Source organism: Nothobranchius furzeri, chromosome 14 (assembly GCF_043380555.1).
Source record: "Nothobranchius furzeri strain GRZ-AD chromosome 14, NfurGRZ-RIMD1, whole genome shotgun sequence".
Taxonomy (NCBI): Eukaryota; Metazoa; Chordata; class Actinopteri; order Cyprinodontiformes; family Nothobranchiidae; genus Nothobranchius; species Nothobranchius furzeri.
This window is the reverse complement of record NC_091754.1, coordinates 14,903,775-14,975,863: the sequence shown is the minus strand read 5'-3', so window position 1 is coordinate 14,975,863 and position 72,089 is coordinate 14,903,775. Positions and strand designations below refer to the sequence as shown.

The following is a 72,089-nucleotide window of genomic DNA, read 5'->3' as shown; positions in this document are numbered from 1 at the left end:
TCTGCACCTTGCCACGTTAGTTTTTCCAGTTCGGAAGTTGTTTTAAGTGTTGCTATTTGTCTTAAACGTTCACAATGAGGATATATTAATCCTTTTTGCAATATTTGCGATTGAAAGATGGTTTGTGCCACAAACTTTGTGGTAAGAACTGGCTTTCTTTGTTACAGCCTTGATACTAAAAAAATAAATAAACAATGTAAAATGGTACCCTGTATTGAATGTAAACGTTGTATAAATGGAAATAAACAATTCTCCAGCGATTTAATTTTTTCCCCTTCCTTTCTTTAGTCCACTTGACATGGAGCCACAGTTAACTAGTTTGGGGCACATTTTTACTTGAAAAAAGTATTTAAAATGATCAAGCTTTGGCTTTACAATGACACTGTGTAGGTTACTATCTATACATTACGTTGCTCTATTTAAAAGTAACAAGATAAAAGCACTTCAGCACATAAAATTAAGATTGTCACTTGCCAAATAGACTACACCCTCCCGTTTACCTATAAGAAACGCCTCAAAATATCTTTAAATTCTCTATTGATTATTTAATTGTAGACAACTAAAATGGCATTTTACTTGCCAAAAAGTGATTGAATCGCTAAGATTTTCATGGAGGCTAAAATTGACCAAATAAGGGTTTTATGTATTATCTGTTGATGTTACTGTACTCATACTGCCTATTGTGTCATCAAAAACACCCCAAAAATGGCAACAAAAAAAGAAAAAAAAAAGAAGATCATTTCCCTTGCCAAAAATTGATTACAGTGTCCTGGTCACGTGTAAAGGGTTACATTTACCTAAATATTACTTTATTTATCATCTCTTGATGTTATTAGTGCCATCACAGGATGCTGTTTTTCACATTCATAAACACCTCAAAAATGGCAACAAATGATAATTTCCCTTGCCAAAAATTGATCACAGAGTCCTGGTCACCCATAAAGGCTTAAATTGGCATAAATATTACTTCATTTATTATGATGCTGGGTGTGTTCCACAATCATATTCAAATAAACATGAAAATATTCCATCCGAATATCTGTTTCTTGTTATAAATATAACAGCAAGAAGGATTTACAGTTAAAATAGGAGAAACACGTGACTCCCCAGGAAGGGTCGTAACACCACTTGCCTCATGCACATAAGTGAACAAATCAAAGCAGCATGGAGACACTCCGTCTCCAACCACCTCTCAGGCAGCAGCCTGCACTCCCAAGTTCTACACGTCACCAGAACATAAACAACCGCAACACAATAAAAGCAGTGTTATAAAAAATGGAAGGCCTGTAGTGTTTATTCTCTTACAGTAACAACTTATCAATTTTTTGGAGGAATTTATTTGAGAATTTTTTGGTTTTTATTAATTGTGCAATAGAAAAGTAATCACTAGATTAATCATCTAAATAGTCATTAGAATAGTCGACTATTCGATAAAATAATCGTCAGAATAATCATTTTAAAAATAATCAGTTACCCCCAACCCTACTTTTTAGAATACCAGGATAGGAAGGATGGTGTAGGTTTACGTTTATTAGATTGATACATAAATATTACCAATAAGAAAGTGTACGTTGGTGTGTGTCAGAAACAGCGTAAGGCTTAATGTCTTTTCCAAAAAAAAAACAGGTGATGGGCCGGTCTCCAGTCGAAATGCCCGGGCTGAATTTTTGTCCCAGTCCAGCCCTGTTCGCAGCCAAGTGTAAAGCGGCTGAGATTAGGATCAGCACCTCGAAATCTGAGACCATGGTTTTCGACCGGAAAAGGGTGGTTTGCCAACTCCGGTTTGGGAGAGAGGTCCTCTCCCCAAGGGGAGGAGTTTAAGTATCTCGGGTTCTTGTTCAAGAGTGAGGGAAGGAGGGAGCGGGAGATCGACAGGTGGATTGGGGCAACGTCTGCAGTGATGCGGACACTAAATCGATATGTAGTGGTGAAAAGGGAGCTGACCCAGAAAGAAAGGCTCTCAATTTACCGGTCGATCTACCACCCAATCCTCACCTATGGTCATGAGCTTCGGGTCATGACCGAAAGAACGAGATTGTGGATACAAGCGGCCGAAATGAGTGTCCTTCGCAGGGTGGCTGGGATCAACCTTAGGGATAGGGTAAGAAACTTGTACATCTGGGAGGGACTCAGAGTGGTGCCGCTGCTCCTCCACATCAAAAGGACCAGTTGAGGTGGTTCGGGCATCTGGACAGGATGTCAGCTGGACGCCTGTTTTGGACAAGTCCTGCCAGCATGAGGCCCCCAGGTCGCCCAGGACTAGGAAATACATATCTAAGTTGGCCAGAGAACGCCTGGGTGTCCCAGCTGAGGAGCTGGCAGACGCGTCCGGGGAGAGGATTGCCTGGGAGGCTCTACTTGGGATGCTGCCCCCACGACCCGGATAAGCAGAGGAAGGTGAGGTTACGTGAGGTGAGGAAATGCACTTTAATACGGGAGCTGTACCTAAAATTATTAGAAATTTAATTGGGGATCAATTAAAAAAATAGCTAAAACATGAACAAAATGTCCCTACCATTATTAAGCACTGCAGCATGCCTTTGGTGCCTATAGGATTCCTACATGTAAGCTCTTATCTTTGATGAGGCATCAAGACCTCCTCTTCCTCCTTTTTCTTTATTCTAGTTTGAAAGACGTTTTTATTAAGAGCCTGCATTCCTCAGAGCTGCGCTGCTGCATGACTTCAAAACAGACTCAGTCGATACAATTCAAATGCATTCTTTGTGCGACACAGATCTTGTTTAATTTAGTGATTTTATTTATTTTTACTTGTACAGTTTCCTGTGATTTTATGGAAAACTTGTCTAACGAACTGTGAAAAAACCCCACTCATTTACTGATAATTGAGTTGTAAACATTTTATTTGATCCAATTAAATGTGTTATAAAATTTGTCATTTTCACATAAAGATGTATTCCACTTTGACTTTTACCTCTTATGTTTGGTTGAATTGGTGTTGGAGCTGAACATCGTTTCTGCCGCTGTTCTTTTTTCATTTTATTTTTTAATGCACTCTTCAGAATTTTTTTGCTGCAACGCCTGGAGGTTAACAAGGACCTGTTTGTAAAAATGAAAGGGCATAAAACTATGGATTCTTTTAAATGTGTACACTATTTAAGGATCCCAAACAACAAAAGGAAATCCAGGGTAAAATAACGGAGTTAAACTCTTTATTTTACCTTCAGAGTTTCCTGTGAGCATTAAACTCAACCTAATTCCTGGCTCTGACTTTTATAACAACAGACTGGATCATATCACCTTGATGGTGCAGAACAGTTCTGCAGCAAGTTAGAGCTGCTTGTTTTAGTAATAAGTAGTGATTAGACTCAGGCTTTGGTTCACTGTGACCTACTCCTGTTTTAGCATCTAATAACTGATTTGAACTGCTGTCTCTGCTCTGTATCCATTTGAATGGGTTTTATTTTAGGTGTTACTTGGTTTGTGCGGAAGAAGATTAACGCAATATTCAGTTCTGACCAGCAGCCAGCTGTTGGGGTCAAAACTCAGTCGTACGCTCAGGTTGAGATCAAGCTGAAGCTTTTTTGAGGACAAGAACGTTTGTATCTTGGACAGAGAAGATTTGAAGTGTGTGAAAGAGACCGGTTAACTCCATTATAGCCAAGAAATTAGTTTTCATCCCCAGAGTGGATGAATCTTTCCTTACAGGCCATTTGGACTTCTGTGTATTTTTATTGTTCTTGTGGGATGTGATGAAAATATTCTTATAAATGAGGACTTGCACCAGGAAAGCCAAGGCTCTGACAAACCTATAGTTTGCAAGCTTCGTGTTATTTTTATTCAAAAGGGGAATTTAGTCTGATAAATCTTGTAATGAAAATGTTCTTATTTTTTCTTTGACAAGACAGCATTGAATTCAAATTCAATTCAATTCAGAAATACTTTATTAATCCCAGAGGGAAATTGATTAAATCTCAGCATCCTGGCACAAAAAAAGAAATAATAAAAACTCTAAAATGATAGCAACATTGGGTGAAAAAAACACGTTCCCTGATCTGTTTACCAGATGATGGGGGAAGCTAAAGATGTCCCTTCAGCCTTTGAATATATAGCTTTAGACGGAGCAACATATGAAAATCATTTCATTTCCACATCTTTTCTCCTTACAATCTTAAGCCTAATATGAATGTAGACCCTGTAGTACTCCAAGCAGAGAAACGTACTGTTTACTCAGAGCTGTTTGCATCTTGTAAACTGCTAACGCGTTAATTGCCTTCTTGTGTTCTCTGCGCTTTGCTTTTGTGTGTAAAAATGCACTCTCGCTCTGTCCTCTAAGTTAGCAGTGAGAAACCCTCGCTGTCTCTGTCCACTGATTGGTTTTCAAATAGAGAACATCAGGGCAGCTAACAAGCATCGCATCATATGCTGCTGTTGTTTATTCCACACACTGGATTTTCCTTGTTTCCTATGAATGCCAAACTGGAATTTGATTGTTTTCTTTTGTGCCTCTTCTTCTGCTGCTCTGCTTTTCTTTTCCTCTGCCAAGGCTGCAATTAAATAAGACGCTGATAAACCGCAGTGGAGAAGGCGAACGTCTTTGAGAAATAAGTAGTATAGGGAAAGTATAAACAGAACATAGCTGTTTCAGATCACATGGAGGTAAAAAACACAATTAGATTGCTGCATTCTTTCATTTTCCATCCTGCAAACGCTGGAGTTTTTATGCCTAATTAAAGACTAAATGAATTGAGAGTCAAAAACTGGACTTCTTGTTAATGGTTTTGTTTTGAAAAGCCTAATTTATTCTGAAGTGTTGTGACATGAGAAAAAGATTCAAAGAAAATCAAATCCACCTGCCATTTAAGTTGAGTTGCTCCCAGTGAACTCCATGTAAGATGTCTGGGAACAGTCACAGCAGAGCGTCGCCTTTTTATTAGTATTTTTATTTCTTGTATGTTTCATAAAGGCTGAATCACCACGCTTTAAGTGCACAGAGTAACGGGCTGTCCTTTCAGACTGCAGCTGAACAGAGGGGCTATAATTATAAGCTCGTCAGCTGTTTGTTAGAGGTGGGGGTGAAGGGGTAATGTTCAGCGTTTCAACAGCAAGCCAGGTTACCAGGGTGGCTTTGAGAGGAAATAAGCTATATCTGATTCTTGATTTTTATTTTTTTTAACTAGGACTTGGTCAATACAATGCCTAACCTCGAAAGTGGGGTTTAATGTAAAAAAGTGTATTTGTCTCCTTTTTAAGAATAGAAACATAATTTTCAGCATATAAAAGAAACGAGCTCGAAACGCCAGTCATTCATACAGACATACACTAAAATAAATCCACATTTCTCCCTTCAAAAGGGGCACTTTAGCTTCTGCAGTGTTTGCAGTAAAACACAACAGCATGTATAAACTCCCAAACACGCTGGCTTAATGAAATATTCCTCCCTGAGGCATCGGTGGAGGAGAACAGCCTGCTTGGGGTCTGGAACCTAATCAAGACAATGTGAAGTAATTTAAAGGGATACTAGGTGGTTTATGCTTGCTTTTAGCACCCCCTAGTGTCTGTTTGTAGAACCAAAAGCAAAACTTATCACCTCGCTGCCCGTTCGTCTTTTTAAAAGACACTTTGCAACTTTTTCATATAATTTTCTTGAGCCAGTGTGTGCTAAAATGACCCTTTACAGTGTTAACGAAAGGCCACCCGGCCCCATCACCCCCGTGTAGCCAGAATATTTAACATCCAGCATGTTTTAGGTCATGAACACAGCTCATTTGTTTCATTTAGAGATGAATAACTTCTGTAGACACTAAGGAAGGCTGGGGAGACTCTTCAGCTGTTAGATTAAGCTGTGGTCATGATCTAAAACATGCAGGAAACACGCTGGAACCAGAACCCAGCCAGTCTGAAGTTGAAAGTGGGATATTCTGACCACAGAGGCGATAGGGGCTGGGTGGCCTTTCATTAACCCGGTAAAGGGTCGTTCTAGCACATACCGGCTCAAGAAAATTGTTTAGAAATATGAAAAAGTATCCCTTTAAATTGAGCAAATCCTGCAGCTTTGAGGTAAAAATTGATTATGGTAATGCAATTTCTCTTAAATAAAATGCTTTTTTACATCCGATGATCCACAAAAATATTCTATTTTACTATCAGCAGCCACTCTTGTTGGATCTGTTTGCAGAAATAAGAGAACGAGGACTATAGAGCAGTGGTTCCTAACCTGGGGGTCCCGACCCCCACAAGGGGGCGCCAAAGCCTCTCAGTGGGTCGCCAGGACCTCTCCACTTTAAGGGGTTAAAACTTCATTTATTACTTGTTTATAGCCTACATTTTGCTCACATTTTTTTTTCATGAGTGAAAAGTTTACTGATATTAAGACAGGAAATAATTAGTACAGAAAGAGTAACACACTTTTAAGAACATTTTGCTCAGCTCACTGTTTTATTTTCAAGTGTCAAAAGTTCATTAAAGATAGGACTGGTTGATTAATCACAGTAAATAATCTAGTATAAACAGTAATGTACACATTTAAGTACATTTTGCTCAGTGTATTTTTATGTGTCAAACGTTTATTGAAAGGAATGATTGATTTATCAGTGTTTACAAGAAACAATGTGTTCAGAAAAGTAACACAAACTGTCAAGCACATTATGCTCTGTTTGGTTTTGTTAATGACTTTGTTCTGTACTGGAGCCTACTATTACTGTTATCTATTAAATCAAGGCATATTAAAATGTGCTTGAGCAATTTTATCATTTCTTAATACTGTTTGTACTGGAAGAGAGAATGGGAGGGGGTCGTCAAAAATTTTACTGGGAAAAAACGGGGTCCCTTGGGAAAAAGGTTGGGAACCACTGCGTAGAGGATGATGATATATTACAGCCTTCTTCCCTTTATCATGAGAAAAGTTTCTGTGGAGATGATGCAGAATTGTAAAACCTGGGTCTGCAGATCTCCAGTCAGCATCATCAGAATGGCCCTCTGATGGTTTTTTCTCTCTTGGAGACGGTTAAAGCTGGCTGGCCTTGGACCCACAGTGTGTAGTGAGGAGCACACTGACATCCCCAACACCGTTTCAAGTGCTCTGCTGACAGGAAAGCACTGCAACACAGTGGCAAGCTTTGCAGCATATTTCCTTTTTACGAGGGTATTTATCCCCACAGGTATACAAGAACAGCATCAACTATTGTATAAGACTAAAAGCTACTCACCCTCACCCGTTAGCCTTCAGCTGGATTGAAGTGTAAACTCCAGGATGTAAAATCGGTTTAAGACGCAATGCTCTAAATTGGTGCCAAATCAATCAGAACTTTCCCAGAAATGATATTTATTGAAACTTAAAGAAAAGTCTAAAGGTTTGTGGTGAATTTGAGGGAAAAGGATAATTGGAATGAAGATCGGAACATTTGATCACCAGCGCTTAGATGACTTGAATGATAAACAGTGTGAGGATCAATATTAGAGCAACTCGAGGGAACCGTCTCATTGCACACGTTAAACATTCAATATGTGCAGCTAAATAGTGGTCCAAGCATCATTTACTGTGTTATGGTTCACTGGGAAGCAGCATCAGTGTCAGCAGGATCCATAAACTCATCATCCGGGCTGCAGCCGTGAATCTGAGTGACGGTTTTTGAGTTGTCAGAAATGGGAGGGCATTTAACAAGCTTGGTCATGGACAATTTACCAATTTACCATTTTGCAAAACACCTGTGTGACGATCAGATAAACAAACTTTTACAGAAGTTGCTCCATTCAGCAGTTTTAATCACATTTATGTTTGTTGTTTTAATGCTATTGCCTTTTTTGTTATACAAAACCCAAAAGGTTCAAATAAAGGAGTTTTGCTTCTCATCCGAGGAGCTTTGTCAATTCTGTCTGGAATACGCTTAAAAACTGTAGCTGTCTGTTGTTGTTTAATGAGCTGAAACTACCTATGAATACCCCCTCCTCCCTAGCCCTGAGGAGTTGTTGATGTCGTTAGGTCCTGTTGTGTTACAATGGTTGTTTTGATTAGATGCAGGAGGCTGTGACGTAGACAGAAACTGTTTTGGAATTCGGTTTAGAGCTGCACCAACGTCTCATTCCCAACGTGTCGTAAACAAACGCCTGTTCAGTCACCTTCTGTGTCAGCCGGTGACGCCAAAAGTGCTCTTTTTCGTCGTGCAACTCCTGATGAAGCGTCAGTGTGACGAGATGGTGCTCCACTGACCCCATCCTAACCTTAACCCTCTTGCTACCTCTAACCATCCCCTCACAGTGGCCAAGCGTTTCTGTCCCGCTGTTCCAACTAGCAAGACAGGTTAGGTTCGGATGCAGTGAAATGTGTGTGTTCAGTACAGCGCTAGTGGACACCCCATCGCGTCACTCTGACGCCGCATTGGGATTTGCCTTTTCGTACAACGGTGACAAAAAAGGGCACTTTCTGCGTCTGTATCTGACAAGGAGGGTTACTGAACGCGCGTTTGTTTCCGATGCGTTGGGAGTGAGAATGTGTTGTCGATGCTGGAAAGGTGAGACCTGAGGTTTCCTCCGCTCTTTTACTCCGCTCTCAAACCATCTATCTTCTCTGTCCAGAATGTGCACTTTGTCGTCTTCAGAAATGTATCCCTCGTCCTTCAGGTGTAAGTGGACTGCAATATTTTGACCTGAAGATGAACTTTATTTTAAACCTCAGGAGTATGGTGAGTCAGTAAAATGTATCACACTCTAAAAGTCTTGCTTTTATCAGGGTTCGTAGTGTATCTGATCAGAAAACTGTGGTCTGCTTGCTTGTTTTCATGACATTCAGAACGTTCTGCCCCCAAGGTTATCATATTTTTTCAGTCAAGTTGTTTTTTTTTCTGAATACAGACAAGCGCACCTGCTGTAAATAATAATCTGACAACAGTGGTGGTGTCTACTGTTTACAAATCAGCACACTGAATATTCTGTGGGAGGATGTTGTTTAGCTCCAGTCCTTTCACACTGAGAAGTGTTGGTTTTCACATATTTATTGACAGTAGCACAAAGTTTGTGCAAATGATTGTGTTTTCAGTGTTCATCCTTCCTTTTCAAGATCTATTCATTCATCTCTCCATTCTGGTCCAATTCCTGACTGGTGGCAGCCCATTCTCCAGCATCTACTGAGCGTTGCAACCAAGATCCAACACAAAACATCCAAATACAGAGTGCGTGTGTTTAGAGGAAGATTCACACAGATCTGAGACAAAGATTCGAATTGCAAGTTAAATGTACTCTTTATGAACGGAAGGACTGAGAGTCCATATACTCAAACCCTAACATCTCACACACACTCCCACCTGAAATTAATTAGAGGAGTGTGATTGAGAGGTCTGAGGTTGCAGAAAATGCCTTCAAAACCCTGGGTGCTTCTCAAAGCCAAGGAACCTTGCCTTGATGTCTTGGCCCCGCCCCGGTTACCAAGGAGATAGGTCATCGAGAGCGCCAAGACGTGTTCCAATGTTCATGTTCTACCAAGGCGTGTGTTTGCCATTTATTAGCCATTTAGCTAGCTGAGCGAGGATACACGGGAGGTGTCTTGTAGCCTAGCCTTGGTCAAAAATTACCCAGAATACACCACGGTATTTTCAAAAGGATGGCAGATCAGAAGCCGGCAACTACTTCTGGGACAATTTTCAAGTTGAAAAGTAAGTCAAGTAATTTATAAAAAAAAAATTTATATCCGAAGAAGTTATCTATTGTCTGTTAGTTGCTTAGTAGTTGCAGCTTCGGTGGCTAGCGGGTAGTAACTCACTCATATTTTTTATTTAATAAACATGCACACAATTTTAAAGTAAAAGGCTCATTATATATTTATATTGAAACTAAAACGTATAAAATTTAACATTGTCTCCTGTGTTACGTGACCACTGTTGGGAGCGTTACTTTAAAAAAGTTATTTGTTATAGCTACTGATTACTTTGTCAAAAAAGTAACTCAGTTATTAACTGAGTTACGAGAGTATTCAAGTAACTAATTACCAAGAAAAATAACTACTTGGTTACTTTTTTCATTAAAGAATGCTAGAAAAATGGGTTTCCCTCTTAATTGAACTTTCTTAATTTACTATAAATTACTACAATAGTGAAATATAAAGAACTAATGACTGGAACACAATAAAATGTATGTCCAAATGAGGAACTACTGACAGGAACATTACACGTATCTAGACTATTAAAAGGTCACTGTGTGATTTTCAACAAGACCCCAATCAGCTAAAATTGAAAATTGCAAATAGAAACACCTGTAAAGGTTCCCGAGCCTTTAAATGGTCTCTCAGGCTAGTTAAATTACAGAAATGAATGTAATTTTGCACAGTACTCTAATTTTTCCACCTTCACATAATTGTGTGTGTTTTAGCAGCATTTCTCTTGCTGGTAATCAAGTAATGGTTAAATAAATAAATAGATATCCTTTAAAATGACACTAGAAGAGGCACAAGCCCGATGGAGGACCTAAATGTACTAACTTGGGTCAGACCCAAACACAGAAGAGCTGAAGCTGGGTGGTAAACACACAGAGGTAGTTCTGATGACACCTGAGCTCCATGACGTCTGAGACTGATGCATCAGCGTTGAGCTTGGTTTATGCTTGACGCGTCCACGAGGTTCGCACGGTTCCACGTGGCAAAATTGTGTCATTTTAACAACCACGCCCCTCCACCGCGCCTCCGCACGGCCCAAAATTTCCGCACCGCGCACCTAGGAAATTTTCTAACCACGCGGACGGTCGGACGCGGAAAAACATGGCAGACCGGCAAGAACTAGTATGGCAGAGGTTCGTAAATACAGACATTTGTATGATTCAGCTCTCAGAGATCACCGTGATCAACATGTTGTTAATAATTCTTGGAGAGAAATAGCTCGCACTGTCGGAAAAGACGAGAACGCTGTTAAAAAATGCTGGAATGCCATGTTATAAACAACAGTAATTTCTACTTCTTCTATAGTGTAGTGTTGAATGCATGCTGTAGAGCTCCATGCTGCCCCCTACAGTTTGGGAGAATATTGGCTCACCGCAGAGACAAGCCGCATGAACCATAAACGCTGCGAGTTGTGAAGCTCGTTCCAGCCGCGAGCCGCATCACCAAGCGGAAAGTAAATGCATCGAGCATAAACCAAGCTTTACAGCGGGACTAAAGGTATGATCAGAAACAGGTTACAGCTGGATGATCTAGGAAGGTAGAAGATCGTGACGTCTGAGTGGTGAACAGGTCAGCGGACCATCGGGACGTCACGCCAAAAAGGGCACGGCTGCAGATTCCCACCTGCAGCAGCGAATCTGCGGGTCTGCAGCTGTATCTATTCATCACGTCTTCCTCGTTCTTCACGGGCCGTGATGCGCTTGGATGAAAACATCTGCCTCTTTAGCTCCTGATCAGCTGATGACAGCTTCAACACACCGCGCTGCTTAACAGAAACGACGTTTTGATGAAAGAAGACGGTAATTAATTAGTTTGCTCGTTACAGAAAAAAATTATTAACGAGGTTATTTTAAACGGCGTTATTCCCATCACTGCTCTGTTGTGTCTACAGCATGCAGTGACAGTGAGAACACTGAGGGTCTCCGCCCACCTGACCAATCATCATCGTGTTTGTAAGTGCGTTACCGACTCCTCTCTTTCCCTGGCTGCAGCTGGCATGTGGCGGTCAGAAAGCCTCACGCTGTTGCTCAATGTTTGACAAGCACATAGTAACGCACAACCTTCCGTCCCCAGTAACGGTAACGGAGTTGCAACAGTGGGAAAAGTAATTCATTAGATTATTCCGTTACCTAATAAAGAATGCCGTTATACTTAAACGCAGTGGCAGCTCCCATTGGAGGCTTCAGGATCCCGCCCAACCCCGCCTCCCCATCGGACTCTGATGTTGTATCTGTGCTGTTTGTGCTTCCATGTTAAAGGAGGAGTTTTTTTGTATAATAGAGTTACTCCCCGCTGGATCTAACTCTGCTATGCCTTTTTTTTACCTACCCCCACTTATCCTCATGTAACACCCTTTTCGTCTATCTATTAAGGTAGCGCGACTCATGTTGCGAATGACCGCAGTCACCAATTCTTGTCATGTGTCTTACCCACGTATGTCTGATCTTTGAATTGTGTGTAATGAAACTCAATTTCGTTTCTCTGTATGTCCTGCACATGTGGTAGAAATGGCAATGAATTACTTTGACTTTGACTTTGAAACGGCGTTACTCCCAACACTGCACATGACGTTACGTGACCGCCGTGGAAGCCACGGTCACGCGATGCAAGTCTGTTCTATTTAACCGTTTTCTTTGACCATGGAAGGACAGTGTCCTTGTAAGCAAGGTGCCTGGCTTCGCAAGTTATCGCCTCACAAGGCCAGGTGCCTTGACATTGAGAAACACCCTCAGTCAGTAAGAAAAGGGAGGGTCCACACCAGGAAGCAAACACCATTTCCAGGAGGCAGGGACAGGACTTTGGAGAACAGTTTTGTCTACACAAGTGACATTTTGTAAGCAAAAATTTATGTGAAACTTGTAGAAAGCTTTATTCTTCTAAGTCCATTAAAGATCCAAAGAGACAAACTCTTCTTTGATGCTTGGTTCTTGGATTCTTTATGCATTTCTTTGTTCTGAGGCTAAACTGAGTCCACTCCATGGCTGAGAAGAACCACTCACTTAAATGGTGTCAGGTTGCTTTACTGCTGGCCAGACTTGGAACTGAACGGACCACTCATCTCCTCTTTTTCCAGATATTCCAAACAATCAGAATGGGAATTTATTTTTGGGGAAATATCAGACGTGGAGTCCCCGAAAATTTAGCTTAACATCAGTGTGTTTCAGGTGGTCTTCTTGGAGAGAAATTGCTTCTTTGCTACCCTTTGTCACAGTCTGGTTTATTTTTTCACACACTAATTGGTGTTGAGTCTCATCTCTCCTCTGCAGGTGGGCGTGCCTGGAAGTGGGGAGGCTGCAGGTAATCTGCTGATTAGCTGGCCAGGGATATTTAAGCTCCTGAGAGACGCCTTCACTTCGCTGGATGATTAACTCGACTCGGGTATTTCTCCTAACAGCCAAACTCAACCTAAGCTTTGATCTTGAGAATTTCTGGATTATGGATTTTTGTGCTCTGTGTGTTTTTGACTGCCTGTTTTTGTCTCGTGCAGATATCTCCTATCAGTTCACCTCGTTGCTGCTACCAACCTGGTTTCTTCACTGTCCACTCGTCTCTCAGCGTCCTCCTCTGGTCTTCCCACTCCAGGCTGCCCACCCTCCCTCCTGGATCACCATTACCCTTCATGCTCAGCTCCCTCCTCATTTGGACTCTAAGCTCATCTGCCTCCAGTAAGCCTCCTGCCCTCCCCAGACGGGTCACTCCTCCCTCTCTCACGAGGTCTCACCTCCAACCCGTAAGTTCCATCAGATCCAACATTCAGATTTCCGAGTGCCAGACCTAACTCTCCCTGTTCCTCCAGACTCTCCACACCCGAACCTTGCTTCTCTGCCGAATACTGCTAGACTTCCTAGCAGCTCGTTCTGTTCTCCTTTTACAAATGGGCCATTCCCATCTGTACCGGGTCGGCCCGGGCCGGGTAGCCCCAGTCGGCCCCAGCCTGGCCCGGGTGATTCCACACATCCTTGTCTTAAGCCCATGTGGGCTGATTCTACCCACCAATCAGAGGCTTGCTCTAATGGAAGGTGTGAATTTGCTGTCAGCAGTGGGTGTGTTGGCCCTGGTCGGCCTGAAGCAGACCCCCTCGAGAAGAGGGCTGAGAATGAGCCTTGGTTGGCCCGGGAAAAATACCAGGCCACCCAGATATGTAAACAACCTACGCTACCCGGCCCGGGCCGACCCGGTACAGATGGGAATGGCCCATAATTATTGTTTGCCATCTTCTCTGACTCTGTGGACTGATTCTGTATGTCGTGGGTTAGGTATCTACCACACAACATGACACCCTTCTTGACATCAGCCATCCTCCAATGGTCTCCTCATATTTTCGTCTTCAGCTGTTGACTCGTCGCTCTGTTTTGTAGTGAAAATATTGAACCAAACATTACACGCATACTGTGTAGCTTTTGATTTTATGGGCGGCAAATTGCTGCGTTTTGACAGCAGGTGAATTAAAGGCAGCTTAAAAGATGAAAACATTCAACATTTATTTGAGCTGAAAGACAGAAGAGAAGGCATAATTATCACAGAGAAGTACTGTAGGAACAGATAGAGAGAGACAGTCAAAACTGACAACATTCAGATTAAAAATAAGTGAAGTTTTTAAAGCTTCTGCTGCAGCTGAGAGGCACTGAAAAACAAGCGTGCAACACGCTGCTGTACTGTCCTGCTTCACAGCTAGCCCGTAAAAATGAGCAGTCTTTCTTCTGCAACTCAGGTCTCTCATAAGCCATGTACTCTAGTACTGGTAATTCACACAAACATTTATTTTTATTTGAACGTTTGAACACTTTACATCAAGAAAAAAATACATTGTTTTCTGTACAGTTGTAAATTTTCTTTACAGATTTCAAAACTATTCACAATGTTTGCACATTTAGAGTGTTTGACCTTGGCTTGAGCTTCTCAGTTCATCAAAGTCACTCAGTTCAGTCGATAAAAAGGCATCAACAGCATCGACAGAGTGCTGTTGCATTGTGTGCATCGATTTATGCTGAACAGAAGGGTTTGTATGAAGCAAAAATGGGCAAAAGTGCAAAAAATTCACAATACAGTAGGCATTGATGACTAGTTAGGCATGAGGCACTTATGTTGGATGTTTGGATGCCTGTTGATGAGATTTTAGGAACCAGAATTGTCAGATTTTCCATCAAAACGAACCAAAAGCATCCAGGATGCCACTGAAAAGATTAGAAAAAGCTGTAACTAGCAGAAAGTGGTGCTAATAGACATTTTTTCTGGACTGTGACACAAATGCAAATTAAAGTGAGATCCCAACGTGCACATGGATGACTCTCGCCAAAAACCGCTGCCATGTTTGCAAGTGTTGTAGTGACCACAGTAGTGACCACAGGTGTTGGAGTTCTCAACTCTCAGGGAATCTCTGCCTTCACCATCTGCAGGTTTTTGTTTTTTAATCATTCGCTCATCAGAATTCAGTTTGGATTGCTTCAAAAGGACATGACTACAAGATGCTAACCCGAAGAAATTAAACAATCCAAATGATTTGTCGCATGAACCTGACGAGACTTTCTGGCACTGAGAATCAAGTGTTGTGGTCTTCCCGTCTTCCTTTTATCTTTCAAACACACAGAAGAGTCTTCGCCTCTCCCCTTCTTCTGTTTCAGTCATTTAATGCATGCAGATAGCCAGTTTACTTTTTCTTTTTTGAAAAATGCACAGCTGTCCCTGGAAAAGATGTTGTCCTCTGGGTTTTGGATGCTGGAGAAGCTCAGACTTGTTCTGCATTATTCAGACTTCACAGATGTGGAGATGAGCTTTGCCAGGGGTGCTGAAACAACCTCACATCACACAACCTGGGTCTTGGGAATCCCTGCTGGGAACATTTTGTAGGGTCGTTTTAATCTTTGATCCAGAGCACACGGGCTTTGTTTCCTCTAAAACAAAAAACAACTCTGGAATCCTGAATCACAAGATCACCAAGAAGGTTTTCGAGGTCTTTTCTTGATGTCCAGTTTTGCCTGTCTCGCTCAAACTTTTTATGCAAAGCCCTTTCATTCTTTCTTTGAAGAGGATTGATTTGAAACTTTTGATTTCTCATGCATAGTTTTTTTATGATAGAGACTTCTGTTCAGTCAGCAATTAGAACAAAGACTCTTAAAGATGTCACATTTGTGAAACGTCACTTACAAACTGAACAAGCCCTTAATTAACTGACTTTTTTGCAACATTTTGCGGGCCTTAAATGCACAAAAGACATAAAGCATCACATATCTTGAGTTTATATCCATTTGCAATCAGATGATGGATAATAGTAAACACTAAAACTTTAACAATTTCACATTTGATTGACTCTTCTTTAGGAAAACAAAGCTTTAGCTCCAGATGCTGATGATTTTTTTACAGCTGTCATGCTACTAGTGCTGCCGTCTTACAATTATTCATAACCAAACACAAGTCTGTGTGCTTTTCTTGGTTGTACTTTGACAAAACGCATGAATTATGCACAAAAGTTAGCAGCAGCAACAAAAAAGGAGCTTACAAAAAGTATTTTCATGAAATCATCAATGGTTTGACCTCATGCTTGCAGCAAGTTGTAAGTGGACTTCAGGTGCTGTTGGAAAAATCGAGTTGCTTCAGGAGGAACACAAGAGCGCTTCAGTTGTCTCGAGCCTCTCATCTGCTAGCCAACATACTAAATATTTTTACATAAATGGTGATCATTTGGTTTTTTTAACCCACAAAGCCTTAAACATTACAGCAAAACAGGCTCAGCAGAGTTTAAAGTGGTATAAAACAGGTATGCTTGTTTCAAAACCACCTAAAAACTTCATGATTCTCTCAGCTGTTTGATGAATGAATACATTTGCATTCAAAACCGCGGTCTCTTCTGAGTGGACTCGTCCATGTAGCGTTCATCCTGCATCCCTTTTCAGGTATTAGCAATCCACGAGACAGCCATGTGTCGGACTCCATCGCGTTCTCCACCAGTCTCTTCTTTCTTCCTGTTTTCTGCTACAGTGTTTCCTCCTCATCCTCAGGCACTGCACTTGTATTCAGAGCGGGGAGATTTTCCTTCAGAGAGATATCGTCCACTTGTTTGGGCCCACTGTCCTCCAGTTCCTCCGGTATGGATGGATCCGAGTTAGTCATGACATACCCTGGAAGGGTAGCGTGCACGTTGATGGAGGGTGGACACGTGCTTCGACTGACGCGACTCGAAGCCAGCGTGGTGGAGCGCGTTGAGATGCCACCGCCGGCCAGGTGAGACTGGCTGCTGGTGCTGTTGTTGTTCAGACCCACGACCACAGAGCCGTAGCGGTAGCGGCCACAGACCACCGGGCCCTCCCAGTCAAAGGCCAAGTTCCAGCGAGTCCACGTTTTCTTTATTTCTGTCTGGACCTGCGAAAGTCAAGAAAATGTATTACAGAATCACTTTTGTGACACGAGGTAAGATCAGCGTGGTCAGAGGCGGTTGTCCATCTCCCTCCACGACTATTCACAAATCTGTCGCACTTTAAAGAGAGGTGCCGCAGCTCTTCTGGGTGATTAATCTATTTGGACAAGTTAAGAGCTCCAGAGGACTCATTCCTGACCATCAGACTCTTTCTCCCACAGCTTTGATCTTGGTTCTTTGGAAAAATCCAAGTAATCATTTTTGATTGGAGATGTTTTTTTCAATAGACTGTTTAACCTTTTGATGCATAATGGTCACTACAGTGGACAGGTACTCAAAATTGTTATTTATTTGTTTTTACTATTAAGCACAGCTGTTGAAGACTTTATTGCATTTGAGCTCCTCCATTTTGACTTCAGTAAGTAAAGCCAACATATTTCTTGCTCAGAATGCACGCTGTCCACCAAGGTGGACATGTAATAAATTATTTGTAAATTATAAAATTTAACAAAAATATTTGTTGAAATTTGTTTCATTCACACCTAAAGATGAATGAAAAAAGTTGTTAAAAATTCATGGTTGAAGATTTCATAATTCATGCATCAAAGGGTTAATGCCATGGTGAAAACTTGTCCCTTTCAACTGTTTGTTCCTTGCTAAGGTCAGATCTTTTCATCTGTCAGATTGACAGAAGATGATTCATGCATTCATTTCATTCAGATTGGACTACTGTAACAGCCTTGGTATGAGCCTGTCATCCATAACGCTGCAGCTAAGCTTCAGACAGACGATTGTAAAATAGACCACATCTCACCTGTCCATGTCACGTTGCAATGGGCTGTCTGCACATTTTATAAATCAGTTTAAAGACCAAGTTCACTGAGAAACTGTTTTGGTGGGTTTTGTTTTTCAAATATGATTGGTCACTCAGAGTTTCGCATGCAGGCTAAACATGAAAATAGGCTTCTGACCCTATTTTCTGCATTAGCCACCGACAGACGATAGACTGAAGAAGTCTGTCAGGTCTACGTCACACTGAAAATTTGCATTCACACGCCCATCTCGCTTCGCGACGGGAGCTGTTGTTGATTTTTGCAGCCAGGAGGGAGCAAAGCATGACTCAGCTTATAGAAGCTAACTGTTAGCATTACTCAACAACACGGTAGAACTTCTACCTCCTGAAACAGGAGCGCCTGAGCTTTTTCCCACAGAGATCAACTCACAAGGCATTCATTTATACTAGAGACCATTGCAAATGTGTTGAACAAAAAACGAGTTAACTTGGTCTTTAAGGGTTTACTGTTTGTTTTTAAATTCTCAAATGGGCTTGCTCCATGCACAGAGGGAGAACATCCCATCCTTTCACATAGAAAATTAGATTTTACACAAATATCTGAAGAAATAAATGAGCATTAAAAGTATTATTCTCACGTATTTATGCTTCATCTTTGATAAAATTGTGGGAGATAAGTATTCCCAGATAGACAGTTGGGTTAGGGTTTGGGTTTGCAAAATAATGGACATCTTAGTGAGAAGCTGAGCGTAATTAAGTGTTTTGGGAACATAATACGCTGCAGCTTTGTTTATTTTATTAGAATGTGTCATTTAGAGAAAAAAAAACACTCACCTCAGCATTGCAGTAGCAATAGATAATGGACACAAAGAAGCCCTGAACAGAAAAAGAAAAAGCACATCATGAAGCCAGCAAGTCCTTGGATCAGAGGGATTTCCTGTCTCCAACAGTAACTCAGTTCATGCTGAAATGATGTTATGAATCTTTACACACATTGCACGGAAGCTGGTTCTCATTTTTCAAAAATGCAAGTAACAATGTTCAGGAAGCAGCTTTATGATAAATGAATGATAAATGACCCGCACTTGTATAGTGCCTCTCAGAGTAAGGACTCCAAAGCGCTTTACACTACAGTGTATCATTCATCCATTCACACACACATTCACACACTGATGGTGATGAGCTACGATGTAGCCACAGCTGCCCTGGGGCACACTGACGGAGGCGAGGCTGCCGAGCACAGGCGCCACCGGTCCCTCCGACCACCACCAGCAGGCAAGGGGGGTTACGTGTCTTGCCCAAGGACACAACAGCAGAATTATCTGTCCGGAGCCGGGATTGAACCTGCAGCCTTCCGATTACTGGACAACCCGCTCAACCTGTTGAGCTGCTGCTGCCCCATTATAGTACAATTCTAATGATAATTACAAGAAACTGGTGTTCTGGCCGACTTCACTCTGTGTTCCAGCTTCACTGCATGACGTAAAAACCTTTTTTATGAATGTGGAGGATTACAGGAAGGTGTGACGGTTCCTCTTTGTGTCAGAGTTGGTGTCTATGGACTATTTCATGTGTTTCTGCAGTTTATCTTCATCAAAGAGACAAAATAATCTGAAAAATGTAAGATTATGTAACCTCAGAATTTTTCTTTTCCAAAATTGTTCAAAATAGTATTTATCTTCTACAAAAATCTTGTATATTTTAAACCAATTCGGCATCAGAAATTTGCTAAATGTACAAATAAAAATGAGTAAATAACATTTTAGGACTAAACACTTTATTGTCACAATGTGCTTTGAAAATATTAAATTAGAAAAATAATTTTAAAAATCTGCATTAAAGTTTAAAAGACTTAAAACTCAAATATGCACACACACACACACACACACACACACACACACACATGCAAACATATACATGCACAAATCAGCTTGACTTAATCACTGTTTAATGTGCACACACAGTTTTGGGTTTAGCAATGACGTAAACAGTTTTATAGTTAAAGTTGAACATATTTTATTGTGTCGTATTTGTATAAACTACTCAACAGGAGGAGCATCTCGTGGAACACAGATCCACCGTTCTATCTGACCAAACTGTCAAAGCAGAACAGAATGAAAAATAAAACATGTATTTTTGGGTTCCCTCAGCGGAAAAATGGGGACAACATCCATTTATGAGAGGATATTTTTATGATGTTTTATAAAAGTGCATTTTTGTTAAAACAGAACGTTTATGGCTCTGAATCACTTCCTGTTTACTCCCAGAATGCCGCATCCTTCTGTAGCTCTTCTTTAAGTGAATCAAGTCACACGTTATCACGGTGAGGGTCGTTTCGTCTGCTTTCCTGTCTCTTAACTCTATTTCTTCCTTTCATACCTAAAGGTCTGAAAGCTTCGTGAGGCCACTAATGCTCTATGCCCTGCCTCCTCAGGTGAGGTGTTCTTTTGCTTTTCTGCAGACAAGCATAATATTACAGGTGCAGTCCTTGTTCAAGTAAGCTATAGTTTGAAAAATAACAATTTAACCCACTTTTTCAGAGTCACCCCTAGAATCTGATGGTTGCAGAAAAAAATGTTAAAACACTGGACACAATGGATAACGTAGAACAACCATGAAAACACAACTTTATCTCACCTTTTCAACCATTGTTTGCACTTTTTGTGCCATAATTCCTTATTTATTGTATTTTTTTTTCTTCCCCGTGTCCTGTCTGGCTTTGAAGCAAACAGAATTAACCCCCAGAGACCCACGGTTGTAATATTACAACATCAGATTTAAGTCTACAAAAATAAACCTTCCCCATTTTTTTTTCTTTTTGAAACCACATTTACATTGCTAATAGGTCCTATTGTTCAGTTCTGCAACACTATTGGCTGTTAAAATGTGTAAATAGGCCCGTTCATCTGGCCTCCTAGAACAACATCTGAAAGGTTAAAAAAGATTTTGCAGTTGTTTTCTAAATTTGGTTTTCTGGGGGTTAATGTCTGAATGCTGGTGACAAGCCTTCCAGATTTACTCTCAGGTGGAGCATCAAAGCGTCTGCTTTTAATGTCACGCCTGATACTTAAAACTTTATTGTTTTTTCTGAATGCTTGTAATTCCGAACAGACACGGAGACAGAGGTGAAAGAGAAAGGAAGAGACAAAGGGGGGGGAGGTCCCACAAAAATAAACAATCAATGATGAACAAGAGTCTGCTTCTAGACCTGTAGAAAAGGTACACACAACAATACAACAGGAGCAAGCTATCACTGCATCAACCTGATGACGAAATATGAGCTCAACATTGTTTTACTGAACAATCACGATAATAAATCACAGTGCATTAAGTGCCAACCACAGCCTTAAGACATGTGTTGAACGTGCCCAAGAGCCCAGGGACCCAGATCCCACCAGGCAGCCACCGGGATTAATCAGGCAGACGCTAAAATTCGTAAACCCCCTGACTCGGGAGCCACGAAGACTCAGGCAAACCAAGGCACCACACTCCACACCTAGTGTGGCAGGGAGGGGAGGCGAAGATGTATAGCATCAAAAGAAGTCCCAGGAGAGGGGAGGATTCAAAGGCCCAACCTGACATACAGTCATACATAAAAACAGTCACACCCTCCCTCCCTCATGCTCACATTGTGCCATAATTCCTAATGTAAGGCACCTAACGATCTAGAATGCTACAGTGTGGCGTTTTTGTGGAAAAACTAGGCAATTTTAAGCTTTCTTGATTTATTCATAACTTCAAAAATCACAGCTCAGTGTCACTGTCAAGTCCAGTTTGTGTGGAGCAGTAGGAACCATTAGGCAGGAACCATCGTGCGAGAATCTAGTAGCACTGGCACTGTAAAAGTGAAGGACAGCACTATGGGTGTGTCAGTGGCCCAGAGGATGCACAAAATTGTTTTCAGTTTGTGGAAAAACAAAAACACCTAAAATCCCAGAGAGGCAGCAGGTAAGATAAACTCCTATAATATTCCTTTGCTGCTGCTGTGGAGTGTCGATGTGTGATGTCACTGAGAGGGCGTGGCCCACAATGTTTATTTATGAAATTCTGCTGTCAAATGTTTGCTATTAAAATGGTGCGTTACTGCGCATTATTCTCATGGTTATTTGGGTTTAATTCAGGTTGGTTATTTTCCCCCTGGTTAAGACATAGAGGTTGTGTTTCAAGCTGTGTCGGATGATGACTTATTGATTAGTTTTGCTGAGATTTAGCATTTAGATCATATTTACTAAAGGAAAGGTGAGTGCTGGGCTTGCGTTTTTGTTATTTATGGTACATTATGGTTTCTTTTATGGGCGATCTGATGAACAAAGTAAACAAAAATTAAGATAACTTAGATTCTGCTGTGAGGTTTCTGCTACTAATGGGTAAATGATGAGATCTGACCTGTATTGATTCAAAAGTAGTATTGTATTAATGCAGTAGTTTGATCAAAAGCTGCTATTGTTCCCTAACGTTTGTTTTAGAGGCATTTCTCTTATTGCTTCCTGCTACTCATGACAAATGAAAGATGGAAAAAGAAGACATTGCAAGGTTAATAAGAAGAATTCAAGTAAAACGAGGGATTTTTATCCCTTTCAAGTGAGGAAATTACAGAGCATAATATTTTTACTTGTTTACTTTCAGATCCTGTGTAGTCGTTCACAGACTTGTTCTTTTTTCATTATTTCTCAACAACATCTATTTTAAATATTCATCTTAGTTTGAAATGTAACATTTTTATATACATAAGCTGTTGTGGATTGTCATGCACCATCTTGAAATACGGTAGCTGTTTAGGGACATAAAAGTTGTAGGGAAGGAGCTGGTTCAGCTTTGCAGGTTTGGGGAAATTCTGCCCTTTCCTCTTGGGTTGCTTGCACTGCTCCCAATGCACGTGACACATCTCTGCCTCTAAGTTTTATTACTCAACACATCTCTACATAAAATTAAGAACATTAAACAAATTAAACAAATGAAAGAATGGACCAGAGTGCTGGATTGAAAGGAGGAAGTCACTGATAAGAAAATGTCTTTTTGATGCATGTGGGCTACTGTAGCTGCAACATCTGAACCGTGTAGCGCTCTAGAGTCAAATTTCTTCAGACACTGGGGCTTTAAGTAGCTTTACAGCCACTACAATCTGGGACTTCCAAACAACTACAGGTTACAACTTCCCTTCCAACTTGCTTTTCTTTCTCCTCTAGGATGGCCACACACACACACACACACACACACACACACACACACACACACACACACACACACGTGCCAGCCGGCTGTGTTCAGACACACACTATACAGTTCACACTATACAGCTCCGTCACCTAAACATTTCCCAACAAGAACAGAACCAGACTCTAAACAGGACAAATCCTCAAACGAAAATCACAAATGACAGATCTAAATATTCAGTCCATTACTAGCTAGCCCAGCTCTGACTTTACTTCCTGTCCAGCTGCTCCAAGGTGAGAATGTGTGATTTGTACACATAGAGGCGTATGTGCAGAGGGGATCATGGATGTATGAATCATCATCCAATCTATAAGAGTGGGACGTTCACAATCATTGGAGATTTTTCCAGGACTGTACTTTTCAGGGGAAATTCATCTTTCTTTATTTACAAAACTCTTTTTTGTTTATTAGCATGTGAAGAGCATTTCATGCCAATTGGCAAAAGAATGCTCCAGAAAAACAGCCCCTGCTGCACTTTTTCATTCAAAAACTACTCTCTATGTGTGAACCCACATTAGATCAGTCTGTGTCGGGTTTGTATATTTGGCTCATTGGGGGGTAAAGTTATTTTTGTCCTCATTGTCCCATAAAACTGTGTTTTTTAAAAAAAAAAACTTGTTTACTTTTAAAGAAAACTATTGGCTTGTATCTCGAGTGTTTGATCTTTGTAGCCATCAAGAACAAATGTGCGCATTTATAGTAAATTCTCTAAGATAATCAATCATGAATGACTGAAATACAAACAGATATATACTTTTAGATTTCAAAACATAAGCATGGCTCAGACTAACAAAGTTGTTAGTCATGAAGTAGCAGGCATGCTTCTTGTTTGTCACTCTGCTAGAGCTGAAACAACTAATCGATTTAATCGATTATAATCGATTATTAAAATAGTTAACAACTTTTTTAGTCATCGATTAGTTGTTTAATAATCATATTTTACCGCATAAAGTCTATTTTTTACCACAATCTGACATCGGTTACAATCTGTTAAATTTGCCGCCAGTGTGTGGCAGTAATAAGCCACTGATCTACCAGTGGGGCCGTAGAAGAAGAAATTAGCCAATAAGTGCCCTCGGTTTTCATGACGTATCACGTTACTGACGCGCATCTTGCTGTGAGAGATGGCGGATCAACAACAAATACGGAAGAAAAATAGAAGCGACAAAACAAGAGAAACCCCGGACAAAAACCTCACGAGTATGGGAGCACTTCACTAGATGCCTTGAAAAGACCGGTGACCTACAAAATATGCAAAAACCATGGCACGACGGAAGCACGACGTCCCTAAGTGAACATTTGAGATGAAAACATGGGGGCTGATGCAGCAGAGGAAAGTCCGGTAAGTAACAGAAAATAAACAAGCTAACGCAGATCACATTTGGGACTTAGTGTTAGCTGAGTTCGTTATAGTGGATGTTAAACATGTTTTTTTTTTTTTTTTTTTTTGCCGCGTCAGTTTACGGTGTTCTACTTCTGATTGACTAGATGCAATCGTGAATCTCCTCCGTGTTGTGGCGCTTGCCAAATTTAGCACGTCTGTTTATAAGAATGTTCTCGTTAAGAGAAAAACGGCACAAACCCATAACTGTGTTCCTCATTCAAAAAAGGACAACTCCGCGGAGAAAAATATACAGACGAGCTGTGTCCAGGTGAATATAACGCGGCATAGTTGTACGCTTTCAATTTTTAAATACAGGAGAAATTCAGAAAGTCCTTTTTTTAACTATTAAGAGGCTGTTTTACTATCTAACGCTGTAAAACGCCTCACAACACATTTTTGTCAAAATAAATGATCACTGTATATTGTTAATTAATTCAAATAATGTAATATTGATTTAGTGTTGTAGTGTGTGTGCTGCTTTATTTTATATGTGTACTTAATTCAGTTTATTTGTTTCTTATGCAGAAAAAAACAAGCAACGATGGACAACTACATGGGGAACAAGACACTCACCCCCCAGCAATGCATACCACTTACAAACTCTATTCTAGATTCTACATTATTTTTTATGGAATTTACCTCTTATATTTTGATGCCAAAAAATTATTCTGGACTGATATTTTGCACTGTTTAGCTCATTTTACACTGCTGACTGTGGTCATGTGCAATAAAATAGATTGCAGTCAACTGCACAATTCTCTTATGTTTTTCTTTTTCTTAACTGAAATGTATTCATCACTTGTATAGGTTAAATAGCTAAACAATAACAAACCGATTAATCGATTAATCGAAAAAAATAATCGTCAGATTAATCGATTATGAAAATAATCGTTAGTTGCAGCCCTACACTCTGCTTTTCTCTGATGTTTCACGCTTCTATTTTTAATCCTGTGCTGATTGTGGATTTTACATCTTCACCTGACACGACTCTGCTTCGCCCCTTCATCCTTTATTTGCTTTAATGGATTGTGCCAGCGCTTGATGATGAGCGAATGTGTTTTTCTTTAAAAATCATGGTGGATGTCAGCTGCAAAATGAAATTATGAGAGGATGCAAGCCTTTCTAATGAGCTATAAGATGTTTGGATCACGGGTGTGGAAGCGTTTGCAAAACCATTTATTTTTCTCTATTCTGACATTCCTGTGGGAAACAGTCACTATTAGACTACCTGGTTTGTCGCACAAGTCATAAAAGTGCAGTAATCTCATTATCGCGCTCCATTCCTGCATAAAAACGTGTTTTATTAACTCCGACACTGACAGTCACCATTTAGAGGAGCTAATTCTGGCTCCGTCCTGCTCTGTGAAAGGAGAATATAAAGGTTACAAAGAGTGAGGCTGCAGCCAAATACGAGTCTTCCAAAATGTATCATGCAAACAAAAAGACAATCACTGCAATCTGTCTTCAGCTGCTGATCAGGGAAAGGGTAGTTTTGCACACTTAATGAGGGATTCTGTGATTGTTATGAAGGGGATTGCAAACAGAGGAGATATGTGCACACTCCTGCAAAGACTAGAAGAGAATCAGGAACTTACGTGACTCTACGTCCAGGTTGCATAATAATAATAACAATAACAATAATAATAATGTTGCTAACACACTTGCACAAATCTTTGGTTTGAATCAATTTAATGCAGGCATGAATCTCAAAATAAAACTGCAGCTCTTGAAAATGCAATCAGGAGAAAAAACATATTTTTTAAGCTATTTGGTTCTCATCATATTGAGAAAACATGCAGCAGTCCTGTTTTATGTAACTCTTATTCGCCATGTGAATGATCTTTGCTGATATGTTTTTATTTCCCAACAATAGATGCCAGCTTTGTTTTCCCTTTTCAGAATACATTAGGTTGTCGTCTGCAAATCTCTTCTGGAATGAGCCGCATTAAAATGACCTTTTTGTTTGAAAACAGCAAAATGAAATAAACATTGTTCTCTCTGTTTTCAGCAACATCAAACATGAACAAAGTATTCTCTCTTTCATATTGATTACCATTTGAGAAGAGGGTTGATAAGTGTTGAGAACCTGGCGCTGCAGGTGTGTTCTCTTTTGAGACTTTTTAATTGTTCTGTGACTTTCATGAATCTGTGTGAAGTGTTTCTAATCTGGCAGTATGCAGGACACCTGTTGATTAGCAGAAGAAACTGCTTGATTAACCAAATGGACAAGTCTGATGTGAATATAATCAGTGTTTGTGGAACAACGCTTGCGGCGCAAAACTGGCGTTCGAGAACAGACGGAACAAATATAATCAGCCTGCTTTAATACACACTTGCTCACTGATGTCATCCGAAACCCTACAGATGTCAAAGCATGCAGTAAGGAGATATCCATCGAAAGATGTTGAATGAGTGCCAGACAGTTCATGCAAAAATGCAAACTGGTGAAGAGCTGAAAAATGGTTCTGGAAGGGATGACTCCGTTCTTCGGTGCAAATACCTCAAGAGCAAGTGTCTTTATATGTTGCATAGAGTACCTGAAATGAGTTGAAGAAGAGTTCACAGTACATGCGGATCTCCCAGCTCGGTCCCTCAAACGTGTGAGGCATCCCAACAAAGATGATGTAGTGGATACCAAACACCAGAACCAGCACCAGGGTGGACTTGGCCAATTTTCTGCACAGATGCAAACATAAGTTGGTGTTTATGCATAATGCTGCAGGGTTTTTGCATTAGACGTCATAATTTATCTTAAAGGATGGCAGAAGAAAGTAGAACCTAATCCTAAACCTAACCGTTGTATCTTTGGAAAAATGATTTACTGAGATAGTTTTGTTAAATTTTGAGTTGGACTTAATAAACGAACCGTAATTGCTGTAGGCAGGTCAACTGGAAGCCAATTAATTTTATGTGCAGTAGATTTGGATTTACTTTTTTCAAAGCTGACATTTCTTATCTTGAGACGAGGATTCTGGTGCAAAAAAATTGGGATTTTCAGCATGTGACAAATGAAATTCCCTGCTGTGCAAAAGGAAACTTTTTTTTAGCTCAAGAGTTCTTTTCAGTTTGTTTTTACGTCATTAAGCCATACATATAGTTATATTTTTTTTGCGTGGGGGGGGGATTTAAAGTTCATGGGAACATTTGTTTGGAAATCTGATTTATAAACATTTGGTCTCTTGAAAGATCAGAAGATATTTTATCCCATCATATATCGTGCTTATGCTACTGCTTCTTAATCATTTAATAAATTATGTTTAATCATAAGTAATGAGGTTTTTAAGCTGGGCTTGTTTGTTTCATGGTTTTTAATCATTAATAAGTTAGTCACTTCATCTCTGTTGAGGCTCTTAGACTTAGAAAATCCATGACACCTGTCATGTCTGGTGCCTTTCTATAGCCTCCAGTTCACCGCCGCTGATCACCATCATCTGCTCGGAGAAACTATTCACCTCATCTGCATAAAAGGTCCTCGGCTGCAGCATTCAACACAGCTCTCCTCCTGGATGATGCACTGTAATTATTGTGTTTTTTTTCTGCGCTGACACCAACACCAGCAGGGAGAGAGAAATACGGATAATTGCAGATGTGAAAATGTATCTGTGGGTGGAGTTGTTCAGCCGATGTAATGAGGACAAGTTAAAGTTTTAAAACCGCAAATTAAGAATCAGGGTCACAAAATGTCCTTTCAGCGACTTTGGCTTGTGACATGAACTTTATTAGGGAAACACATTCGGCATAAAAAGTGTAGTAGTTAGGAAAGTTATAATTAATCGGTGCATGATGAATAAATAAATAAAAGGTTCTTTTTAGAAAATCTGCCTTTAAATATTGATGAACCAAAATCTTGCACTTTTCTTGCCACCCTGTTAATCTATAACGTTTCCACATGAGTGAGTAAAAGAAGACCTTTTCAACACGTGCACGTCCAAGGAAATTAATGCAGCATTCAATATTAAAAATGCATTAAGCATAAAACTTTGACAACCTTGTTCGTGTTGTCTGTCGGAGAAAGCAGCTGCTCTGAATGCAGGGACGTCTCTGTTCTGCCATGGAAGGAGAACCCTGATTGAGTCATTGCAAAATACGGATTACTGTTGTTTCCTGGAACTTTTGTTAAAACGTAAAGAGCTTTGCCTGAAATTTTTTCTCAAAACAATATAATCATTTCATATCATCTTATTTCAAGCAATATAAATATTCAGTTTTAGCTTGTGTAAAAATGTCAGGTTTGGTGGCAGAGCTGAAGCATGGCTGAGAAGGTCTGTTGCCCAGACGCGGAGTGATGGAGATAAACAGCGTGGTTATATCCTTTAGGTTAGGTTTGAAGGTTTGAAGGCTGGTAAGCCTGAGAACTCGATCCAAAGTCTGGTGAGAACGATGACAGAGTAATGAAGGAAACGCCGGCACTTCCGTTTATAGTGTCGGCGTGATGACGTCGGCGGCCACGTTGGTGGCGGGAATGTTGGGAAATTGAGTCAGCTGGAGGAGTTTGTGACAAAAATCTTAAAATTCCATGTTAGTTAAACTAAAAATATTTAGTTTCAGCCAGTGGAAAAACTTAAAATTTCTTGTTAGTTAAACTAAACGTATTTACTCACCGCCTGTGTAAAAACTAAAGTGGTATAAGGCAACGGGTTTCCTCGCAATTTGGGAGTAAAGTCAACTAATTCGGGTTAAGAGTGGTGCTGGTTTTGCAGATATGACTTTTTTTATTCTTCTTGGGCAAAAAAAGAAGATACGATGTCTAAAACGAGCTTATAAAATTTTTTGGGAGAATCCATTTTTTTGCTAAGATTAGAGCCGTTTTAAGACATCGGCTTCATGTCATCAAACTGAACCTTTGTGACAAACTGGACCAAAGAAAGTGACAAAACCAGCCGAGACTCCATCTGGAATTTGATTTGATGAAGGCAGAAGTAACGGGTCATTCTTCCAAGCCTAACTCCAGCCAGTGGATGCTTATACAAACCTGTACTTCTTTGGTATGTTCTTGCTGTGTCTGATTTCTAATTCCAATAAAAAAAGAGCCAAAAATGGAATTACAAACCTGTACTGTTTTCTGGTGTCGTATCTGCCTGCGTTGGTCTCTCTAAGCTTTGTGGCCAGCACTCGGACAATATTCACAAATAAAATGAAGTTGAGCTGAAAGAAAAACACAAAAACTGTTATTAATTGAAAAACAATGCTTTAACCACTATCAAAAAGCTCTCAAGCATCAATCCTTGAAAGTTATATAAATGTTATAATAAAAAACAAATAAATATTTGAGGAAGTCGGCACGTGACCATACGTCTCCAACAGAACCGTACATGTTGAAATACCTTTGGATAAACCCCAAGAAACAACGGCGAAAGTGTGACTGATGAAAATGGTGTAAAATGTTTTATATAAGAGCAGTTTATCAAAAAAAAAGTCTAGCATGCAATGAAACCAGTCTCCAGTGAATTTAGCATCTAGGTTTTTGGACTGTGAGAGGAAACTGAAAATAGAAATGCAAAATAAAAAGGCTCCATTTGACTCGAAGCTAGAAACCGTTTGTTGTTATAGGATAATTCACCACATTTAACATAAATATTCCAGCCTTTCCTTGGATAACCTGGAAAACCCAACTGGTCTTTCTACATAAATGCTGGCAGTAATTAGCATCTGCAGGAGATGTGTCTAGTCGCTGCTTGTTGTCGACCCACGTAAGCGAAGACGACTCAAATCAGAAGTGGCCGTTCAACAACTGTGTAATTTATTCATAGTTTGCTTATTAACTCAAAGCTTTTGGGAAAGTGGCCATCCTAGCAAGACATTAAATAGAAGTTTTTTACTTCATCGTTTTTATTCATTTATTAGTTCACAACTCGTTTAAATACTGAAGGACTTTTAATCCTTCACAGATCTCTGTTTTCCTTCTTGTCATGAGAAGCATAAAAGTTTAGACAATTTTAACATTATTTATTGACAACAGTGGGTGTTTTACCTCCGTTTTTGATGCATATAAAAATGTTTTTGTGTATCTGTGCATATTTTATCATTTTAAATGTAACATTTATGTCAAGGGGATTAATCTGCCTACACACAGTCTGTTTCATATCATCTATTTACAGTGTGTGCATATTTAGCAGAAGGAAGTTTTATTTTGAACACCTGGTCTGTATAATTCCTCTGAACAGGAAACATGAGTCAGATTCATAATTTATTTATTTTTTCCACTTTGTCTTCTTCAATAAAACGTGAGCTAAGCTGATTCATTGTGGAGAAGCCTGAAGGGAAAAGCTGAAAAACAAAGGAGAATTTAAAAACTGAGATAATCAGAAAGTTCTTCATCAAGTCTAAGGATTTTCTGAGGTTAGTTGTGTTCGTAACATTCTTTATATCTCCTTGTTTTGGACTTGATGCTGTCTGCATATGAAAGCTCTCATCCACTCATTTGCATGAATAAATGCCTTGTGAATCAATCTCTGTCGGGAAAAAAGCTCTGGCGCTCCTGTTTCAGGAAGTGGAAGTTAGCCGGAGGAAAAGGAAGGGAGAAAACTGGCATTTGGAGTCAAGATCATTAATATTTATGATATTGGAACATCTTGACTCTGATTGGCAAACAGCAACATGACTATACCACAGATTATCTCCACAAATAACACAAGTCTGGAGGAGTTCTGCTGTGTGGTGGAGTTGCTAATGCTAACAGTTAGCTTCTACTAGCTGTGATGTGCTCTGTTCTCCCTTGGATGCTGAATCAACAACAGCCTTCCCCGATTCTGAGGCAAGATGTGTGAGTCCATGACAGAATTATTATTCATGTTTTCAATTTTCATGTTTTATGCTTTTATTACAAGTAAAGATTGTTTCATTTATGCTTTCATTGCAGTTAAAGAATGTTTCATTTGTCATGTTTTATGCTCAATGATTTTACCATTTGAATGCTTAAACAGTTGCTGTATTGTAAAGTCCCCTCATGAGACTTTAAGGGTGTTAAAATCTGACCTAATGTGACCCAAGGATGACCTGTGGAGATCTGCTGTTCTGTCAATTGCTGACTCGTGCAAACTGTTTGCTACTCGTCGTGTGATTAGACACTGAAAGTTCTTTGTGTAATAATGAATACTCTGTTTTAAACTTGTAGCAATTTAGGACTGAGAGATGTGTTTCCCCCCTCCCTTAGCTCAGCTCTCAGGCATGTAACTAGGGAGCTCCCAAAGAGGTGCTCGGATTTCAAAGGCCAGAATGGTTTGGAGGAACTGTCGGCTCAGTGGAAACTGAGTTGGTGTGGCCTTATTCCATTCTCCTCGAGCTTAAACAGAATTCTGACTTTTGTGTCTCCTTCCTTGTGTTGTGTTGTTATATGGTGTCTTAGGTGCTTAAACCTGACAGTCCACAAATACTAATTTACAGTAATCCCTCGCTTCTTCGCGGTTCGTTCATCGCGGATTCGCGGATTTTTCTTTGGAGCATTTTTCAGGGGGGATTCACAGATTCGCGGTATTTTTCTATGCGAAATATCACGAAATTCTTGTTTTTTTTTCATCAATTTCATCATAAAATGCACTTTTTGTAATAAAACTAAAAAAACCAAGTAAAATTTTTTTTTTCTTGAGTTTTACCCACAAAAAGAGAATGTGATCATACGATAATTAAATATAGTACTGTATGTCAGACAGGTCGGCTGGATTCGGGAGTTCTTGTAGGGAGCGTGGTTTCACAGACGCGGAAGTGATAGCGTTGGTGAAACGCCGGCTGATCTAGGAAACCCCCGAGCGTTCGAGCGTCAACGAAGTGACACGGAAATGCCGGGCTTTCCAGAAGTAAGTAAGATATCTTACTATGAGCTGATAGTTCGTTGGATTGATCAGTAGGTTGGAAACTCTGATCATGAATCTGAAGAAACGATGACTGAGTGGTGAGCTGGAAACGCGACTTCCGTTTATAGCCGCGGTTTGTGACGTAGGTGCGACGTTGAGGGAATTCCCGCGAGGGGCATGCTGGGAGTCCCTACTTCGCGGATTTTCACCTATCGCGGCCAGGTCTGGAACGCATCTACCGCGATAAACGAGGGATTACTGTACAGTGTGACGTCAGTCTGTGTGGCTTTGTCTAATCTGAGCGATCAATGCAGAAAATAGGGGTAGAAGAGGGTATTTTCACGTTCAGCACATTCAGTGGTCCTAACCCTCATCTGTACCTTACCATGACTGCACAAAAGTAAAAAGACTGCAGTTTTCTTTCATGCAGAAGTAACAAATCAGCATATTTTACTTTGAAAAGGGCCAATAAAATGGTAGAAAATAGTATTCAATGTAATAAATTGCAACTGAAAGGTAAAATGAAGCATGACACATGAAAGGATGTTTTCATCAGTAGCTTAAATATCAAGAACGCTGGGAAAGTTGTGTCAACAATAAAAAGCCTAAAGCAAGGTCTGTGATGCAGTATTAAAGCACAGAATGAAATAACACTTTTAAAACAAGGTGCTGCCTTCAGGGCTACCTTTTGTGTTCTGGACATCTTTCAGAAAAACAACAAAATCCACAGTTTGCTGATAGTTTAAGTCATCAAGAAGAATCTGCAATTCTGACCCAGAATAAACACGAGAGTGCTACTTTGCACCATTAAATGAAAAATAAGACACTTAATGCTCTCAATACCAAAAAGACTCATTATTAGAGTATTTTCCTCATCACGTTAATCTGATTTGAAGGTATAATGAAAAAGGTCAAACTTTTAAACAATTATATTAAAAAATGACTTGTTTTTAAAGTGCTTACCCCTATTGCTGTCAAGATGGGTACCTGGTAAATCCATTTAATGTTGCCAGCACTTAACTCCCAGCATCTGATACAAAAACAGAAAAAATAAGAAAACTGAAGAAATAAATAGTAATTTGACAAATAACTGAATTATGTGATAATAAAACTGAAAAAAAAGTATTTATTTTGCATCAACGGTCCACAACACACATAAAAAATAAACAAATTATTTAATCCTCAGCAGAAATTAGCTGCAGTTTCATGTTTTTTTTCCCAGCAGACCTTTGGTGTTTTTGCCAATTAAACGTGGATGAAACTTTTGACAACACTTGCCTCCGAGGCTTCCACCTGTTGCTTTTATTCATAATTGTGTGGCAGATTAAATTATTTATGTTTAATAAGATTTCACCAATGACTCAGATGTCTCAACAATTAGCCACAAATCACTCAGTCTCATTTAATCTATATAAGAGATACATTTTTAGCGCCTTTTAATTATTTTAATGCATGAGTCATCGTACCTTGCATCTGCCAGCGTCAACCTGACAACTGCCCATAACGCCACGAAAACAGCTGGAACACCTGCAATCACGTAAAAGAGCGAGATGTAAGTCAGAGAAATGTTATCTGATGCAACTCTTCTTTTTATGTGGAAATTTAAATGAACAATACAAGTTTGTCTCAACAGAAACACTTGTGAGGGTTTAGCATTTTTTTTTGTTATTTTTATAAATGAAAGCAACTGAAATTTGGGAGTTTGAATGTTTTTGAGTGTGTAAGACATTTGTTTTCAACAATCCTCACAAACTGGCTGCGTGTACTACACACATAATTACCCCATCCACCAGCCTCGGCACCTGTCACATCTGAGGAGAAGCAGCAATTTCAACATTTTTACTTCCAGATGAGGCAAAGTGAGGATGGAGTTCTCTGTCCCTGAGAGGATTTTGTGTTCCTCTCCTGTAGATTGTCAGAATTACACAACGGGATCCGCTCTTTGTTCAAAGACAAGCGTGTTGCTCTTGCCTGCAGAGGATGCAACAAATTCACACCTACTGTGTATTTAGAAAAGTCAGTTGTTACACAAACTTAACTTAGCAAAGAAGTATTCGTTTTTAACTGTTTTTTGTTATTTTATTTTATTTTTTTGCTTTGTAAGGTTAATTACATGTGATGAAAATCAGGATATAAGAAGCAAAAACTGGTTCAAGCATCTCAGAGGACAACACCAGGACCTATCTAAAAATGCATTGTCATTTAATTATTTTTGTATCAAACGTCTGTTAACTATAAGTGTTGTGTATTTGCATTTTCCCTGCAAATAGTATAGTTGGACCTTCAGTGCAAGAGGTGATCAGGAAAGTGTGGATTTGTTGAAACCAAAATCATATTTTTTTTATTTCCTGCAGATCAGCATGTGCTGTTCAAAGGTCTCATTCATTGTTTTTTTGTTTGTTGCTTTGTTTGTTTTTATCTGCCATGGTCTCTAGTATGAATGACTGCCCTGTGAGTAGTTTTCATTGATAAAAATCTCTGGCTCTCATGTTAGAGGGGGGTAGAAGTTGGTTTGGAGGAGTTGGGGGTGGAAAACAACAGGTTTTACACTGCAAAAGCTTCTAAATGTAAAGCCTAGTTTTTATATATGTTATCTTATTTTAGTCTATCCAGCCATTCATCCATTTTCTTAACCCGCATTTCCACGCCAGGTCGCGGGGGTGTTGGTGCCTATCTCCAGCTGTCTTCGGGCTAACAGGCGGGGTACACCCTGGACAGACTGCTGGTTCATCGCAGGGCAACACAAAGACACACAGGACAAACAACCATACACACACACACACACCTAAGGACAAGAGAGAATCCAATCAACCTGACAGTCATGTTTTTGGAATGTGGGAGGAAGCCAGCGTACCCAGAGGGAACCCACGCATGCACAAGGGGAACATGCAAACTCCTTGCAGAGGGACCCCAGGACCTCCTGGGTTAACACGCCAAGGCGCCTTCTCCATATCCACAAAACACAAATTGGTTGGGCAAATTCCCACACACCCTCCAGGATCTCCCTAAGGGTATAGAGTGGGTCCGGTGTTCCACGGTCAGGACAAAAACCGCATTACTCCTCCTGAATCCAAGCTTCAACAAAAAGTAGTTGTTGACAAAAGATAATAAATAAAAATTCTATGAAATTTAACCAATGAAATTCAGACATTGCTTTTCAACCATGCGTCCAGGAGACAACATTTCAAAAGTCCGTAAACTGGTTTCTACTGCAGATCTGGAAAAAATCATCCATGCCTTTGTGTCATCATGCTTAGACTACTGTAACGCTCTTTTTACTGGTCTCAGCAAAACCTCCCTCTCATGCCTTCAAGCCTTCCAAAATGCAGCAGCCAGACTCCTAACCAAATCCAGCAGACGAGCTCACATCACCCCAGTTTTACAGTCCCTCCACTGGCTCCCGGTAGAATATAGAATACAGTTTAAAGTTTTAGTCCTGACCTATAGAGCTCTTAACAACCAGGCTCCAAGCTACCTATCTGAGCTTTAATCCCCACACACCACCTCCCGGAACCTTAGATCCACATCTGAAAACCTCCTGGCTGTTCCTCGAACCAGACTGAAAACCAAAGGGAACAGGGCCTTTCAGAATATTGCACCCAGACTTTGGAACAGTCTACCTTCAAATCTCCGTCTCTCTAACACTGTAGAGGTCTTTAAAAATCATCTAAAAACTCACCTTTTCATCCAGGCGTTCCCTCCCTAAATGTTTCAAAAAGATGGCTTTGTTCAGGTTCACACCTTCACTTTGTTTATACTCATGATTTAATTTTCTACGTTTATCACTGCTATTGTTTTTCTGATGTTTTTATTGGTTAGAGGTATTTGCCCTGATCTTTATCATGTTGTACAGTGCTTTGTGATTTATATCTGTGAAAGGCGCTCTATAAATAAACTTTTACTTACTTACTTACTTACTTACAACAGAAAATGTCTTGGCTAGCAGAAGCTAACTGTTCGCATTATCCTGAGTATGTCTTACAAGGCATTTATTCCTACCAGAGAGCACTGCAAATGTGTCGATTAAATGGGTTTCCCACACCTTTAAAAACAAGGCGCTGATTATTACATGCAGTTTTGGTTTGATGTCCGTTTACCAATAACTTTTGTTAAAGAGGATTTATCCCAAAAATATTTTTTTAAGTTGTAAAAACTACAGTGTGATCAGCTGAGGGTTAAAAAAGGCATTGTTTCCAAAATCCATAACACGAATGCTAACAATGCAGAATAAATCACATTTTATGAGTTTGAACATTCAGCTGCTTTAACAAAGTCAAGGAAGCTGAAGCGATGAGAGTCTGACTGAAGCTAAATCCTTACCGTCATCTTCTCAGGGGGCTGCCTAAACGTAGCAGCTTCATTACAGTGAACATAACTGTTGAGTGAAGCTTTAATGGACTGATAAGTGCTCCTCCGCCTTTCAGTATACGTTCTGCAAGTGAGAGATGTTTAATTTAAGCCGTTTATCTTATCTCTACCTCCAAAGGGAAAATTGAGAAAAGATCATAATGACAGTGTGAGAGACGAGGCCGAGTTCAGGGACGTAATTGTGATCTTATCGATCATGAGTATTTATGTCACTCAGGTTTGGCACTTCTTTAAGGCTCTAAGTGTTTCAGCCTTAACACGCGATTAATGTTTAAATTTAAAGCCGTTTTTGGCACCTTTGTGTCTAAATAACTAATTTTCAGCACGCTTTTAGATATAAATGACTCTTGACATTTGAATATACTGATGGTGTTTATAGTATGTTTAAGGTGATGATTTCTATAAAGGTTTCTTGTCGAAGAGGTTTTCCACACCGCGAGACGGTTCCCCTTATAGCATATTTCATCATGTCAGCTGAATAACACTACCAAAATGTGGGAAAATGTTTGCTCGCAGCTCAGATGCGCATGTGTTAATACTCTACATGCAAATAAGAACAAAAAAAGAACGAATTTAAATTTTTTTCATTACAAAAACCTGTCTAGGCAAAATGATGGAGGGATCCAAATGCATGCAAGGCCTCAGAGGCAGGTGGATGATGAAATTATTCACTTTTATTTACCAAATATAAAGTACCGCTGAGGAAGGGAGAATAATAAAAAATATTATAAAAGGAACTGAAAACAAAAACATGTGGCTGACAGGAAATGGCTACAAACAAAAAATGGGAACAAAAACACAAAAAGAGAACATTGTCGCTTTTACTTTTAGTCTCTTTATCCTATTAAAACCTGCCCTAAAATTTATGAAAAAATAAATTTTCCATTATTATAACTTTAATAAATGTAATTAATTTTGTGTTAGTCCAACTTTCTCCCAAATCTCAGAAATAATACAGTCGCTGGGATTTTTAGGTGATTGGAGAATAAGTAGGGAAGCATAGAGCTGCCACCCACGCAACATGAAATTAGAGTGATATCAATGACATAACATTGATTTATTGTTCCAACAATATAACTTTCCCATTTGTACAATATAGTATAAATTTTTTACAATTAAATGCTCATATTTGCCCCGCAACCCTAAGCGGGTATAGAAAATAATATCAATATTTATATTGTATAAACAATATAGGTTGAGCACTCAGGTGAGGTTTTCTTTAAAGGTGCAAAATAAAAAACTTCACACTGAAGTTTTGACACAAAAACATTGTAAGAACATAACAACATTTGGCACAAACGTGATAACATGTTGTAAGAACGTGAAATTTGTATTAGAATAATAAAGTTAAGATGTTATAATATAATAATGCTCAAAATTTATTTTGCGTGGGTGGCAGCGCTATGCTTCCGTAGGGCCGTGTGGCGTTCACGTGATGTAAAGAGTGCTTCAGACTTCCATTTCTTACCCCATCCTATGAGTATGAAGCCCCAGAGGTATTTGGAATCTGATCGAAATGCCATGAAGATGAGACTGTGCAGGTAGAGACCTTCAACCAGGATCCAGTAGTAGTTTGTGGCCAGGAAGTAGATGAAGAGCAGCACGGTCACCTTGCATCCGATCTAAGAGTAGAGCATTCACACTTGTCATGTCCCACTTAGGTCTGTTTTATCCTGCCGAAGTTGTTTTTTTACCTTTGTGTTGACCCGTTCTAACCTTTTGTATTTCATAAGGTTTTTCTGCACCACAGGTGTCGTGAAGGAGGAAAGATCTGATGGCATTTATTAGAAAAATGCTGTGTGCATTTGCATAGAAGTGTACATAAATACACTAGCTCAACCAGAAAATGCTTTGATCTAATAAAAGACTAAATATGAAGCGAATATGTGACTCCAAGTGATGAAAATTTAAAAGTAGATAAAAACGCTAATTTGAGCGGAGGAATTTAAAGATATGGATGGAGGAGTCAACAGAATGTGTTTTGATTGTAGCTTATGGAGAGGCATTTATTTGCCACCATAGTCATACACAGATTGTGTGATTAAACCGCTCTCCAGCTCCTACCGAGTGATCCCAAGTCATTCCCTAGTCACAGAGGCTATGTAAGCCCTCCATTGAGCTCTTGGTCCCAGTGGAAATGTTTAAGCTTGCAGGAAGAGATTTGATGCAGAGGTGATAAAATACATCAACGAATAAATACTCAGTAGCCACAGACACGTATTCCCTAAGGTGAAGACACACAGCTGAAGCTTTTCACACGAACCCGCTGCCATAGAGACTGACTGCTGCAGAAATAGACCTGTTGGTTTTTATACTATCAGCGTTTGTCGTTTCCACATTATACTGTGATGTGAAAATGATCACTGGTAAGAAAAAAAGAATAAAAAGATTTACATAATGATGTGAACCTGAGCTTTAATGCTGATTTATTCGCTTGGTTACATGAAGGAGCAGCCATCTGTTTTCCCGTTTCTGATGTTTACCGTTTGCATTTAAATAAGTTTGTTTTGTGTATTTGTATAAAAATCACACAAAGCAACATAATTCTATAGGTTCAAGGAATAAATCAACACAGCGCTGCAAAGTGTCTTAACTTGTTTTTATTCAAATAATAAATGCAAAGGTCCCACTTTAAACTGTGCTTTGCTTACTTTTTGTTATTTTATCATTGTTGTGTGAAATGCTGACATTGCAGAGTTGGGCTCCACGTTGTGTTCAGATTTAAAGGAAAAATGTTTTTCCAGGAGTTTCTATGAAATATGAAACTGGGAATTGATTAAAGTAAGGAATAAATACTGTATGTTGGTGAAAATAAGGAAATCTACCATATGAAAAGTGCAAAGCATCAATTTAAAAAAAAACTTTTAAATCAGGAAAAAGTAAGATTCCATTCAGGTTTTCCAGAAATCAAACATTTTTATTTAGATGACTCAGCATTTTTACTTTTCCATTTAGAAACATCTCAAAAGGCAAAGATTCAAAGCTCTGGGGCCTCATTTATAAAGCTTGCTTACACACAAAACGGGGTTGGAAAACTGTGTAAGCAACTTTCCACGCAAACTTTGGGATTTATGAAAGAAAACTTGGCGCAAAAATGTGCACAACTTTAAGTTGACTAAGGACCTGGCTTACGCATATTTTGGACGTGGAGAGCACCTGCAGTGCTGCTGCTGAGAAGGATAAAATTATGAAATCCTGCAGCATTATCACTTGTACCGCTTCGTTTTCACACAGAACAAGACCGTCCACACATGCGCGTACACACATGTGCACGTGCGTGCACACACACACACACAAACACACACACACAGCCTGAAGCGCAGAATACAGAATGCAGAATATCAGCAGGGGGACATATTGAGACAGAATGTCATGTGTCTGTGACAGTGTGTGTCCTGTCACTGTGACCCGATTGATCATGCGCCCTGGCTACTTCAACAGGGGAGATCTCTGTTTGGGTGACTGGTTAGCGTGCGTGATTTTCACCCGGGAGTCTGGGGATTGAATCCCGATTGGACCATGTTTTTATATCCGCCACAGATCTCTCTGAAGAACTCACAACATTGACGGCTTCAGCAACGCTGTGCCACCCCGTGGATTTTCTCTTATTTGTTTTGCAAAAGCACTTCCTTTCATTTCTCCACCTCACCTACAAGTTTCTGAATTTCTGCTTCTGTGAAATTGCGCTTTCTTGATCTGCCTTGATCTACGGTCGCCATGTCATTGGAGGAGCTCTGCAACAGCCGGCTTATGTATTTGCATGAGATCCACAAGGCACGTTGCATTGACTATTTATGGCAGTAAGTGGGCGTGGTGAGGGTAGGATGTGACTAAAATGCAGCTGAGAAACATTCACCCAAGGTTACTTAAAATATGTGCTCCAAATGTTAAGATTGCTATGTGCAAAATGTTTTATTTGTTTATTTGTTTGCTTATTTGTTTATTTATTTGTTTGTTTGTTTATTTATTTGTTTGTTTATTTATCAAATCAAATCAACTTTATTTATAGAGCGCTTTCACATGGCCAGAATGGACAAACAAAGCGCTGTACATCAATAAAATGCCACACAATAGGACAGAGATATGACCATTAAAATACATTAATAAATCCATTAAAATACACTAAAAAATCCCTGTAAAAAACTGTAATAAATCCTATAAAAATACAATAAGAAATCCATTTTAAAATACAGTACAAAAACCTGAGTGCCAGTTCACAGTCCATATCCGGCCTACTTCCCCCAACTTCAACGTCCAAAAGCCAGCGAGAACAGATGTGTTTTCAGTCTTCCTTTAAAGGTTTCTAATGACTTGGCCTGTTTTACATCGGCTGGCAGCTCATTCCAGAGACTTGGTCCAAGTACTGAAAAAGCTCGACTACCACGAGACTTCAGGCTGTACCTAGGCACAGTTAGTAATCTCTGGTCAGCTGACCTGTGTAAATTCCTAGTTACACTGCTGGTGAAGGTTTTCAGTCATCCAGGTCATGGTAATCCAAAAGGGTTCAAATGAAGGCAACTGGACTTCTTTGGTTTCTTGAAGACGTTTCGCTTCTCATCCGAGGAGCTTTTCCAAGTCTGACTGGAATATCGGAGAGTAAAGCTTATAAATTTTAGCTGTCTGTTGTAGTTTAACGGGCTGAAACTACATTTGAATACCCCACCTCCCTACATCCTGATGAGGTGTTGATGTTTGGTGCTATTGTGTTATAATGGCAGTATTGATTAGAAGGCGGGGGGTGTGACCTAGACTGAAAGTGTTTTGGAATTAGGGTTAGAGGTGCATTATGGGAGCTGGAAAGATTAGACCTGAACCCTCCTCTTCTATAGGTTTTTCACATTTGACATAGATAGGGACCAGCAGTAGCTAAGGAGGTAGAGTGGGTTGTCCAGTAATCGAAAGGTTGCAGGTTCAATCCAATTCAACCTGAGAATGCTGCTGTTGTGTCCTTGGGCAAGACACTTAATCTGCCTCGCCTGCTGGTGTATGGCAGGCCCTGCCTCTGTCAGTGTGCCCCGGGGCAGCTGTGGCTACAACATAGCTCATCACCACAAGTGTGTGAATGTGTGGAAGAATGGGTGAATAAATGATTGTCTTGTGAAGCGCCTTTTTGGGGGGGGGGGGGGTTGTAAAACCCTAAGATGGCGCTATACAAATGCAGGCCATTTACCATAGCTTCCTTTACTCCAAACCATCTATCTTCTCTGTTTCACTGCCTATATTGCAGCTCTGAACCTCATTCCAAAACAGTTTCAATCTAGGCCACACCCTCCTGTATCTAATCAATAGAACAATTCCCACACAATAGAAGCTAACGTCTTCAATGAGTGTGTTTACATGCAGCCAGTAACACTTTTAAAACCTGAATATTCACAATAACCCGGTTCCGCAGGTCCATGTAAACACCGCCAAAAACCCGGATATGCTCATAACCGGGTTTTTAAAAACCCGGTTACTACACCTGGGGTAACCCTTTTCTAACCCGAATGTTTGGTCGTGTAAACGCATAACGGGATATCCCCATCAAAGCGTGTGTTCTGCACATGCTCTGTTCGCAAGGAATCTTGATCTTTTGAGTAGCGAGACGTCTTGTATGCACCAGAACACCGGAAGTAAACAACAAGTTGGGAGCAACATGGCGAGTCGCGGCACAGCACCACACTTTTGGAGTGATGAGGAAACTAAAGCGCAAACAAACGCGGTCGCTATCTCTTCCGAACTGGGAAACATGTTGTTGTTTTCACGGATACCGGAACAAGAAGAACCGGAAATGACGCATATTGCGTCTGGACGTAGTCCATACGTCCTGACACTACCCCAACGTCCGCATTTATATCGGGTTATGCAAGTTAGAGGTAACTCTTTCTATTTATGCTTGTAAACGGGTTATTCTGATCAACTCTGTAACCCGAATACCGACCTTAACCCGATCATAACCCGGATACTGGCTGCATGTAAACGTAGTCAGTGACTACTCAGGGGCAGGGAGGAGGGGTATTCATATGTAGGTTCTGCTTGTTAAGCATATCCCAGTCAGACAAAGTTCCTCGGGTGAGAACCAAAACATCTTCAAGAAACTAAAGAAGGTCAGTTGCCTTCATTTGAGAGCCTTTGGATTTGCTAGTTATACTATTTTTATTTTTAGCAAATTCATAACAAAGTAAGTTGTGTGAGTGTGTGATTTTTAAAATAAAAATAAAAAACTAACCTCTGGCTGATTGCATTCACAATGCAGATCCCCTGCTAATGTCAATAACTCTAATTATGTTGGGTAAAATGCTTACAGTACATTAATACATGCTGCTTGCAGGAATTAAGCAGTGCTTAAAAAGGTCAACAAGAAATATCAATGGCAAATACGTGAATGGATTCGTGTTAGCAGGGATTTTTTGATGAGTTAATGAAATCAGTTAACAAGTCTGATTCATTTTCTGTTTTATTTTGCATCATGTTATTGTCACAGCTTCTCTTGTGTGTTTTGGAGAGAGTGTGATGCTTTTTGAGGATGCACAGAACCAGATATTGTATCTATTACAATTTTAGTGTATAATAAGAGAGAAGTACAGCATGATCACTTACATACTGAGACTTGTCCAGTGATGCAACACTGACTGTTTTCACGTTGTCCAGCAGTGCTGAGTCAAAGTCTTGCAATCCGGCACTTGAATAAACAACTTTGTCCTTGACAAAGATGCTGACGGCTCGCAGCATGAAAGACACAAACAGGTGCATGTGGATGTAGTTCCTGGTGCAGTGAAGACGCCTGCAAAGAAAACAGATTTTACAGGACGATAGTTACGGTGCTCCCTCGAGAGAGAGAGAAAGAGTTAAATCAGCATTTCTGCAGAGGGATGAAAACCAGGAAAATAAATCAGAGGAGAGGAAACTCAGAGAGGGAGACGCGTTGACGCCAGAGTCAAATGAGGATGTGACTCTGAAAAATTCTGCATGCTGACCTCCATCAAAATGACTCAGTTGCACCCAAATTATTTAACCAAACTTAATGACCTCTTTTGTTTTCAAAATGTATCAAATTTTTCACCTTTGCAGACTGATGAAAAAGAAAGTGCTTCATGTTTTATTTTTATTTTTTTAATAAAATAGAGATTGTCAACGTGAAGGCCCACCTAAAGAAAGCAATCTTAATGGACACGGGATCAATAGAGGTCATCCAGAAAACGGCATCTCAGCCTTCTCTGTCAGTGAGGACAAGCTGCAGAATCCTGCAGGACATCTACAAACCATCATCCTAACGAGAGCTGTAACACAAAGCGTTAGACATTTCTTTTGTTTCTAATGCATGGTGACCTAGCGGCGAAGAAGCTGTCAGTGGCTTTGTATCCCTCCCCTCGTTAGAAGTAAAAGGCTTTGGCTTTGACACGTTGTTGTGCTTGCAGAATTTTTATATTAGAAACCAGCAGCAGCACCTCTGCACGCTGAGCAGTCCCCTTATTGTGCGAGACTTGCAGCCTGTTTGTTGCTCTCTGTGATTGCAGAAGTGAAGAATCTGTTAGGCAGAGCTGTCCTTCTAGCCAGGGCTAATGCTGCTGTTTGGAATAGCGTCAAAGGACTAACCTTCAGTTTGACGACTAGCATACTCAACCTCTTCAGGGTTGAAAACGATGTGAATCTTTAAACTGAACAGCCACCTGCACTGCTTTAGTTTTTTATTGATGAGGAGCTAATTACTCTGCATGAGTCTTTGTCTACTTAATTTACGATTGTTTCTGTGACTTTCTGAGAATCGTTCTACAATCCCTTAAAACATTTAGTTGCAAGTGGCATTAAAGTGGGACGAGGCAGTTTTGGCTTGCTTGTAGCACCCCCTAGTGTCTGTTTGTAGAACCGAAAGCAAATCCTATCTCCTCGCTGTGCGTTCAACTTTTTGCCACCTTAAACAAAAAGCTGAGATGTCTCCCAGCCTTCATCAATCAAGCTAACAAGGCGGGTCTTTAAAGATGATTTAAAAGTTTCCAGTGAGGCGGCTTTGTGTGCCGGCAAAGTTCCATAGTCTGGGAGCAGCAACAGCGAAGGCCCTGTCCCCTCTGAGCTTACGCTCTGTCCTTGGAACATCCAGGAGCAACTGATCAGATGACCTGAGCGACCGAGAGGAGGAGTGAATTGTACCATTTTCTCTGCTTTTTAGATGGGAACAAAGTTCAAATGGAATCACTGCCTCATCATGTTGAAGTTAGGGTTAGTGTAATGATTCTAAAATTATTGAATTTTTTTTATTGTCTTCAAATTAGCAATTTTGCTTTTGAGATCAATAAATATACAGAAATGTAGTTTAACTTTTTTTATTTAAAGATAAAGATGTCTCATCAAAGGAAAAGCTCAAATAAAACCCAGAAAAATTTTAACACCTGAAAATGTTGGCCTCAACTCATTGTTCAACGTACCTTTCTAAAAAGGTAAATGCTTCTCTTATTCATCTGCAAAACATTCACATAACATGAAATCCAGACTAAAATGTTTATTTTAATTAGATTAAATAGAAATGGGCATTCTACTTGAGTTTACAAAGTTCAAATAAGTACACAGGACTAGGCAATTATGTGTGGGAGTGATTAATGCATACAAAGTAAAATGCACGTAAATATAAGTTACTAAAACCAAGACAAAGTACTACAAATGTTTCCTTACCGTTTACTACCGCTAAAGTAAAAACTACTCAGAAATACTGGTTAAGTAAGATGATGTCTAAATACTTTGTTCTAGTTTGTTTTGGTTAAAGCAACTTGGATCCTTTTATTTAGAAATTATGTGGAGCTCCAACACTTAATTATCGTGTACCTATAATTTAAAGTGCCGTCAGTTTGCATGCATTTTTCAAGTAAACTGAACTAATAAGACTTTAGAGTGCATATGCTTGCCAGAAAACTCATAGATGTCTTCTCAATGAGACTGGCTGCTTTGATTACATCTATGGTATAATTTGTCTACCACTATGGTCTATTAGCACCAGATTCTGATTACAAAACCACTTTATTTGGACTTCCATTGCAGAACTCTCTGGATGCCCTTTTCTGGCATTTATCTACAGAGGACTTCTCCATTGTTTCAAAAGCAGGCTGCAGTACCACTTTGTGCAAAGAGAGAGAGAGATGCACTGAGTGACAAAAACAAAGAGCTGCCAGTTTAAAATCTAAGAGTTTCAAATGTCACACCGTTTATTTTTTCCACCGACTGGTTCAGATCTGCATCAGCCCTGGGAGCGAGCACAAATCTCAACGCGGTCTCCGTGTTTGTTAGCAGCTTTTGTCAAAACCTGCATGGCTGTCCGATGTTAAATATTGTTTTGAAAATCTTTCTGACACCTTTCTGAAAGTATTAGAAAATTTCAAAGTTTAAATTATACACATGAAAAGCAGTACAGACACCATAATAGAGGCTCTTTAAACTTTTAGAACCAGTAGTTAAAAGTTTTTTGATGATTCAGAGAAAAACACGTTCTCACCTGAAATATCCAATGATCATGATGGCCACAAGCAGGGAGCTGAAGGACACGGCGTAGCCGGTGGTGTACATGACATACAGACGCTCAAAGAAGTCTTGCTGTGAACAAACACAAATATGATTCCGTCTGCTATTAAAGGTAATATGCCATAATTAGGGGTGGAACTTGATTACATTTTTAATTTAATTAATTTGAGGCTTTGTAATTAATTAATCTTAATTAATCACATTTTAATCATTCAAGGCAATTTGCACCCAACCAATTTTTGAAATAAAAAATAATTTTAGTGAGGCACAGACGACACCTTACTGAGTATATTCCTGCTTGCTCTCATTATAAAGAAAACATTGGTGGGATTTGTTGGGATAATAAATATTAGTAAATGTTTTATTGGTTAAGTGTAAATGGACATGGCACATTGTAAATGTTGTGTACTGAACTGAATACTAGTTGGCAGCAGATCACTGCTAATATATAAAGAAGTGTAGTGTGGAGTTCAGGGGAAGTTCTGCTGAGGGTTACAAGATGAATGCTGCGTGTGCTTCTCCCTCCTGCTGTAATAAAGTTCTTATAGATGAAGTTCCTGCCTGCCTTCTTTCTACCAACTACAAAATGGCAAAAAGTAGATTTGTTTTCATCCTTTCTATTCTTCATGAAAAGCGACTTGTCATGACTTGTTTAATTGTATTTTTACTTGTGTTTGGAGCATGTAAAAAATGTTATATGGTCTTGTTGCTGAGGCTCTGTAGGTGCAGATTGATGATATATATTCATATACAGGGCATAAATGTGATGCCAAACTTTTCAGGCCCCCAATTAGGGGGCGCTCGAGCTCAAAGGGATATAATCTTAACATGTTATTTTTTTTCTAATTAATTAATCATACTTAACGCATTAAATTCCCACCCCCAGTCAAAATATGTTACAAATAAAACAATAAAAATAGCACAGCTTGTGACAATTTAAGAATCAAATATCAAAGAAAAGTCTTTAAAAAGACAGATTTGAATTTATCTTGGGGATTTTATTAACACACAATTTATTTTGAAATCTAAGATGACATTTGTTTTTGAACACTAGTCGAGCTACAATAAGCCAAAAGACTTTGTTGATACCATTTCTAAAAAAAATGCAATTTTCTTCTTCATCACATTTATCTTCTTCTGGATAATTAAATTCCCAAATAAGCAAGGATTTTATTCAAAGGTTGATATATTTAAAAAAAGGTGGATAGAAACCGCTTCAAAAATAGTCTTTATTTGACTCTCACATTTTCATTTTCCTGTAAGTGAAAAACTGAAGCAAAATAAAAGTCAAGCGGATAATGTTTTAGCTTTCTGCAGCTTTAGAACTTCTCTGCAGAGGTAGAGAGAAGTGGCAAAAGGGCGTTTTTCAGCAGAGTTACCTAAATCAGACATTTCTTACTAAGCTGCCTAATGGAATATTAAGTGTGCAGAGTTAACAAAAAATGCACTTTAAAAACATTATGAGCAGAACAAAAGAAGAAAAATATAAAGTTTAAAAAGTCAAAAACTAAGAGATTTTTGCAAATCTATTTAAAATTGAGTCACTCTGCTGGTAAGTTTAAGCTCTACAGTAAAGCATGGAGGTAGTGATGTCATGAAACGGGCTTGAGCACGCTGGTGGTATGTGCTCTAATATATGTAATTTTGAAGATAGTGGCATTGATGCAGACATGATTTCCTGTGTGTGACAGTTTCCCAGGTGTATTGGTGTGTTTCTCAGCAACAAGGACAGAGAAACTGATAAAAGCATGAATGCTGCATGATGCAAAGGAGCAAAGATGGAAGAAACTAAACTCTGGCTTTAGTGTAATGGTTTACTGCTGCAATCAATCAGAGCATACCACAAAACACCTCTAGAGTAGATTTTGGGGAATTTTACTCACCTGGTCAAATGCTAAACTCTTAAACTCTCACTGTAGACATCTGAACATTGAAGTCATTAAACACTTTTCACTAAAGGTGACAGTGTTTGAAAATGTCTGTTTGAGAAGATAAACCTCTGAAATGAAGTGAGAGAAGAATCTCTTTCTTTCTTTAATTTTTTTTCCCCATTTGCACTGCTTGAAAAATGTCCATGATAAGCCAATTAGAAAAATGTTACAAAGTGTGGATTTACTAATTCATCATTCTCTAAATGCAATCGGGGCCGTATAAAATCACTCTGGGGCCCAGAAATGACCCCTGAGCCACACCTTGGACAGTCCTGCTGCAGATGAACAACTTAAAAACACTGATCTTTATAAACTAAAACAGCAAAAGAGAAAATGCTTTAGATAAGTCGTGTTTCTGTGACGCATCAACTCAAATCAATAAAAAACAAAAGTAGCCGCTGAGTGATTGAGTGTCTCACCATTATGACGTGAATGATAATGAACCAGGTTTGTTTACTGTTCTGCAGGCTACTCTTGATCTTAAGTGACCAAAATATCAGTTCAAGCATCGAGGTTTCAGATTTCCCTGACGGACTCATCATGGTTCATCACAGACCATCAGCGTTTAATGACCAAACAAGCCATGATGCCTGTTTACTCGTCAACAAAGGGACAACATCTCTGATTATTTATTTTTACTCCCCTCTTCAGGCTTTGATTTGATCAGATATTTTATGTTTTGAAGTTTCTCTCAGTAATTAGTTCTGATTAGCAGCTTTTTGTTCATCTTAATGTTTGATTACCAGAAAATAAAAGCACATTTGACCGTCGGACACTTTTTTTTATATTTATTGCAACACAGAAAAGAACAAAACAAGCTGAACTGTGAGGCTGGAAACAGTCTGTGGTAAGGCTCAGAATTCCTTTTCTCCAATAAAAAAAAGAACAATTTACTTCTTTAGAAAAGGAAACTGGTTTATTTTCTTCTAAAACTATTTGTTTAGCAAACCTGTTTAACTCAATTGTTTGCTGCTGGGGATGTTTTAATTTGACTCAAACGATCCCAGAAACATTTGAAATCAATAAAAGTGATGACTGGAATTATGATCATGATTATGTCATGATCCTGTTTTTTAGTGACGGGCAGTTTCTGGAAACTAAAAACATCAACAGAATCAGAATAAAAGCCAAAAGTTGAAATCTGTTGGTATTCTGATGTTAATCTGGTATTTACACAATTTACAATGAAGTTTTTAATAATAGAGGCTTTATTTAGGGCTACAGAGAGCTGGGACATGGCTGCAGACCTCTAGCCTTTAACTCTGTGCAAATTTTACAATTTTTCTATGTACGTTTTGCTTGGATGGTGATTGGCCAGTGTTGGGAGTAACGCGGAACAAATGCAATTAATTTCTGTAATGCATTGCTTTTTGCTGTAATGTGGTAATGTAAGGCATTACAGGGAAAGAAAATGGTAATATTTACTCTGTACAAGTGTCAGTAACACGGTAATTACAATGCATTTTCAAACCCAGAATCAAGATATGGGTTTCCTAAAAATTCTAATTGCAGGAAGCCTGAAAAAAGATCCAGTATCCACATATATGACGTCATTTATGGACTCAGCTTTGTGGGCATTCTATGAGCAGAGAGGACGCAACGGTAACGGCTCAAATACTCCAGCTGTGTCCTGCGCGCGGCCGCTGTTATATTCACAAAATCGCTCCATCAAAACAAAGTAATTTGTTTGCGATCGTTTATATCAGCGCATATTCTCTGATAATTCATGTACTTTTCAGCTGAGTTCATAATCTGTGCCCCGGTGATTTCAACTCATTGCTGCAGGAGCGCAGCGCATATTAATTTTTGCGTTCGGTAGATCCCTTTGGCTGATTAGTTAGAAAGTAGGAAATCTAGAAAATAGTTTTTCTGGAAGGCGGAGAAAACATGCAGCATGCAGGAAGGTTAGAGAGAGACAGGGCAGGAAATTGTTCAAATAAAATCAAGTAAAAAAGAAAAAAAGTAGGTAGATTTATGCCTAATACACAATCAATAATATATAAGCATTTAATATTTATACATGTGATAGAATCAGATCACCCCAGAAGTCAGTCCCACATCCAGGGCCGTATCAAGGCATTTGGGGACCAAGGCAAATATAGGCTTGGAGCCCCCACCACCTCACTCCCTGCTCAGTTAATATAAGATGGCAGCATGCTGAGAGTACAGATTGTTGTTGCTTTTATTTAATAAACAATCATTTTAAAGCATATCTGACTGTTTTTAACAGCAATCCTAGCTCAGACACCACATCACCTTCCACATATATGTCAAGAACTCACTGAGCGTCACATTACCAGATTCATACTGAAGTTGTTTTGGTGAAAGTAACTTAAAGTAATGCAAAAGTAGTGTAATGCCTTACATTTTAAAATCAGTAATATTGTAATGTAATGAATTACTTTAAAATTAGGGTAAAGAGTAATAAATAATGCATTACAGTTTTGAAGTAACTTGCCCAACACTGGGATTGGCTAAAGGTTAGAAAAACGTTTGGGTCATGGCAATAAATAAAAAGCTCAGCCTTAAAGCTGCTCTCCGGAGTTTTCCCCTTTCAGGAATTATGTATCATTTTTTTTCAGAAATACATAAAAGGGATTGTCATATGATGTAGGTAATACGTCAATTTATTTATTTATTTATTGCCAGTAGAGCTTAATGCAATATTAAACGAGCGCTGGTCAGCACTAACCATTAGCATAAGACTACTGCTTACGTACGGACGTTAATCATGGCGTGTGCTCAAGCATTTAAGGATGCATCCCGGTTGATGCAGGTTGGCGACGTTTCTCATATACAAGTCTTAGAAATATAAATACATGAAATCAAATCATCACATGGGCATAATAATTGTGACACAATGTGTTTTAGCTCTGTTTTGTCGGCTAATCACGCCCACAAATGAAAAATGAAAGTAGGTGATGGTGTGATACGCTTGTCAGCCACTAGATGATGCCATCACATAAAAGAAAAAATGTAGACAGCTACTTTACCTTCAACTAACTTCCACATGAAAACACATCAGCAGATGAGAACCTCTGGAGGCAGTGGAGCAGCGCACACACTCACTGAAACAGGAAGTTGGTGCATGCTCGCTGCTGTCTGTCTTTTTATTGCCAACTATATATTGAGAACTTTGTCTGAAAAAGCTGTTTTCCAACTTTTCCAGTTGTGTTCCCAACTTGATTGATTAAGTTGCTGAATTTTTGTGATCTCGGGGTCTTGTTTACGAGTAAGGGAAGGAGGGAGTGGGAGATTGCCAGGCGGATTGGGGCAGCATCTGCAGTGATGCAGACGCTGAACCGGTCCGTTGTGGTGAAGAGGGAGCTGAGCCAGAAAACAAGGCTCTCAATTTACCAGTCCATCGACCGCCCAGTCCTCACCTATGGTCATGAGCTTTGGGTAATGACCGAAAGAAGAAGATTGCGTATACAAGCGGCTGGAATGAGTTTTCTCATTGGATGGACTCAGTCTTAGGGATAGGGTGAGGAGCTTGGACATTCGGAAGAGACTCGAAGTAGAGCCGCTGCTCCTCCATAGCGAGAGGAGTCAGTTGAGGTGGTTTGGGCATCTTGTTAGGATGCCTCCTGGACGCCTCCCCAGGAAGGTGTTTCAGGCATGTCCTGCCGGCACGAGGTCCCCTGATCAATCCAGGACACTTTGGAGAAAGTATATCTCCGAACTGGCCCAGGAACACCTTGGGGTCCTACTAGAGGAGCTGGTGGAGGTGGCCAGGGAAAGGACAGTCTGGAACTCCCTAGTTGGGATGCTGTCCCCACGACCCGGACCCGGGTAGGCGGAAGAAGATGACAAGACGAATTTTTGTGATTTTAAAACTGATCATTACCAAGCACTCTGTGGTTTTGCATTAATGTTCCGACAGATTTACTCACTCTTGCCTCTTCATCAGTGAAAGGCTGAAGGAAACGGAGACATTCTGAGTAGTTGGTCCATGTTTTATTCCAGTTCTCCACAAAGACCCAGGACCCATTGGCATCACACTTCCTGTAAGCGTGCCCTGCAAAAATGAGTTTGGAAATGTAAGATTGACATTTAGAAATGTTTTTTCTTCTTTCTTGCTTTTAGCAATAAACTCTATTTGTTGCTTTTGTAAGCCTCAGGCAGACAGTGTGCCATCTTAGGATGAGTCATGACATAAAATTGGTTTTGTGCATAAAGCAAGAAGGTCTTAATGATTAACTTTCACTATAAATGTGCAATCATTGTACAAAGTAAGCAAGAAGCATGACTAACATGAGATATTCTGTGATGCTTGCCGAAAAGGAAGGAAGCATGACCAAAAACAATCAAACATAAGCAGCAGCCAGGAGTTTTTAAACATTAAAGTATATTTCTAAAAGAGGAAATGTGTGTATTTACTGTTCTGAAACAGCCAGGTGCGCTAACCTAACTAAACTATCAGTAATGATTTTAGAGAAGAAACTCCTGCTGCTCCCTAACCCTACCCCTAACCTTAACCCTAACCATTTTCAAAGTATTTTGAGTTACTGAGAAAAAAAGGTTCACAAGCGAAAAACATTCAAGCCATTCGTCAATACTCTCACAAGTGGAAGTCTCAGAAAGTTTGCCTCGAGGTCAAATTGTTCCATTCTCAGAGAAGCTGGAAGGAACCCAAAGAGCAGCGAGTCTCAGCCGGAGATTTAAATGTTGATGTGTCACGGTGAAGTCACAGCTTGTGCAGTCAGCTGGGGGCTTGTGAGGAAGAGTTTCCAGGAGGAAGAATTTTCTCTTTAAAGTAAACATGATGGCACAGAACGTGAACCTGGGTTTGATGCTCCTTTTTTTAAAACCTCCAAAACCAGATTAGCCCCAGTTTTAGCAGCAAAATACAGTTTGTTAAAGCTGCAGGTGGAACCTGCAGCACCATCGACATGTTGTCTCTCAGCTGGTTCTGTGCCAGCAGGCTGCTGCTGAGTTTGGATACAAACTGACGCTGCCTTTCTTTAGTGAGAGTCTCTTAAGGGATGCTTAAAAAGGCTGTTTGTGAAACTAAGTTGTGTGTATGTTTGATGGGATTATACAAATTTAAATGATAAAGTAGGCTTTGTTTTGTATAGAGATAGAAATCATCCCCAACTAGTAATGTATACACACAAACATATGTGTGTGTGTGTGTGTGTGTGTGTGTGTGTGTGTGTGTGTGTGTGTGTGTGTGTGTGTGTGTGTGTGTGTGTGTGTGTGTGTGTGTGTGTGTGTGTGTGTGTGTGTGTGCATTCATACTTTATTCAAATTTAAAATACTGACACAAATCTAGAAACGAATGAGACAAATACTGTTTTTGTTCAAATTAATATTCTCTACATCACTCAAGGTGGCAGTGTGTAGTTTCTTGGTAATAGGGGGCAGTACATACACATATTTCAGGATAGTTTTACACCATATCATCGAGACTATTGCCACTTCAAAGAAAACATTACAGTCAATATTATCTGCGGAGCAGAAACCATGTGACCTCGGCATGACTCAGTAGAGTTTGATGGTCCTTCGGTTAGTTCCATCGAGAGAATGTAAAGCTGATTGTAGATTTCTGGCATTGTCATTTTCAGAATGGCTCGGGGTCCTGCGCCTGCCAATTATGTCATCATACTAGGGCGATTCCGCTCAGCCAAAATATATTCTATCTCTTTTTCGATTCTGTTCTTTCACATACGTTTTGGAAAGAGTTTAGCATTCTTGGTAATGCATTTGTGTTTCTTACTGCCTAAATGTTTTCAAACATGGTAATGTAACTTAAGTAAGTCGTACGTTCAGCCAATCATCTAGTGTGACGTCATTGACAGGCGCAGGACCCCGAGCAAGCCAGAAGGAAACATGGCGTCTAATATGGCGTTCCCCCAAGATACTAGATCGCATCCTATGTACTGTAGACCTGATTTTGATGGTTATATCGTACAAAGCCACCAGTATTTTTTAACAACTGGACATTTTATTCATTTTCAACCATATTTGATGGATACTTCCAGAGATTAATGGTAAAAACTACACACTGTCTCTTTAAGTACTCCAACATTTTCATTCAGAAATCATCTCTTCATTGGTGGTGGACGAGAAAAAGAAAAACTTCTAACCTTTATGATTGAAGTCATAGATGTAAGAGGGGCAGGGAACCTTTGTAACCTGCCCAGGTGAGCCTTGGGGCCAACAAATAAGACCGTCCCAGTCACGAGGACACAGCTCATCTACAGCAAAAAAAAAAAGAAGGAATCAAAAAAGAAAACAAACTCAGATGAATCACGTTGACTATGAAGGTTATCGTTATGGCCACCGCCTATATGTGTGGGGATGATGTCTTCAGCACCAGAACAGCTCCACCCTGGATGCTCTCTCTCTGAAGTTCAGCACCAGGGACAGCGCCAGAGCAGAGAAGCCCTGCACAGCTGCTCTAGATGATGAGCAGCTGTCTCGTCATCAAGGGAAGAGAAGAGAAATGGAGGGCAGATCAGTTTTTGGCGGAGCCTAGTAATTGGCCAGAACTGAAGGTGAAGCTATAAACAGAAACTGTGGCAGTCTTTTAAATAATTAAGTCCCTAATAAACACGCATGTGAGAGTTGGTTAAAGCTGACTAAATTAAATTCTTTAGAATCATCTAATCCAAGGCCAGACCTCAATCCAATTAAGAATGTGACTAAATTGCTTTGTACTTTCACAGAAAGTACCCAATTTAAAAGAAAGATGTGTTAGATATAAAAAAGGATTCCCCGGGAAAACAAATGCTGGAATAACTCTAAGAAGCTGTAAAGTGGAATATGTGATCCAATGAATTTTCAGGTTTTTGCCTTTTTTTGTAAATCTTATTCTACAGGGGGGGCAGCAGTAGCTCAACAGGTTGAGCAGGTTGTCCAGTAATCGGAAGGTTGCAGGTTCCATCCCGGCTCCGGTCAGAGAATTCTGCTGTTGTGTCCTTGGGCAAGGCACTTAACCCATCTTGCCTGCTGGTGGTGGTCGGTGGGACCGGTGGCGCCTGTTCTCGGCAGAAACGACTGTGTCAATGCACCCCAGGGCAGCTGTGGCTACATCGTAGCTCATCACCATCAGTGTGTGAATGGATAAATGATACACCGAAGCATGGACATAATTTTCACTTTAGAAGTGGGGGGGACACGGGGGTGTGGGGTGTGTGTGTGTGTGTGTGTGGGGGGGGGGGGGTATCTTTACAGTATGCTTTAATGGGAAACAGGCTTTTCCGCTAGGTCCTAGAGCTCAACCAGTGTCAATTTAATATAGCGTAATATTGTTTTGGGATGGTAAAAAGTGCAGGGGTCAAAACTTGACTTTGGAAAAAGGGGGTGGGACATGCCCCCCCCCCCGTCCACCCCCACCCCCCAAATTGCGTCCATGCACCGAAGTGTAAAACGCTTTGGAGTCCTTACTCTGAGAGGCGCTATACAAGTGCGGGTCATTTATCATTTTATTAAAAGGAGGCAGAATTATTATATCAGATGATAAAAAATCATATGTCCCCTTTAAATTGGATTTTTCTGATCATCTCAAAATAACAAAATATTTCTTCCACCTGAATGATAAACATGAAACAACTCTTATTCCTGATGTGTAACTGTAAAAACAACCTGTGGTTGCTGGTTCCATACTGGACAGGTTCTGGTAGCACTGCATTTTGACTTCATACAGGATGAACATCTGCTCCTGGGCAGAGAGTGGACCGTCAAACCCCATCTGTGGAGCACAAAGAGCAAGATCAGATCTCTGACCCTGTGACCATACATTATGTGAATAAATTATCCTTTGCCTAAATTTTTATAACATCTAGGCCAACTAAGCGTCCACCATCTGCTCTGTGCAGGTACTGGCCATGAAAATGCTTGGGAGGGGGAAAAGGCTTGACCACAGAGTTCATGTCAGAAAGCAGTTAGAAACACTTTATTTTGACATTTTCATTTGAGTACCAGTTGTGACTCAGGTGGTCTGGGACCACAGCAGCACATCTGATTCACCTTGCATATTTTACCCCAGAAGGCTGTATGTAGTCATGTCATTTAGCGTTTTGTTCTTTTATTTTTTTTCCATCAAAGTTTCAATATGTTTCAGTTCATTCACTCACAGTTCCAACTTACCTCCTGACCCACAAAATGTGAGTAATGAGAACATTCTCACACAATGACAAATTGCATTACCCAGAATGTCCCATGAATCATTTAGGTGGGTATTTTGCAGAACGAGTCTTGTTAGAACAAGCTGAAATTGTTTTAACAATTAAACTAGTCACACTAATACGTTTACTGTTGACTTATATATTCTGAAACTTGAAATCTACTTTGGAAGTGTGATGTTTGGTGCAGAATTGTCACCTGGAGTGGTTTGTAATTGAGAAAGTCATGAATGTCGATAGGCTTGGCAGCCCTGAGCTCAGAACCAGGCTATGGGCCAGGTAGAGATATTGAACAACACAAGGAGGCAAACCTGGGAGCCCCCAAACCCTGTGCACCATCACTGCTGTAAGGCCAGCTGGGGGAAAAGCAACACCATCACCCAACAGCCCACTCCAATACACAGTTATGAGTCACTAAACACAGCAAAACAAGGACAAACCCTCCCTGATCAACCTGAACGTTTCTGTACATTTAGGAAAACAATGACAGGAACTCTGATTTTATGGTGTTCCTCAGGGATCCATTTTTGGGTTCATTACTTTTTAATTTGAATAAGCTTGTTTAGGAACTTCGGGGTAATTTCTGGGGGGGGGGGTGAGTGAAGTGGAAGATGCAATGTCCCGGTCCTCTCAGCTGCTGTCTCCATGCAAATTCAGCTCTTTCAGGTCTTTGAGCAGATGCCACGTTAGCATGCTTCGGCAGTGAGTGATGTCACTGATAAGCACAAAAGAGTGACGCCAGCACCGCTTCATATCACATTTTAACAAGAAGTCTTTTTATTGATTTATTTTCTTTCATTTTAATCAATAAAGACTTTCTCCTGCCCAGGAATTATTTGGCAGAGCCTCACTTTTTAGTTTTATAAACCCATAAATCTGACTTAAATCATGATCTTTTCGTCTGCAATCAGTTTTCTTTTAAACAGGTTCACAAAAACAATAAAGGTGACATTTGCAGAGGTGTCACTTTTTATCCTGTCTCACAAGAGGAGGAACTTTACTGTTTGTCTGAACTGCTGACAAGAGATATTTTCTTACATTTAAGTCAGAAAACGTAAAAATAAAAATGTTAGTCAAATATAATCTTAGCATTACAAGAAATCTTAAACATGAAAAAAATCTGTTAACCAGTTATGTTACATAAACATCTCAGCATTACATTTTTTATTGCAACTTATTGCTGCTTCATCTTATCTGTGGTAATCTACCGACATTCAAGCCCGTTCAGCAACAGAATTAACTCCCATTCAGAAAATAAGTTCAGCACATTAACACATCTGACTCAGAAATGTATTGTTTTGACTTTTTATTCAGAACTGTGTTGGATACTTCAATCATGACACCAAAATGTCAAACTGCCACTGAACGTACAAAACAGGATGCATGAAGTGATTTAGTATTCCACCCAGGGGGACCATAAACGTCACTGCAAGATTTCATCGCAATCTGTCCTGGAAATGTTGGGTTATTTTACTCATTGTGAAATGGAGACACAGTCTGGGAGCATCTTTATGCATGCTTTGTATTTTGCTTTAGGGACCATCTTCTAATAGATTATCATTAGAAATGCTGTAATATCATTAATACTGCCTCACTTTGTTTTTAAATGCACAGAAAACATCACTTTCACCTTGAAACCTATAAGTTTGACCAGAATAAAAAAAGAAAAATGTAACTGAGCCCAGTCATGTTTCCACAATCAAACATTCTTATTTCCATTCATAAAACGTTAACTTGGCAGAAGGGGGGCTTTTAATACAGTTCAGTCAGAGCTTTGGCAGGAACTTCTCTGGACTTCATTAAATCACGATTCAAAGTTAAAGCAGCTCAACTTCTTTCAATATGTAGCTTTCAACATTGAGAGCAGTGGTGAAGCCAGAAACTTCCTTTCAGGATGGAAAAGTGGAGATTTTAATTTTTTTATTTTTCATTAGTGTGGGATGTGCACCGTCTCTGATGCATAGCTGCAGGCTGTGCCATTAAAGTAACAGAAAATAATTATTTATTTTTTGTTTGTTTGTTTTTACTTTAAGCTAGAGCTTTAATGTTGATCTCAGTCGTTGTTGGGTTAGAAACTTGACCAGTTTCATCTTTAACACCATTCTATAGCCCTCTACTGGCCAGATACTACATTACAGCTGTTAGCTATTTTCTGTGCAGTTAGCTTTTTCAGTTTGCTGATCGTTTGCTGAAAGTAGAAGAATAAGTTGGCTTTTTTGTTGGCGTCATGGAAGAGCCTGGAAGCTAACAGTTGTAATGCATGTATAAGAGCACCCCACTAGAACACCTAGGTGCAGTATCTAGCAAGCAGAGGGCTATAGAATGGTGTCAAATATGAAACTGGTCAAGTTTCTAACCCGACAATACCTGAGATCAATGTTAAAACTCTAGTTTCAAATTTAAGAAACTATTTAGTGTTACTTTAATTTTTGGCCACACATATTTAAAAATGCACACAATGACCCCCATTCAGAGCTTTCATTTATGTTAACCTGGTGCTCATCACAACAAATAATCAGAAGCAGTAGCTCATGTTCAGCTTTTTAATTTGCTAATTAAAGCTGTTTACTTTTCTACAGTGGGGCAAAAAAGTATTTAGTCAGCCACCGACTGTGCAAGTTCTCCCACTTAAAATGATGACAGAGGTCAGTAATTTACATCATAGGTACTCTTCAACTGTGAGAGACAGAATGTGAAAAAAAATCCATGAATTCACATGGCAGGATTTTTAAAGAACAAATTGGTTTTAGGAAAAGTATTATTTGCTCAGACTCCATGTCTGTATTGTTATCAATTAATGTCAGCTGATAAGAGGTCAGATATTTTGTATGAGATATTTGAGTGCTTGTTTAGGTTGATGAAGAATTATCCAGAGGTTAGATTTATGTGGGTTCCAGCTCACAGTGGAGTAGAGGGTAATGAAATATCTGATTATTATGCAAAGCAGGCAACAAAACTGGATACTATGATGGAGGTTCCATGTAGTGTTGCGGAGGTGAAATCAGTTATTAGACGGCAGATTCTGGATGAATGGCAAGAACAACGGATAAGGGACGTGAAAGGAAGACATTTGTACAAATTAAAGGCAAAGCTTGGAAGAATGGAAGTCATTCAAATGAGTAACAGAAATCAAGTTGTAATAACAAGGATGAGAATGGGACATACAGCTTTGAACAGTACGCTTTTGATGGGCTCGACACACGGGAGGCGACATCGCCTCTCCTCCATTCATTTTCAATGAGACATGCGCGACAAAGCGATAATCGCAGGTCTCCCTCCTACCAAGCGAAACGCGAAAAACGTGCGTGTGAAAGTTTGCACTCGTGCACGTGTCGTGCACGTGCGACCCAGCGATGCAATCCCAGAAAGTTGAAACATTTTCAACTTTTCATCGCTGTCGCTCGGACGAGGACCAATCAGCAGAGGTTTCATTCACTGACCAATGAGCGGACAGGATGCTCCGCACACCTCCGAGCAAACATGGAGGAGAAGTTGATTATTATTATGTTTATATAGTAAAATCAGAAGTAAGATTTCACATAACTCTAGCAGCACCTTGTGAAACATCATATCTACCGCTTTATTAACTCTGAACCGCTTAAATCACCTTAATTCCCTCCAACCTGACACAGCCAAACAAAACAACGGAAGTTTCGATTTCGCCATGGAACAGATCGCGTAGATGGGCTTGCCGCTGGCCGCTGCCGCGGATCGCCTCCCGTGTGTCAGGTAATAAAAGCGACAGCGACAAATTTCGCTGATCGCGGTCGTTTGTCGCCTCCCGTGTGTCGAGCCCACTTGGACGGCGTAATACCGGTATGTGTGACTGTGGACTTGATAGGGAAACAGTAGAACATGTATTATGTACTTGTAGAAAATATGTGGGGAATAGGGTAATGTTAGCTGAAAAATTAAAAGTTAAAGGAAATAAGACATATGATTTGAATATTCTGTTAAACGGGGGGATAGTGGTGTATAAGTTAGTCATAGATTTTTTAAGGGAAAATGGAATACTTACTAGGATTTAGTTTTTTTTTTTTTTTAGAAGGATACCCCCCACTTCAACTCACACTCCCATTCAGTAGGTGGCGGAAATGCACCTGAAAGTTGTTTGCCACCCGCCAATTAAACAACAGAAGAAGAAGAAGAAGCCCCCGCTGCTGCATTGACCACAGTTCATTTTCAGTGTTTCGGAAGGATTTTCTCCGGTAAGTTGATGAAATGTCATAATTTTTTTGCATTGCGAAGCGTTAACTAACCGCTTCGTACCAAAATAAGCCAACCATGATATTTTATGCTGCCAGTTTTAGCTAGATAACCTTTAATGAGCTAACTATGTGCAGCTTGTTGATTGTGAGCAGAAGGGTTTAGACAAGCTTGACGAGCTGTAGACGGGTTTATTTCAGTTTGTTTGATTCTACGTTTTAAAAATATTCCCCACAGTTTGAAATAGGTTTAAAATTTTCACATTATTAGTTTTATTTGGGATTTTTTTGTACAATAAGCTGGTTGCTGTATCAACACGAACATGCATCAGAAATGGAAGCACAAATGGAGAGACCAAAAATAAAGAAAATGTGATTGTGAAGACAAGTAATTATTTAATATTTTTCAGTTAATAACACTGACTGCAATGAACTGCTGAAGCATGAGACAAACAGGATTACGAACATAAGAAGATATGTTGTTCTGTTTTGTGGACTCAGGTAATAAGAATAGAATGATGATATTTCAAGAACAGTAGTTGAACACAATAACTTTTAAAATTTTGACATTTTCCATAAAAATGTTCATTTCCACTTGCTTTATAATATCAGCATTTGCAATTTTAAGGAAGGAATGACAAGAAATAAGAATTAACAATAACACAACTATCAATAAATAAATGGCAAAGAGTAAGTAAAACAAAAATCTTATGTAACCATTAAAGGTTAAACTGTGTTGTGTGTCCATCTTCATGTTTTCATAGTGGCTGAGGGGAGAGCTGACCAGGAACAATGGTGGTGGCAAATCCCAGTTGGGTCTGTGATGGAGTGATGCACGCCTGGAGTGATTGCCTTCTCATCCACAGTAAGCACACACTCTCTTTCCATCTCTGTCAGATTTTTAACCTTCAAACTGAGCATGTCACACACCTCTCCTAACACACCTGGTTCCAGTTAATGGGCTGCATTTGTCTTTGCAGGGCTCTAACATCAGGCAGAGGGATGCTGGTGTCCTGAAGAAACCTGTAGCCTGTTGAACCCACTGAAAAGCGGAGTTGTACGGCCTTTTTCATTGTCTGTTTACTCCATTTAATGCCTCTTGTGTTTTTCATGCCTTTTTGACTTTCTGTTTCCTCCCTCAGGTTTTCCAGCTGGGTTCCCAGGTTCCAGCCTGCTCCTTTCTCCTCCTGGCCCTGACGCCGGCTCCGCATGGCTTCCTGGGATGTCCCTCTCTCCTGATACCATCTCATGTCCCCTCTCACTTTCCCTCATCCAGAGGATTAAGTTGCTTTGTGTGTGTGTGTGTGTGTGTGTGTGTGTGTGCGTGCGTGCGTGCGTGCGTTTATTTTCTCACAGAAGAAGAACCCAACACCAGCAGACTCAGTGCTCCACTCCGGCAGCCTGAAGAGACACCATCATCAGCTTCAACAGATGTCTGTGAACACGTAGGAGCTGCCAGCCCCATGGATCCTGCTGACTGGCCACAGCAATTGAACAAAATGGAAAGTAGAACTTTCTTTATGATGACACTGATATTTGAGTTTTGCTTTTGATTGCACAGTTTAATGCTGCTTTTGATTTTGCACCCCCCAATGACATTTGCACATTTTGAGTTGTTGGTTATTGTAATATTCTCAGGTTACTTATCTTCCAAGCTTATATTTATTCTTCGGGCTGTTGACTTTAAAGAGTTGCTGTGTGAATATTTAAAATAAAAAATTTGTAACTAAGGAATCACTGTGGAGTTACTTTTTCCAATGTGTGGTGGGTTGGTGGACTTGGGTTTGGGTGAGTAGCGTGCAGGCACGGGGGGTGGGGGCGCAAATGGGCACCCTCGCCTTGGGCACCAAATTACCCAGAGCCGGCCCTGCTTCCTCGTCCTAGGTTCAGGGCGATGAACAGCATCAGCCCTGAGTCTCACCTTGCCTTGCCTAGTCTTAGTTAAACTGTCCCTCCTCAAAATGTGCCTGTAGAGTGGTGTATTAGTTTATTTCCTGCCACATTTAACAGTTTAATTGCAGCCTTGTGCAGTTGAGAGCAAAACATGTAGAGCCTTGATAGAAAACATTATAGAGTGCACATTAAACTCTCTGCACACCGCTTTTTGTTATTGTAATCTCTGGTCATGGTGAGGTTGCTCCTGCTGACTTGAGCCAACCATTTTCTTCTTCTCCCTGCGTCTTTGGGTAAGCCGTAATTCTGATTCCTCCCTCAGACCGATTGCTATATGCAGCGCAGCCAACAAGATAATCAACCTATATACTATTTTTGTACATATAGAAATATTGAACTAAACCAAAAATATAGAGATGTAAAATTACATTTCAAAATTTTATCCAACCCTAAAATTTGTAATTTCAAATTTTAACCCACTGACTATTTTTTAAAAATAATAATCAAAATAAAGTTATTCAAAAGAGTTTCATTAGGTCTTGAGTGCATTGCTCATAATTATTGATTCAGCTTATTTGTGCATATGTAATGACTAAACATAATGTTGGTAAAAATGCTTTATTAAAAATGCTATTATACATGTTGTACAAGTTTGTTGTTCATTTTTTCACAGATAACACTTTTTTTTATCTACAGTGATTGACCATACAGTTTTATTGAAATTTTCTTTTTAATTAGTTGCTATTAGTCAGGCTATAGAAGCCAGATAAACTAGATGCATGTACTGTCTTCACATAAAAATATAAAGTAATGATTGTAAAATGTATTCTACTGAACATAATAGATCATCATTCAAAGCATAAACAGCTACATATTTTCTTGTAGGTAAGCTGGAGCAGACTTCTAGCTTTCAGTAAACCACTTTAAAATGGATATTACAACTCGAGTTTAGGGCTTCTTGTATGACTTATATGCTTATATTAGAGCAGTGTGTTGCATTATTACATCTAATTTAGTGCTATAGTATATTATAGTAATGTATGTGGTTTAAATGTATTCTACAGTGTGTTAGGACTGTCGTATTCCTGTAATGTAGAACAGTTACGGGTGTCTGTCTTCCTACAAATGCTCTGAAAAAAGTAAATTGGCTACTTTGTGAAGGAGTTAGGACATAATATATAATATAATATTATTCAATAATTACATAAAATCGCCAGGGGAAATGTGACAATATTAAATGTTTGTCATTTGTCCCATCATACGCCGTTCAAACTGACTTATGGCGCTGGGATGTTTGGAACTATTGAGAGCTCCATGAACCACGTGACCGCGAGTCGGCGAGTTCAAAGCGAGTCGCAGCTCTCTTTCTACAGCTCTGATATATCCTACATTCATATTATTAAATAAAACTAAAATAGTACTGACGTAAACAGCTTTTTTATAATTTAAACGTCCACGTTGGCCGGTAATTATCTGGATCTGGCTAATGGGGAGCCTAAGTCTCCTCTCCTTCTGGTTGGCTCATGGGTCCCCGATCAAAAAAAGAAAACAGAATGTTAGTGAACTGGGCTATAAAAGTTATTTTCTTGTCTTTCTGGGCATTGCTTTACACCCAGAGTCACATCTGTCAGGCTTTTCTAATCCTAGAGTTTCACCGTCTATCAGATTTTCTATCAGAAGCTACTGCAGGAGATAGCGGTAGGAGACTATGTTCATGTTCAGCCTGCATGAAACACTCAGTGACACGTTAGAACCAGAAATAATCATTAAATGTATTTTTTTCAGTGAGGTTGACCTATTGACCTACAACAGATTTGTTAGATTTCCAAAATGTGTCGTGCCCCCCCCCCCCCCCCCCCCATATTAAACTCGTTCCTACGCCCTTGCGAATCACAGAAAAATATGAGATTTGTTTTCCAAGCATTTGTCATTTTATTGCATGACATCATTGATAATGTAGTGAATTGTTGTGATTCGTCATTTCCCATTTGTGCTGAAAGCATGCAGGATTAATCTCCTGCCCACAAAATCCAACCCATTTGTAAACAACACTAACCTCTCCAACTCCTCACTGGTCAGTGAATAATAAGCCAGCAAACCCAGTGATTCATGCATCAGGATCACCTGGTGCTTCATTTACATTCCTCAGGTGTCCGAACATTTTCTATTAAGCTCACTGCTGTTCCAAATAACTCAGACAGGTATCCTTATCTCTGTGCTTCAGATTGCTGCTCTTAAGAGTCAAACTGAGTCAAATACGATTTTATTTTTTAAAGAAATGTGTGTTTGAATTAGCAGATTGGGGGGCAAAATGAAGCAGAATGAGCTTAATGTTGTTTAGATAAAGAGTCTGTAGTGGCAGATTATGTCATGACAGAATTTACAAAATACATGAGTCATAAATGTGATCCTGGGTGTTGATGGTTCTTCAACATCTGAAAGAGGATCAAACAGCAGCTGGAAATGGTCATAATAATTAATAATAATAATAATAATAATAATAATGATGATATGTCAGAGGGTGTTTTATCTTTCCTTACCTGTGCGTCAGTCCAAGACCAATAAAACAACACGTTTAATATCCACAAAATAAAGTTCAAAATTCGCCGGTTCATCACTCCAGAGTCAGAATAAACAGACTAACGGCTGTACGTTAAATCCTCTCCTGTTTCTGCGCGTGCTTGTTTGGAATATTCACAAAATTAGAAAGTTTCACCTTAAGTTGCAAATCAAAAATCCCAACGGTCCCAAAATCCTCCAACGGTCTCCACGGAGAGAAGAACAAAGATTTCAGAACCGACTCCTGGGAACCACTCACGAGCTTTCCATTGCTGCAGCTGCGGAGGGCGAAACGTCGGACTGGCATTGGAGATCCCCGTTAACCCGGTGGCGTTCGGGACGCGGTGGGAGCGCAAAATGCGCACGAGCTGGAACGACTCGCTTCATTATCAGGAACCATCGGCTTGTTGGACACCTGAGTCACCTCATTATGGAAGCTCTCTCCTCATCTCAGTGGCCGATGCACTCCTCTGCATCCTCACTGGTCCAGCGGTGATGCTGCTGCATCACCTGGATTGTGTTAACTAGCTGCACCTGTGAGCGCAGAATAAAGCCTGGGTGCGGATTGAGTCAGATCGCCTCTGCACTGCTGGCTGATTGGTTGCGCGGGTTGGGTGATTTTACTCTTTTTTTTTTTTTAACAGGGCAGTACCACGGAGTCACTGCCAAGAGATAAAAGTGTCCAATTAAAGTCGAAATATTAGTTTCCCCATTACTAATGTAACATAAGCAACACAAAACGTCAAGTTGAAGAAAATTCCTTATAAAGAAAACAAAAGAAGACAAGTTTTAGTAACCACAATGAGAATTTTTGAATAATTTCCTGTAATCTTTCACAATAAGAGTCTCAAGCATTCTCATGCAACACACACACACACACACACACAGCCTATATAGCTTTAGTTTTAGTTTACGTTGGTTTACTTTATAAAAAAAAACCTGATACCATTAATTACAATAAAAACAAAACAAAAGCCTTAAAACATAACCTAAGTTTTCTATTTCTTAACTATTTTACATTTTCTGGAAATAGTGTTTATTTTATTTATTCTTTCATGGTGACTTTTCACTAGACATCATTTTAACTTGACATTTTGACTTTATGAAAAATAATTCAACTAAAATTTAACACTTGTCACTATATTTAGTTTAAAAGAATGCTATGCAACGTTTTCATATTTTTAATTCATTTTCTTGAGTCAGTATGTGCTAAAATGATCCTTTAACGGGGTTAAGGAAATGTCACTCAGACCCCCACGGCTTTCTTTGGCCAGAATACCGCACTTGCAACTTCAGAGTGGCGGTCAAATCTCTGTTGGACTCAGTAAAGCGGAGCTGATATGTGCCGGCGCTGGAGTCTGCTTGCAGCCTGTTTCCTGCATGTTTTCGATCACAAACGCAGCTGATTTGTAACAGACTAATGGCGGGAACAAACTGAGTGGCCAGAGAGTTGAGCTGTAGCGTCTGTCAAGACCCGGACGCGGCGGAGGCTAGCGTTGGGTGGATGAGACACTCAGTTTAGTATAGGAGCATCCACGCGTAACTCAGATAGGAAGCGACGATGTGCGGACGTTCCAGAGACAAAGAAAAGAAACGTACTAGTCGGGAGATGGGGTTGACTGGTTCGGACGGGTAGTACTCGTGGCATAGAAGAATCGATGACCGAGTGCTGGTGGAAGTGGAGGACTTCCATATTTAGGTAGTGCTGATGACGTATGACATGCGAGTTGGAGTCTAGGTGGCGGGTTTCCGGCCGGAGGGCCACTGGGGACCGTGGGGTGTGACAATTTGTTTGATTTGTGACTAATCGCTCCTACAGAAACCAATGAAGGCTGGGGAGATATTTCAGCTGTTAGATTAAGATGTTAAAAAGAAGAACAGCGAGGAGATAAGTTTTACTTTTGGTTTCACTAACAGACACTAGGGGGTGCTAAAAGGAAGCCAAAACTGCACAGTATCCCTTTAATCTCCACTTTTGCCACTTCTATTTGTTTTTTGATGTGGCAGATATGTTCTTTACTAAACACCACCATGTGGTATGGAAAGGGTGATTGCTCTCTTTCCATTTTGTGTACACCAGTCACTTATTTCTTCTCCTCTGTAGTGTATATAATCTACATACTAGGATTTAACACTGTTTGATATCAGCTTTGTTAGATCCTGAGAAAAGATCAGACACATTAGCATATGAACTTATATCATGCATAAATATCTAGGATATTTATGCAATTGATATAAGTTCATACACCAACGGGCTTGGTCTATATTTAATCCAATGATTAATTTTTAATTCAAGACAAATAAATTAATAGCAAAAGTTTCTTTATTAAACAGAAGACTTAATGAAATCTTTGCTTATTCAATAACCAAATATACACCTTTCTGTGTTTCATTTCAAAGAAGAGTCAGGTTTAAAAAGTTAAGAATTTATTACTAACAATTTTAAAGATGACAATTGAAATGACAATTTAAAAATGACAATTTAAAACAGCTTTGATATTAAAATTTGATATTAAAAGCAAACCTGTGTCTGAATGGAAACTAAAATGAAATGCAATGTTTGGATGCGTGGATGAATCTCAGAAGATTTCTTTCAGAGAGAGAAACACATTCTGGGTGGAAAAAGTTGTTTTGCAACCAACTGAGTTGTTTCTTGGAGAGAACAGCATCGGACGCCATCTATCGGAAAGTGTCTACCTCACCCAGTTCAGGAGACCCTCTGTTGGATCTGAGATGTCAGGTGGAGATGGTGTCCTCCGAGCACGAGGTTGGTAGAAGGACCTTAGTGCGACCAAATCGGTCCGAGATGTCTCCGGGTCACAACGACTGATGAAACTAGTTGCGTCTCAAAATCAATAACTCTGAAGGAGTTTTGCATCAGCTGGTTAAAGGTGGCGTTTATTCGGAGCGATTCTATCGGCGTGACAGAACAGCTTAGTGAAGCTTCGGGCGGCTGACCCTCGTCCTCTGGTACTCTCATCACCACGGAGAGTATCTGCTTGGTTCAAGAACTGAAGTTGAACTGAGGAGTTTTTGGTTTTAACAACACCTCAGAACACGCCCTCTCAGCGTCAGAAAGCTTGTTGTTATGGAGCAAAGACATGTGAAAGCAAGTTACCTTTACCCTGGATTCAGTTCTGCATGATGTGTGCACGTGCAAATGACCTTCTGGTTACTGTCAAACATTTCTGATTACCATAAATAATAATTATTATAAATCAAAGAATAATTAGTCATCTCAGTAATTAAAAACATTTATAATGAACCATGATGATTATTTATGATGATTGTAATAAACAGTAAAAAGAGTTTATTAAAATTATTATTTTAAATAATCTTGAAGTGTCCTTCATCTTGGGATGGAACAGCAGACAGATAAAAGATGGATTTAGCAGGCTGCACGGCTCCCGTGATGGATAATCCGTGTGGCAGAAGTTCAGCTGGACCCAGCTCAACCTAGCCGAGGAAGTGTGACCTTTGGGACACAAAATGAGGCCATTCATGTTGCTACATCTCACAGTAAACTTGAACATAAACATCTGTTTTCATGATCATTTATCACATGTGCCTTTCAGCCTGATACAAGTGAAAAGAGCCCAACTTTAATGATGTGACAATAAAAATATCAAAATAAAACTGTTTATTGGATCATTGACACCTCCTCTGGGCTGCGGGTATAGAAGACAAACACTTCAATGTCGATAACTCACACGCTGACGTCTTTTATTCCACAGAGTGGTATAACCAGGTAGTAAAACATCAGAACAAATTAAAGGCTTTCAACCAGACCAGTGAAATCTTCAGCTCACGCTTCAGACTCTCTCTACATCTGCGACAGCTCAGATGACGACTCCTCCCTTCCTTTTCAATCATGATCCCGTTGCTGCCATCTGGCAGAAGACTTGAGGTTCATTAGCACACAAAAACTGTTATAAGACTGTTTATTCCAGCTGCTGCTATCAGGAAATTTTTTTATGTGAAATTAAAAAAATCTGCTTATTTTATTTTAGATTAAATTCGTGGATGTGGCCTGCATTACACATGTTTAATGTAATATGTATAAGATTATGTGTTACTGTTTGTATTGTGTTTAGTTAGGGTCGTCACCTTCACTTCGGCTGATGAATATGGTCTGGAGAAACGGTTCCTGAGGCAGACTAGTTTGCTGCAGCAGGAAACAGAATAAATGCAGCCAATGAGAATTCTCCTGGACTTCGCCTAAAACACCCTTTTTATTGACTTAGGGGGACACTCCACTTCCTTGTTATGGGGCAGAACGATTCCCCCAACCCTTTTGTCTAATCTATAGGAGGGCTATATTATAGTAAAAAGTAGTGGGTAGCTTTCTTCAGTAAAAGGCGCACTTTCTGCATACAGAGAAAAGCTGACGTCATCTGGGTTTGTCAATGTCATGCTCCTGGGCAGAGGTGTCACACCATCTCCTCTCACCAGACTCTAAGCTAATTCTCCACAGGTGAGGAGCAGGGGGAGCGGCAGCTGCAGGAGATTTCCCAATCAGCGACGCGGGTTCAAAAGGAGGATGGAGACACATCACTTTGCCGGATGATTGCACCAGTTTAGGTAGTACCAGCCTTTGACCTTGATCTAGTTTGTTAGTGTTTTGACTCGTGTTTGACCTCTGGATTTATGACCTCGGATTGTGTTTAGGGATTACGATTTGGATTATCCCTCACGCCTGGTTTTTGTTCCACTCAGGATCCTCTCCTCATCTCCTCACCTTGTTCTCTGGATAACACACATCACGTCCCATCCTCCTCCGCTGCTCCTATTTGGCTTCCCTCTGCTACCTTGCCTTTCCTGGACCTCTCACCCTCTGCCCAGCGTCCTTCCTGGCTTCCTCTCATCTCCTCATCAACCTGAGCACTCCAGAGACTCGAGCCGTATTGCTCATCCCACAGGACTTCCCTGTGCGGTTTCAGTTCCCGTTTTTATAATAAAGACGTTTTACTTTACTGCTTGGACTACGTGTGTTTCTGCATGTCTTGGGTTAGGCACTTACCTCGAGTCATGACAGTCAAGTTAATCCCACATGCTGTAGAATCCTGCAATATTTCCTTAGGAATCTGCAATATAATGTAAAAGACAATTATCCAATTATTGCTAATTAAATGCTAGTTTTTGTCTCGTTGAACAAAAAAGTCAATGTAACGTTGAATAGATATCCAGTTTCTCCCTCCGACAGGTTGAAATCAGAATTACAACCGTTTTAAACAACCCAGCCACAGCCCTCTGCTGCTGACGCTAATGATGAGCTAACTGATGCTAAAATAAGTCACAAAGTAAAAAGATCCACACTGTTGGACCAAATAAAATTATTACTTAAAAGTCCAGTAGCAGCAAAGCCAGGTCATCGTCATCCGCTGATAAACGGAGAAGGAAGTGACGCCACCAACAGAAGCAAAACTCTGAGAAAGGCTGCAGTGACCGTCGAAACAACAGCAAACGCAAGTTAAAAATAACACTTCAGCTGTGTTAAAAAGAACCTTAATGCAGATGGATAAAACACCCAGAATGAACTAAAAAGATGTTTACAGGTCATCAGCAGTCCGTGATTTTCAGTTCCCTCAAACGAGTGTAGGCCACACCGATGTTCACTCCGGTTTTAGCTCTTTGCCTTGCCTCAAAAGACATTACGCTCTTACTTTTACTTCCAGGCTCCAGCATGATGCCAACAGAAATGTCAAATTCTTCTTCTTGTGTTTTTTATTTACAATCGTCAAACTGAAAAAGCTAACTGCTAGCCTTTACATTAGCTACCGGCCCAGTAAACAGCTATTGCTCTAAAGCAGGTTGAAATCTCCCACGTTCAAGTGCAGTTTCTGACCAGCAGAAGGTGTCAAGTGGTTGTCCAATGTGAAGTTGCTCTTGTCTCTGGCTGAAAAACTACCATAACCCGTTTGAAAGCAATTGCTAAAAGGGTTAAAACTCTTTTGTTTTGCTCTAACGTTTCTGATGGCTGAAAGAAAATATGTGTTTTAAGCTTCATTTATTTATTAGTAATCTTCTTAACTGTTTGTTAGTGTTTTACATCACAGGTGGAATGAAACAGACCTGTCTACATGTTTTTGCCGGATGCAAACCTTTACATTTCTAAAGCGTTGTCTTATTTCAGATTAGGCTTGAAATCCAGTAAATGATGTGGTCACTACAGAACATTCCACTTGTTTACCTTTCAGTCCTCCTGGGTGGCTTCTGGTCCACTGGATGCTGTTCATGACACCGTGAAGCTCCCTCCAATCACCTCGGCTGAAGTAAGTCCCGGTGTAGGTCAGGATTTATTTAGTTGCTTCCGTCTTCTGTCACATCATCAAAAAACACTTGGAAGTGAGGAGCTTCTGTGCCGTCACATCCTGAGCGATCTCCCCTCTTTTTTCTTCAGATTCATTATAGTTTCATGTGACCGCTCTGATGAAACCAGAGGTTTTCTCTCTTCTTATTTTACAGCAAAAGGTCTAAACATTCATGAAAGTCCAGAATTTTTGCTTGAAACATATAAGATAAAAATCAGACTTCTAAAACTCTTCAAACCATGTCTAACAGCAGATATCGTGATAATGTTTTCTTCTTCTTTTGTCACTAGAGGGTGTGTCCGTGACCAGACGCTTGATGTCTAGTCTTCCTGGTTTTCTTTAAAGGTGTAGTTGACTGATAAACCATATTTTAATTATTACATCTGATTATAATCGGTGACTCCAAGTTTTTCTTGCATGTGAACATAAAAACAGTCTTCTAAACCTTTCTCCTGCATTAGCTTCTGACAGAACAAGATATTTGCAGTTTTTGACAACAGAGAAAATAATATTTTCATCACCAAAAATACTGAGAAGTATAATGAAGACTTTCTATATTTTGGGGGGGAAATTTGCAAACTTGTGTCTGAAATATTAACTGTTCCTGGTTGATGCGTCCAGTCATGCTTGTCTGTTGCTCTTTGCAAAAACAGTATTTATTGGATGTTTTTTAATCCTCATGCATGAATTCTGCGATCTACAAAAGTCTCAGGCATCATGCTGAGGTCAAGATAATTTTCATGAATATTTTTTTCTTGAACTTAATGAAATAAGTCAATGCACAGTAATGACTTTGTTTTAAACAGCACAGATCATCTGAGGATAAAATTAATGAGTAATTAAAAACTAGTTTAAAAAGAAACAGACACGTGTTCTGGACCTTTAGAGTCAAATGGAGTCTTTTATGGATGTCAGAGTTTCTGTTGACAGCTTGTCATAGTTTACATGAAGAGCCTGGGCATTAAACACTAAAACATAGATGAGCAGAGAACTGAAAGTGCAGTAAACTGATCTGTTGAGAGTAGTGTTGCCACGATTAGTCGATTCATCATGATGACGTTGACAAAATAGTCT

General features: G+C 39.8%; 1 protein-coding gene and 1 long non-coding RNA gene across 2 annotated transcripts; one reads left to right on the top strand and one right to left on the bottom strand.

The window, feature by feature from the left end:
* Positions 1-13,987: 13,987 nt before the first annotated feature.
* pth2ra (parathyroid hormone 2 receptor a) lies at positions 13,988-65,281 on the bottom strand. Its single transcript, XM_015966744.3, has 13 exons — positions 64,686-65,281; positions 55,509-55,614; positions 54,008-54,118; positions 51,812-51,936; positions 45,962-46,059; positions 43,081-43,264; positions 37,970-38,123; positions 33,600-33,660; positions 33,097-33,163; positions 29,394-29,488; positions 26,881-27,019; positions 18,580-18,621; positions 13,988-16,957 (listed from the first exon to the last, which is right to left on the bottom strand). The coding sequence occupies exons 1-13, from the start codon at positions 64,758-64,760 to the stop codon at positions 16,571-16,573; spliced, it is 1,644 nt and encodes a 547-aa protein (XP_015822230.1). The 5' UTR covers positions 64,761-65,281; the 3' UTR covers positions 13,988-16,570.
* Positions 23,809-25,098, top strand: LOC129164968 (uncharacterized). The gene is made up of 2 exons (XR_008564443.2): positions 23,809-24,301; positions 24,869-25,098. It is a non-coding gene; the product is annotated as an uncharacterized lncRNA (long non-coding RNA).
* Positions 65,282-72,089: the final 6,808 nt, after the last annotated feature.

Coding starts and splice junctions, on each gene's coding strand:
- pth2ra (XM_015966744.3), bottom strand. CDS start 64,760: ATGAACCGGCGAATTTTGAACTTTATTTTGTGGATATTAAACGTGTTG. Junction 54,119..55,508: donor TATGGAACCAGCAACCACAG/GTTGTTTTTACA, acceptor TTTTTGCTGTAG/ATGAGCTGTGTCCTCGTGAC. Junction 27,020..29,393: donor GACACCAGAAAACAGTACAG/GTTTGTAATTCC, acceptor GCATCTGTGCAG/AAAATTGGCCAAGTCCACCC.